Source organism: Balaenoptera physalus (genome assembly GCF_965194825.1).
Source record: "Balaenoptera physalus genome assembly, chromosome: 1".
Taxonomy (NCBI): Eukaryota; Metazoa; Chordata; class Mammalia; order Artiodactyla; family Balaenopteridae; genus Balaenoptera; species Balaenoptera physalus.
Genome location: NC_138882.1, coordinates 3196725 through 3268813, shown reverse-complemented (window position 1 = coordinate 3268813; position 72089 = coordinate 3196725). Strand labels below are relative to the sequence as shown.

General features: G+C 41.7%; 1 protein-coding gene and 1 long non-coding RNA gene across 4 annotated transcripts; both read right to left on the bottom strand.

Annotated features, from left to right (window-relative positions):
* Window positions 1-15097: 15097 nt before the first annotated feature.
* LOC309643324 lies at window positions 15098-54479 on the bottom strand. Its single transcript, XR_014253686.1, has 2 exons — window positions 45979-54479; window positions 15098-15889 (listed from the first exon to the last, which is right to left on the bottom strand). It is a non-coding gene; the product is annotated as an uncharacterized lncRNA (long non-coding RNA).
* On the bottom strand, window positions 35030-38757 carry ZNF281 (zinc finger protein 281). 3 transcript variants are annotated; one of them, XM_082425543.1, is made up of 2 exons: window positions 38560-38757; window positions 35030-38451 (listed from the first exon to the last, which is right to left on the bottom strand). In XM_082425543.1, exon 2 carries the CDS (start codon window positions 38431-38433, stop codon window positions 35824-35826), a length of 2610 nt encoding a protein of 869 aa, XP_082281669.1. In that variant the 5' UTR covers window positions 38434-38451; window positions 38560-38757; the 3' UTR covers window positions 35030-35823. The 3 variants fall into 3 exon arrangements, with proteins under 3 accessions (XP_082281669.1, XP_082281667.1, XP_082281668.1); XM_082425541.1 differs by having other exon boundaries at window positions 38566-38757; XM_082425542.1 differs by having other exon boundaries at window positions 35030-38447; window positions 38566-38757.
* Window positions 54480-72089: the final 17610 nt, after the last annotated feature.

The following is a 72089-nucleotide window of genomic DNA, read 5'->3' as shown; positions in this document are numbered from 1 at the left end:
CGGTCAGAGAAAAGGAGAGTTAAAGAAGGAAGAAGCGATCAGCAGTGTATCTTAGTGGTCAAGACCACAAAGGCTGTGTCTAGAAATAGTAGTAGTTGGTGTTTGCTATGTTATTATTTAAAGCATGGCAGCTTCACAGAGCCATTTGGGTCAGAAGCCCCAAATTTAAAGGCAGGCTTACTTGTTCACTAATTCTGTAACCTGGGGACAAGTAACGACCTCTGTGAAGCTCAGTGTTTTCATCTGTAAGAGAAATCTAACACACAACTCAAAGATACTCCTGAAGATAAAGGGACTTAACTCATAGGAAAATGTATTTCATTCTCTCTACACAACGTTGTCTTCATAGCTGGTGATGCTGGAGAAAGGTCCCCACTGCAGTTAACACACCATCACTTCTTCATAACAGGCTAAAGCTCAGAGTGGGCACAGCATCGAAAACAAGATTGTTGATTACTATTAAGTATTAATCACTAATTGTTATTCTGAGAAAAACCCTGGGTGGGGTGGAAAAAGTCCCGTTGAGACCTACAACTGGTCTTACCAATTATTAAGGAAAATTAAATTTCTTTTATTTATCACTTTATTTGAAAGTCAGCTTGGACCCACCAAAGGAAAGTTGGTTTCACTGAAACTCAGTTCATTCCAAAGTGACTCCAGGGACTGCCCTGGTGGTCCAGTGGTTAAGACTCTGCACTTCCACTGCAGGGGGCACAGGTTCCATTCCTGGTCAGGGAACAAAAATCCCACATGCTGCATGATGCGGCCAAAAAAGAAAAGAAAAGAAAAGAAAAAACACAAAGTGACTCCATCAGAAAATCAGAAAGGACAGGCTTCCTCTGCATTGTACCTTTTCCCCCTCTACCTACTCATTCTAGGTAGACACTAAGCAGTAAAATGAAAGCAAATTAGCTCTTGGGAAGAACGGACACCAAGATCCCAAGGCACTTTGCAAAGTGCCATGAGAGGCACCATCCTGGGCTGTGGACATCCAGAAAGATCCTCTGGGCCAGCACACTCAGGGATGGCTACGCAGAGGGTTGGATCACCGCTTGACAGGGCGCTGCCTCTCCCGGCAGCTGCCACCCTCCTAGCCCGCCCAGCCACTCAGCCCTGAGCGCAGCCCTGGGCTTCCGTGCACCTGGGCCAGCTCGGCAGCGACGCGGCCGGTGAGTGAGGCTCACGCCACATCTCAGGAGGAAGATCATCTCCCTGAGTACCTGACCTTCTAAGGCTCCCACCTGGGTGGATATGGCCGCGACCCCCGACACCACGCCCCCAACACACACACCATACAAAATCACACTGACCTTCTTCTATTTTACTTTCTTCACGCACTTAAAACTATGAAGAGTTATCTCGTTCGTATTTTTACTGGTTTCTTTTCTGCCCCTCCCCACCCTCTGCTCCATCACAGCCTAAATATTGTCTTTCTTGTTCGCCCTTATACCCCCAGCACCTGGCAGGAAGCAACGAACTCAATAAATATTTATTGAATCAATAAAGAAACGCAGAAGAGCATGATCAAGTTGCAGAGGTAGAAAAGGAAAAGCTGAGTCTGGGAACGTGGTGAGTGGCTCGCTCTGGAGCAGCTGCCCAGGGACCTGGCTGCCCTTGGACCTGGAAGGAGCGCAGGGCCCCCGACAGAGTTTGACCAGGCGCACCCTGGAATAGAGTGGATGGAAGTGAAGCTAGAAAACCCAAGAGAAAACCACGTCCCCCCTAAAATCAGCAACAATTAAGAAGTCTGCCGGGATGCCACGTACAGCACAGCATTGACAATACTGTCCTGCATGTTTGAAAGTTGCTAAGAGATTAGATCTTGAAAATTCTCATTACAAGAAAAAAACTTTTTTTTTAATAAATAAAAATAATTCGACCAGCATTGGAGAACATTGGGGAAAGAGCTGAACATCAATTTGGTACTATCTCTTAAAAGTGAAATTGGGCATATTCACAAGGTAACAATTCTAGATGTAGACATCAAGCCTAAGGAAACTATTCCTTATATCTGACTTAGGGAAAAGTAATATAAGCATTATTATTATTACTTTTTTTTTTTTTTTTTTTGGCAGTGCCATGCAGCATGCAGGATCTTAGTTCCCCGACCGGGAATCGAACCCGTGCCCCTTGCATTGGAAACTCGGGGGTCCTAACCACTGGACCACCAGCGAAGTCCCAACCATTATTTATATTAGTGAAAAAATTTTAACAATCTGCATATCCACTAATGAAATAATTAATAAAATATGATATTATGCATATCACGAAATACCAGATGGCAATGAAAAACAAGTGTGTACATACAATATGTGTGTATATATAGAGATAGATAGGTAGATAGATCTCAAAAACAATGTTCAGTGAAAGTAAGCAAATCATAGAACAATAGGTAGGTATGGATCCATGTATATAAATATATATATACCCTCATGAAACAATGCAACGTACTAATTATGAGTACACGTACATATATATAAGATATTTTAAAAGCACATATCAAACTGAACATGGGCTCTGTGAGGTGAGGACAGAGGAGGGAATGGGATTAGTATTTAAAGGGAACTTGACCTTATCTCCAACATTTCATTCATTTAAAGAACTGAAACAAATGTAACAAAAAAGATAACAGTTGTTAGTTATGGATGATGGGAATGTAGTAGTTTTTACTGGGAATAAGAAGAGAGATGCTGGACACAGATGGAAAAACTAAAAGGATTTCAGGAGTAGCTGGATTAGTAGAGTACAAAGAAGGCTGAAAGAAGGGGAGTTAAATATTATACTCTTTTTTTTTTTTTTAATGATGAGAGGCTGGCTGCACCATTAAAAGAACTAAAAAACATTTAGCTCCATATTAGAAAGGCTTGCTCTATTAATGAGATTTCCAGGTGATGTCCAACAAGAAGTCAGATTTCAAAAACCCAAGCTGTACTGAACAGTTGTCCAGGGAGAGTGAGAAATACAATGGTTGCCTGCATTGCTTTCCTTAACACACACTCTCTCTCTCTCTGTCACACACACAGACACACACACACACACACACACATGCACAGACAATTTTGTAAGGTCCCTAGAGAAACCCGAGGATCGTGCCCTGTACTCAACCAATGTTAGTCTCCCTCTTGGAAAGTCAGGTTCCTAAATTTTCATGTACTTTTCTAAAACGCCTGGGGGTCTGATCTCTGCTAATTAATTAACTGCTCTAGTAAGGCAACTTGGTAACGGTTTCCTTTCAGTAAACAACACAATTACTAGAGCAAATAAGGACCCAAACTCACACTGTTTAAATAAAAAATTTCAAACATAAAACTCTTTTTGAAACCAAACTCCTTAGTCTTTCATAAAGATAAACTTCCACTTATCCAAAGAATGCATTTATCTTTATTCAAGGCTGTCCCCTCCAATGTTTCATATTTACATGTTTGCATAGTGACTTTCTACCCTTTTGTAATGTGTTTCGCAACCCCTGAAAAAGTCAATAGTCTCAGCTCTTCTGTAAAGAGGGATACACAAGACAGTGGTCAGGGTGACTCACGGGCAGAGTCAATATTGGAACACAGGAGCCTGGAGCCTGCATTCCCAGTTCCTAAAGCCACCGGCTTCTGCTAACCCCGTAGAATCTACGCCTTCACAGGACTAGGCTTCTTGGAGGCCTCGGGGACCGGAATGTTAGTTTCCAAAGCTTTCTCCCTGAAAAGCAGTCAGCAGTCAGAAATAAGAGCTGGTCTGCAGGTTGGAGCCCTTAATCATTTAAGAACATCTGAATGGAAGGGATTCCACTCTTCAACCTTTGCTTTTTAATAAGGTGTAACTAAACTCCACCGATACAACCTAACAATCTCCTTCATTCATGTAACATTGCTGGTGAGTTTTTTTTAAAGGGTCCTCTGTTCAGACTGGGTTACATTCAAATCAGGGGTACTGTTAAAACTCTCCATGCTGTGTATCTGCTGGAGTTGGTGCTATCTTGGACTTGATGAGCTCCTGACAGCCTGAGGGCTGGTCAGCTAAGACTGACCTTATAAAGCCAACAGTTAGGGGCTGCGTATAAAAGGACTTAAGGGATTATTTTACCAGAATAAAGTTGCTATGTAGCCATCCTGTGTAAATGGCATTTCTTTCCATTAACAAATTGAAAAGTTCATAAAGCACCTGAAATTAAATGATGGCTTAAAAAAATAAACTAACATACTAAAATTGAGGTTTACCGACAAGATCGGGTGTTTTCACTTAAAAAAAAAAAACCCAACCCGCTGTGGTTTCTGACTGTGCCTTTTTCATGGGATTTTAAAACACTTTTACAAATTTTTTTCACCATCACATATTTCTCATTCGAGTTTTATAAGTTAAAAAAAAAAAGAAGAGCTAAATAACTTACCCAAAGTCGCATAGCTAGATCATAGCAGAAATCAAATAAAAGCCCAAGTTTATTTAAGGATCTGATAAAGTGTATACTTTTTGCTAGGCTGTATTACCTCCTTATTTTATGTCCCTTAAAATATAATTGTTTCCATATCAGCGAGTGGTAACATTGACATAGAAAAGGGAGCCATCGTTAATTAGCAGCAGGTCCTTTCTTGAAGCAACGAAAACCATCAAAAATAAGCTATAAAAATAATGTTGTGTCTTATCATTTCACCTACAAGTTCAAGCCTTCATCGTATTCATTCATTAAAACACCATAAATCTTCCTTTCCTTTTGCTAAAATATTCTCAAACTGGCGTACAAAGCACCAAAATGCACCTCAGCCGCAACACCCACAGATCCATCACTCAACCTCGGTCCATTAGTCTTGCCAAGGTCAGTATCGAGTATTCCTGAAATTTTCACTTGTAGAATGAATAGATGTTTTGTAAGGATTATCTATTCAGGCAGAAAAAAGGGGGGGGGAGGGAATGAAAACAAGAAACAATTAGCTATTCAACTGGCACTGAGCAAATTCCAAGTATGAAATCCTTTGTTTGTTTTTATTTTGTTTTTGGTTTTCTGACCTACCTTGGGACTCCAGCGCGTGAAAAGAAATACATCTTGTGAGATTTTTCTAGAGCCTTTCCACAGACCTCTGTGGGGACACTGATGCCAGCTTTGGCTTTATTTTGCAGCTGGGGACTGAAACCCAGAGCGGTCTATTTGCATTTCAACACCCTTTTGTTTCCTGCCCCTCCACAGGTTCACCCCATTCAAATAACAGGTAAGGCAGTTAGATCATTCTAATGACCCTAGAAAACTCAATGGAGGAAACGTGCAAACAAAGCGGTTATTTTAGCTAAAAACGACCTCTTACTTCATCAGTCAAGCCTACAAAGCCCAAGCTGGACCATCTTGTTAAAAATTTACCTAAGACTGTTCTTAATTCTCTCTCTGGCTCAGAGAAGGAAGAGTGATGGACGGGCAGAGGGGGGAGGGGGAGGGGGAGGCGGCAGGGCCCAGGGCCCAGGGCCCAGCTCTGCCTTCCTGGAATCCCCCCTCAATAAATATCAATGAGATGTTCAGATGCTCATAGGAATTCACAGGTCACAGTATCGCGTCTCATTCTGAGAGGAACAGCCTCTATCCTTTCTGCTGAAGGAGCTCTCCTATAGAGCTCAAACAAGATGAAAAGAAAAATCCGTGTTAGGTGGAAACAGAGAAATCAGGTAAAGATCCAGCCATCCCAGGACCTGAAGGACACTTAACCCAGATGCTGCTGGTATACCATTCCCGTCACACCCCCTCAGATGACCGCATGGTCATGTGATCCGGAAGGCAGCTTTCCAAGAGTTTACTCTTCTGAGAGGTATTGGCAGATAAATATTTGCAAAATTGCACATTTTAACAGGCAAATGCCTCAGGGTCCATGTTGAAGGTCAGTGTTTGGGAAAAGACTACAATCGTGAGGCCACAGAGTCACAGATTAGAGACGGGAGGGACATGAAAGTTCATTTCCTCAAGGCCCTTAGTTACGCAGCCAGTCTGTGCCGGGCTGGGAAACTTGGGGTAGGTCTCTGGGCTCCCAATCCCATGCTCTTTGGATTTCGGTTACCAAACCTGCTTAGGTAGGATCCTAGGACTCAGGGAGAGTATAGTGTATGGATTCCAGGACTTGGCAAGTCAGCCTAGGATGAAGATGTATCTGCCTAGATTTCAAAGGTCCAACCCATCTCCACCACTGAGTTGGACATCCAGCTCTTTGATAAGCATCTCTCCTTCCAACCTGCCTGACCTCCAGCGCCACTTGTTCTCAGGAATGATGGAGCCTCCAGTCTACTTTCTCCCCATTCATCAGCCCTCTGCTTCTTTCACTTTCCTCCTTCTTCAGTTTAGATTCTGCAATCTGTTATCACATCCTTCTCACCAACCCCGTAAACTCCCTTCCCCTTTGTATTTCCTGCAAATCCATCCAGGAAGCCATCAGCCCTGGAGGAATGTGGGCATCTCCTTTCCCTTTACCTGAAGGTGAGCAGTTCAAACTCTGCTGGAGAACCTCCAAAGGAAGAGGGGTTCATGGCCACCAAGTTCAAATGGGCCCCAGCACTGCCCAGCACCTGTATTCTGTTTCTCCCTTCAGCTCACTCACCACCATCCTTAAACTTCCAACACACCCTTCTTGCCCCTCACCTCTTCCGGTGAGGAGGGCTCTCAGACCTCCTTCCACCCACGGCCCTGCCTTCCCTCCTGGTTCAAGATGCCTGGGACCCCCGCCTCCGCCTGGGCTTTGCATTCTCTCCTCACCATCACCCATGGCACTTCATCTCAAATCACACATCAATTCCATCCAAAAAGCCTATTGGTTCTGCCTTCAAAATATATTCGCACCAACCATTTCTCATCATCAGCAGCAGGACCATCTCATCCAAGACTCAATTGTGTCTCATCCAGACGATTAATGGCCCCCCAGCTCTCACCACTGCCCTGTTACGGTCTATTCTCAACACGGCGGCCCCAGAGATCATAACTTGGAGCACGTTCATCCTCTGCTTGACGCCTTCCAGTGGGTAAACCCTTCCATTTACCCAGAGCAAACCCGAAGTCCCTACAAAGGCCTGTAAGGCTCTCTCAGCACTGTCCAATAGAACCTCCTGTGGTCATGGAAATGATCTATATCCCACTGTCAACGCAGTAGCCACTAGCGATGCTACGTGTGGGAAGTGAGCCCCGGAAACGTGGGTTTTACAATTGAGGATATAACTTTGGGGGGTCGGGGGTGGCCGAGCTGCACGGCTTGCAGGATCTGAGTTCCTCAATCAGGGATTGAACCCACGCCCTCGACGGTAAAAGCACCGAGTCCTAACCACTGGACCACCAGGGAATTCCTGAGGATATAAATTTTTTTTTTTTTTTTTGGTCCCTCTGTGCGGCATGGGGGATCTTAGTTTCCCCGACCCAGGATCGAACCCCGGCCCCCTGCAGTGGGAGCATGGAGTCTTCACCACTGGACCGCCAGAGAAGTCCCTAAATTTTTAATTAAAAAAAAAACTTAATTAACTTTCATTAAAATAGTCCCCTGTGGCTACCATATTGGAGAACACAGCTCTATGGGATCTCCCCCTTCCACCTGGCCCCCCCTCCCTGACTCTACATCACACTATAAAAGCCCCCTTGAAATCAGGCAAAGTCTCCATGGCTTCCCTTCTGACTCAAAATAAAAGCCAAAGAATGTCCTTATCTCAACCTACACGGTTCTCTGAGGCCTGGCCACCGCCACCCCCCCCACCCCCCCCCCACCCCGGTCAGTCCCCGCCCATTCTCCTCCTCGTCCGCTCCAGCCACAAACAACACCGGCCTCTGCAGGCGACGGTACCAAGGACGCTGCTTCTGCCGCCGCTGCCTCAGGGCCTTTGCTCATGCTCTCCTCTCTCTGGGACGTCTTCCCCCAGCATTCTCGTCGCCAGTTCAGAGCCCCCGCACTTCCTGCAGGACAGGCCCCGGTGTCTTCCCGTGAGAGGATCTGATCCAACCTTATTTGACCTGAAGGCCCTGCCCCAAACCCACCCTGCGCTCTTCCGCTCCCTGTCTCCAAGCCTTTTCTTTAGAGATCTTATCTCCATCTGATAAATAAATCATGTTTGTTTACTTGTTTATTGTCTCTCTCCCCCAGCAGGGCAGGGCCTTTGTCTGTTTTGTTCACAGCAGTATTCCTATTACCTGAATCAGTGCCTGACACTCAAAAAAAAAGCTGAATTTGAGGAAAGAATGTGGATGGCATTATGGTGCTAAAAACGACTTCCAACTGTCTCGGTCCTTCAGGCCACCCTCCTGCAGCTATTCCCTGGGGAGAGCTGAGACCTGGGTTCCTCTCTAAATATAGTATCCTCACTTGCGAGAGGGCAGCTGGGTGCTTTAACTGCATTGGTTCTAATCTATACAACAAGCAGAACCAGACAGGTGAGGTAAGCTGCTCAGGTTTAGCGGGAGTGAGCCTCACCTTGCCTCTCCAGGTGGGGTTTCCATAATCAACAGAAAATCCTTCTGCGGGCGGCTACAAAGATAAACGTGCTACAGTGACCACACAGCCTCATGCTTAAATCTCTCTTCTGACTCTATGCCTTCTTAGGAGGAAATGAGAATAATTACTTTTGTAACAGACCAAATGAAAAATAATTCAGTATTGCTAACAGGAAGTGAACCCTGAGCGAACCCACTTTCACCCTTTATCCCTCCCCTAAATGGCCCAAGTGTCTCTTATCAAATTGCCTTTAGATTTTCAAAATGCTATGCTAAATAAAATATTATTGGCCTTCATGTCTGAAGATGTTGCTGCTGAGATTGCTATTTTTTATGCTAAACTGTTTGCAGTCAGCAAACAAAGTCATGGCCAGTAAATTCCAGACCAGTCCCACAGACTGGGTCAACTTCCTGTCAACCTGCTGGACAGGAGTGAATGCTCCTTTTTTTTTTTTTTCCCCTGGGTTTTATGTTTAACATATTAATGAGGAGCAGGGATGACCTAAGTAAATTCAAGCCACAGGGAGTTAAAATAGTTATTAGTCTATAGGCCGTGAAGCCTCGCGGTGGAAATGGAAAACTGTAAACATAGGTTTATGTCTCACGTCCTGTTCTTCTCTGCTGTTGCCTGACAGCAGCACCAGTGAATGGGGAAATTACATCTTTGGCTACAGAAACGCAGACACGACTGGTGTCACCCACTGGACAGAAAACCTAAAAATTCTTAAGGACTTTGGGACTCCTGTTTCCAACATGCTTGCTTGTCAGAGGGGGAAACCCAGGTCAAGCAGTTTGCTGCAAAGCACAGGCGCTGTAATGCATGGAGGCATCTTGACTTCCCTGCAATCCATGTGTTTTCACTGAAACCTCATGATTATCCTCCAACTGGTATAGGGGGGAGGGAGAGAGAGAGAGAGAGAGAGAGAAGTTCCACGGAAGGCCTGCATATGACTGTTCTGATGCTATTCGCAGTTATGAATTGCAAATTACTTTTCAAAATTACTTCTCTCAAAATACCCAGACACCTGGCCCCAGGCTGCCAACCTAATGCTAAAATAGGCACCTTGACCCGCTCACCCCGGGACTTCAACCACTCAGCTGCCTTTGACCACAGCGACAGGTGATCCCTGCCAAGAGAAATATGAACAACTCTGGGAACCGATTACAAAATTGGGATTGATTCAAACTTTCCAAAAGTGATGGCTCTGTTGTTTGGAATGTCCTGCAGCCGGAACATTTTTCTCAACAAGTCAGCTCTATGTAATGAAAGCAATTAGAAGAAATTCGAACGTGCACACATCTCTCTCTGCCTAATGTGGGAATAATAATTAACTGCCCCAGAATCTAAGCACTGACTCACGGCTGATGATTCACCTTTAAAGTTGCGCAAAGAAAAAGGTCAAACCTTTTGTAAAGCAATTTAACAGTGTAGCTCAAGAGTCATAAAAATGTCAATTCCCTTTGACACGGTAATCTTATTGCTGGAAACTGATCTTCAGAGATGATCCAAAAGAAAAAAAGATGTACACTACAAAATCTGAAGCAACCTAAATGCCCAATGATAGGAAATAGGTTAATTACGTACGGTACACCTTCCTAGTGAAATATTACACAGCCGTTAACAGGAATTAAGAAGAGTGTCACAATATGGGGACGATGCCAGTGTCGGCATTACTGTCAGACACAGTGAGATCGTACAGGCACGTGGCTCCGCCTCTGGAAGACCCCTGACTCATGCCCTTGGTCGGAGAATCTATATCCTAGGCCCCTCCTGCTTCCAGAGAGGAAATGGTTTGTGAAAAGCTGTGGGTCCATCCCCTGCAGCCTCCTCGTGCTCTGGAAGGCAAGTAAGCCTTTCCTAGACTAGACTTTGGATACTGGACCCAAAGGTAGGAAAGTCTCCATCTGTGAGACCTTTGTTTTGATGTTTGTTTCTCAAAAGCAGACTTTCCCCCCACCCCCACCCCGAGAGGAGCAGCGCCCTCCTGGACACATCTACGGCTCTCCTCAGGTAGATGGAGGGGACGGGGGGCTGCCCCTGGCGCTGGGGGCTGCTTCCAGAAGGGGTTAATCATCCCCACAGACAGTGCAGGGGAGGATCCCCGCCTACACAGGCGTTCACACAGATACTGGTCCTTGATGTTTACACGTGAAAGGAGACACAGAGTGTATCTGTTAGAAAAAGCATTAAGTGTATGGGGGAAAAATCTACTAAAATCTACCGGTTTGTTTCATTGTTTTGAGATCAAAATGTTCCTAAGAACTCAGGAATCTGCCTAGAGAAGAAGAGCTTTTGCTCAGCTAATGCTTAGTAAACTCAGACACAGTCGTCTTGGTGTGTCTGTAAACAAGAAGAAATGAAAACAGTCCCCACTGTCATTACTGATATATGTGACTTACAGTGTTTCAAATGAATGCTTTTGTCAATAGTTCTTCAAAGGGAAAATTTTAAACTCTACAGGATTTGTTCTTATCTGTGGAGCTTTTCCTAAACCGTTGTGACTCTGTTGCTCAAAAACTGCTGTGACCTTGGGTCAAGGAGACACTGGCGCTGATGCTCAACAGAAAATGTGCTTCTCACACTAAAATGGCCACTTAAGCAAGAATGTGGAAATGATTTATCTCGCAGTGTTTGGAGTTGGATCTTCCCTCCAGATATGTCAGGACCGCATAATCCGTCAGGGACAATGGGTTATATGCTCCCAAACAAAGAAGAACGCTCTAATGGCCAAAAGAGTTGAGTATCTAGCATACCAAAATCACCTTAATAAAAGCTAAATTACCCATATCCCAAAGAACACAATCATCGACAATAAAAATAATGTTGGTTTGTTTTTTTAGCCACGCCACGCGGCATGTGGGATCTTAGTTCCCTGACCAGAGATCGAACCCGGGCCCCCTGCAGTGGAAGCTCGGAGTCCTAACCACTGGACCACCAGGGAATTCCCTAAATATGTTTAAGGGTTAAGAGGAGCAGAACATATTGTAAACTACATCTATTTACGTCACATAAAGATGGTCTTCCAAATATGACATGAAGCAGTGACATTCACAGAATATTAGGATAAAGTCAGAAAGAAAAAGAAAAGCAATCAAGTGTCATAACCAGAGGCTATTTATTTTGTTCACTTCAGTATCTCCAGGACCTAGTAGGTTCTCAAATAAATATGTGTTGAATAACAAATGGATAAATGCACAAATAAAGAAACAGAGCTCATCAAAATAGAAACACAGTTTGTGATGTGAAGTTATAGAGGCACACGTACTTCCCTTCACAAGTAGGAGGAGAGGCTCTATCCAAAAATGGATGTTGGCTACATACGTACTATATTTAAAAATTGGGTGCTAAAATTTAGGTACAGAGGCTACATTTAAAAGATGGCTAAAATATGAATAGAAGCAAATTGGGGCGAAAAAGGCTGTCTCAGTAGACTCAGTCATGTTCGAGTTCCACGAGATTCTTGGTCAAATTGCCTAGCAGGTTTTGAGCACCTCACCTTGACCCCACCCCACCTTAATCTCCTCCACCCCTAATTCACCATTTCAGTTTTGCACACTAATGGGCTCAGAGGCTGGGACTGTTAGGATGAGACACCCACTGCCCAAGATGCATCTTCACTCTTCTAGAGTCCCGTCTAAAGCACCCCCATCCACACACTTCCCTGGCTCGGGGTCCCGGGTCCTTCTTCGCAGCACTTATCAAAATCCAGTTATCTTGTTTGCTCTTCTCCGTCTGTTACTCCCACTAGAATGCTACTCCCAGGAGAGCAGAACCTTCACTGTCCTAGCTTATCAGTGTCTTCCAGAACCTGACACAGTGCCTGGTACCTGGTAGATATTCAAATTCTTAAGAATGAATGAAGGACTAAAAGAATACTAGATCCAAGGGCGAGGCAAATACCTTATCAGTGACCACAGGAAGAGCCCTGTAAACATGTTCTCAGACTGCTTACGCTAGGCTGCTATAGGACAATACGGAATTCTGTTTTTAAGTAAGATTTGGTAAAAGGCTTTCTAAGAGATTGACTTTATTCTCCATGGATGAACGATCCAAGACTCCCCATTGCAGATAGAGTCTCAGAAAGATCTTAACAGTTCAAAGTTCAAACTGCTCTCAAATTTAAGGTATGGCCTACGTTCCTAAGAGTACATTTTTTTTAATTGACATATTAACACCTGCAGGAGTCCAGCTATAGAATCAAGTCTATTCAACTTAACAAGCAACTATAAATGTCCTGTCACGTTTCTTATTTATCACCGGTATAGTAAAAATACTCAATTCACTAACTCAACAGTGAATCTGTAGAAACCCCAAATTTCTTCATTTTGCCCTAACCTAGTAACTTTAGGATACTCTAGTTTTTCATTATATCTGGATTCTCAGGAAAAGACGTTACTTAATGGGACATTTTCTGATCAGAGGTATGAAATTGAATTTAGACCGTCTCTAACTTTACTGCTGGTTCAATTCTAGCGTCACTACTTGCAGTGCATTCACTTTGTGTTCCCTGAATTATTGATTGATTTTACAATATGGTCAGGTTCCTTGGGTGTCTTAGGTTCATGGTCTGAGTCTACTTTGAGTCATCTTGGGGATAGAAGATTGTATTGATACGATCCACACAATTCGTCGAATGTGGGACACAACAACCTAGATGAACGCACCCCAGATCAACCTCCTCGCGATACATTCAGACACGGTACCCACTGATGTTTCATGGTATCACCATGGTAGTTCAAAGTCTAGCTAAAAATTAAGAAGATTGAACATTCACTTTCAGCTGTTTCTTTTGCTTTCATCACCTTCTCCATATACTGGGTTTGATATAATAGATAAGATTTTTGCCTACAACAATAATCATTCCTAAATTAGGTATAGCATAGGGGTATGAACTCATCTGGCTCTGTTTTACTTTTGCACAGACATTATAGCAACATGAATGGAAATCAGTATAAAAGAAGAAAAAAAGTATAAATGGCATAATACTGCCATTGCACCAAACCAAGTACATCATTCCTGATTCGTACACAAACATAATCTTAAATTGCATTCATAGTATACATGCTATTTGGGGTTTTGTCCTTTTTGCTTTATTTATTTCCATGTTGCCAGACACTTCACATTTATAATTTTCAGTGGTAAACATTCCATCTGATAAAATTCCATATATTTTTTTTTAATGCTCCTTCTGTGGGACATATCTCTTGTGTAGGGGAGACCATCAAAAATAACACCACAGATACATCTGACTAGATTCTAAAAAAAAATACTTGGACTGGGATTACCAAGTCAAAGAATATGAACATGTTCACATCTTGCTTACGTACATTTCCACCCAGATTTCACTCTGTTCTCAGAAAGAAGCATGAGTAATCTGGGTGTTCCGCGAAACGCAGAATGAATGTGAAAATAGTATGGTTTTTGTTTATGTCAAGAAAAGCAGTGGAGAAACAGGAAAGAAGTCATACCAGGAACTGGTCCATCCAGCCTAGGAGTTTATGGGAAGTCCTGGTCCCCTGAGACAGCTTAAGAGATGTGCCCCCAAAATAGCTTAGGTTTCCTTAGCACCATTTTGGAGTAATGATGCATGAAACTATCTAAATACACATTCTAGAAGGGAATTCCCTGGTGGTCCAGTGGTTAAGACTCAGCGCCTTTCACTGCCAGTGCCCGGGTTCAATCCCTGGGCGGGGTATTAAGATCCCCTAAGCCATGCGGCGAGGCCATAAATAAATAAATAAATACACGTTCTGTTCAGGAAACAGCTTAAAGATGCTGGCTATCCACCCTGATGGCCGGGACATTACCTGTTCTGTTCATCACTGCCCCCGAAGGGTCTCAAACAGTGCCAGGCAGGCACTACGCACCACTTGTCCACCGGCTCTGCTGCATCCATGCTAAGAGCACTGAACAAAGTCTGAACTCACTACATACGTGTAAGTTGGGCAAAATTCTTTCTTTTCCACTCAGGGAATCTGAACGTACTGACCTACCTGTTATTTGACAGATCTCTTGGTCAGGACCCATATCACGGAAGGAAGGTAACAGAAGAGGTGAGCCTCTCAGGGAAGGTCGGGTTCAGATCCTAACCCCTCTCTGAGGTCCAGCCATTCTAGCCACGCTCCACTTGATAAGGTGTGTCCCGCACAGCCCAGCACCCTGACACATGGCCACGCTCTTTGTTGAACGTCTTATATTTTTCTGTTCCCTAAAGGACCAATCTCTATATGAGGATATTATACAAATTTAATAGGAAGAAATAAAGTGAGAAACAGCCGTGGTGCCAATCAGGAGTAGCCCTCTTTCAAGGAGATGGAGGGAGGGAATCACAGAATGAAAAGACCAAACCAGGGGCTTCCCTGGTGGCGCAGTGGATAAGACTCCGTGCTCCCAATGCAGGGGGCCCAGGTTCGAGCCCTGGGCAGGGACCTAGATCCCACACGCACGTCGCAACTAAGAGTACACATGCCACAACCAAGGAGCCTGCCTGCCGCAACTAAGACCCGGCGCAACCAAACAATAAATATTAAAAACAAAAAAAAGACCAAACCACACATCCTGGGGGAAGCAGCAGGGGTCCTTCTGCAAACCTTACCACGTGCAGCTCTGCAGGGTCACCAGGGAATCTGAACTAAGGGAGAGCGGAAAAGAAAGCCCAACAAAGAAGAGGCTACACAACAAACAAAAAGCTTTATTCAATTGCCTCACAATTTGTTTGTGGCTTCTAGTTACTAGAAGTTGGTCGGTAGTGGAGTTCAGCACAAGCCATCTTTACAATAGTGCACTGAGATTTCATAGAACGGTTCCTACCGAAGCAGTCTTCAGGACATAACGTAAGCAGGCTCCACACTTTTCTCAACTCCATGGACAACCCTGCCCAGTCACTCATCACCAGGTTCGGGGCCCCCTGTCTCCAGCCACGCTGCAGTCTCCACATTCGCGCTACCCACGTGGCTCTTGGTAACTAGCGGATGCTAATAGCTGCGCGAGGGAGAAAGAAATGGGATGCCGCAGCTCCAGCGATGACAAAAACTAGAGCAAAACTCCAGATGGGCTGCTCACCGCGGAGGACAAGAGTACAGCCGGGAGTGTTAAAGAATGTAACAGATCACCTCTGTTAAATAAATACACAGGTTATAAACAACTAGAATGAGTTTCCGTCACAGTCCTTAATATTCATGTGGTTAAAGAGAAACCCACTCAATATCATGCAGCAACCTAAATGGGAAAAGAATTTGAAAAAGAATAGAACCATGTATATGTATAACTCAATTACTTTGCTGTACACCTCAAACTATCACAACATTGTTGCTTTTTTAAAATTTTTTATTTATTTATTTATTTTTGGCTCCGTTGGGTCTTCGTTGCTGCACGCGGGCTTTCTCTAGTTGCGGTGAGCAGGGGCTACTCTTCATTGCGGTGCATGGGCTTCTCATTGCGGTAGCTTCTCTTGTTGCGGAGCACTGGCTCTAGGCGCGTGGGCTTCAGTAGTTGTGGCACATGGGCTCAGTAGTTGTGGCGCATGGGCTTAGTTGCTCCGCGGCATGTGGGATCTTCCGGACCAGGGCTCGAACCCGTGTCCCCTGAATTGGCAGGTGGATTCTTAACCACTGCACTGCCAGGGAAGTCCTCACAACATTGTTAATCAACCATATTCCAATATAAAATTAAAAGTTTTTTAAAAATTGTAAAAAAAAAAAAAAAAGAGAGAGAGAGAAAACCCGGTTCAGTCTCTCTTTATAATTAATTTTCCTTCAAAAAGGTATAGGATTTATTTGCCAAACACAGAAGTATCCTAGAACCATTCTAGACTTTAGAAAAACTCTGAACACATCCTAAGGACACTGGATTAAGGCGTCTTCTCTGCACGGGAAAGGCAGCATCTCGGCCGACTGACAACGCAAGTCAGAGTAGGGCCAGAAGTTGTCATGTTAGCATTTTAACAAAGATCTACCGAAAATCATGAAGATGAATTTATATTTCACATTAATTCAAGATGGAGCAAATAGTATTTCAATTAAATGATGAGAGTAAGTTTAAAGACACTTTGCATTAGCTTATTTTAAAACACATAATAATATTCCAACTAAAGCAATCATGTATCAATATACTGTATAACTCTGTGTCAAGTGTGCTTTTTGTTTCGGATAACACTGACACTTTATGAAATTTAGGCCACCTCATTTTTGTCTTTTGCAGAGCTTTAATTTTTACACATATGTGTATCACTGTAGACAAATTAGAATACACAGATAAGCAAAGACTTAGGGGAAAAAACCACCCACAACCCCATCACCCAGACATAACACATTGTTAACCATTCTAGACTTTTCCCTATGCATTTATTCTTATAAAAAGAAAATAGAAGTCATCCTATATTTTACAATCAATATTAAGCACCTTTCCATTTTTACAAATTCCCTTAGTTTTTTTTGGTCGTGCCATGCCAGGGATTGAACCTGGGCCACAGCAGTGAAAGTGCCGAGTCCTAACCATTGGACTGCCAGGGAACTCCCCATAAAATCACTTTTAATGATTGCACTCTAGAAATAGAATGGGTTAGTCAGCTTGTCTGGACATCTAGAATGTTTCCATTTTTCACTTATAAACAGTGCTGGAATGAACATCATTGTTCATCTTGGTACACATCCACAATATTCCCATAGAAAACACCCCTAGAATTGTAACTGGGAGCTCAAATGCTCTATGAATATTTTAAGGCTTTTGACATAAACTGCCCTCCAGCAAAGTTGTACTTAAACTACCAACTGGCAGTATAGGAAAGTTTAGTCCATTTCAAAGGGAGGCTACATTAACGGTGTATTTAACTTACGTGATGTCTTAAATCAAAACATAGGCAATATCCATTAACAAAAGAAAAACAGCCAATGAACATTAAGAAAACAACCTTTGAAATAATCACAAAAATGCAAAGTAAAACGACTGCATTTCCCCTCTATATAAATGGCAACATTTCTTAGAACCATCTGGAGTTGGCAAGAGTGGGCAACATGGGGCTTCCTTGGAGGCGCAGTGGTTAAGAATCCGCCTGCCAATGCAGGGACACGGGTTTGAGCCCTGGTCCCAGAAGATCCCACATGCCGCGGAGCAACTAAACCTGTGCACCACAACTACTGAGCCCGTGTGCCACAACTACTGAAGCCCACGCGCCTGGAGCCCGTGCTCCGCAACAAGAGAGGCCGCCGCAATGAGAAGCCCGTGCACCGCATTGAAGAGTAGCCCCCACTGGCCGCAACTAGAGAAAGCCTGCGGGCAGCAACAAAGACCCAATGCAGCCAAAAATAAATAAATTTTTTAAAAAAAAGAGTGGGCGTCATCTGGGCACTTTCATACACTGTAGCTGAGTGAGCACACATGCATACATTTCTGGCAGTGAATTTAGCAGTATCAAAGCCTTGAGAATATTCAAACTCTTTAACCTATATTCTGCTTACAGACTTAATCGTAGTAAAGTTATCAGAGACAGGTACAAAGAATTATACACAAAGGCATTCAGAGCTTTATATATTTCATCATCACAGCAGTGAAAAATTACCAACAACCAGTAACAGGGAAGCAACAAACTAGATTTTTTTAATTACATAGAAATATCATAAAAAGGACAAAAATGATACGTGCATAGGGAAAACTGAAAGGAAATACAACAAAATGTTAATTACATGGTTTTCTAAGTGTTGAATACTTTTTCTTTTTTTCGTATCTTCCAGCTTCTTAGCAATAAACATCATAGTCTTGATAATCAGAAAAAAACAAAAGAAACATAAAAATATATGCAGTCATTGAACTTTCTTTCAGTAAAGTAAAAATGCTACCAAGTCCTCCTTACCTTCTGGAGTTTTATCTTCAGCATCTTGGCTTATACTGTTAATGGACTTTGTTCACCTAAAGGGCTGTAACTTAAAATATGTTTTCTTCTAAATGTTGTCCCATAATTTCTGGAGGCTTCATGAAAGTGTTTAAAATTTACCTTTCTTTAGGATGATTTATATGAGCTTTTAACAGCATAGTAACTTTGCAATTAAGGCATACCTATGGCACGTTTGGCAATAAAAGATTTTTCCCTCGAATAAAAACAATTAAGAGTGACAGAATGTGGATAAAAGGAAAAGAATTAGTCACTTGTTCTCCATTTCATTGCCCTGTGCAACAGACATTTGGAAATAGAGCAAGGAAAAAGGGATGGGATGGGGCCTTTCGAGTTATGTGTTTATTCATTCAGAAATACTCAGAACCTGACCTAAATATTGATGTAAAACCTAGAGTCACAAACAGAAGCCCATTTTCCTCCCTTTCCATCTCTCTCCCTCATTCCCCCTAAGGGGACAAAATCAAGACAGGCGTGTAAGCTACTCCATCATTCAGGGGAAGGGACACTCTTCACTTTCTAGAACAGTGTTTTTCAAGTTATAGATTGGTTTTTAGTGGGTCCCTTTCAGCACTTTTTAAAAGATGAAATCGAATGAAATATATCAGAGGGCAATAACAAAGATTTTTTTTTTTTTTGAAGAATGAGACTAATTTATTTATTTATTTATTTGGTTGTGCTGGGTCTTAGTTGTGGCAGGCGGGCTCCTTAGTTGCGGCTGGCGGGCTCCTTAGTTGTGGCATGTGAACTCTTAGTTGCAGCATGCATGTGGGATCTAGGTCCCTGACGGGGGATTGAACCCGGGCCCCCTGCATTGGGAGCGTGGAGTCTTAACCACTGCACCACCAGGGAAGTCCCAACAAAGATATTTTATGTGAAAACTTTGTATCTATTACACGATTTGTATCATAGGTGATGTAAAATGCATTTTTTTTTAATTTAATTTTATTTTTTTGCTACACCACGTGGCACGCAGGGATCGTCGTTCCCCAACCAGGGATGGAACCTGCGCACTCCCGGCGTTGGAAGTGCCGTGTCCTAACCACTGGACCACCAGGGAGGTCCCTAAAATGCATTTTTGACTGTGGGGTCACAGGCAAAGTTTGAAAGCTTCTCTTCTAATGCAATGGAGAAACAATGAAACCAACAACAAACTGTTCTTCCCCACTCAGGATCAAAATTAAATCCCCAAATCAGGTATTCCTGCAAAGTATGAAAAACTAACGTGGGGCAGGACTCCATAGTCATGCCCTAATCCAAGCCCTAACCCTGAAGTTTTGAGTTGCCTGAAGTCAAGTGAAGTGTTCGCAGCTTGGCCACACTGAGTCCTGGTCCATTTGTTGACACGAGTTTTCCTGTGACACCGTGATTACACAGCCTGTTACACCACAAACCCCAAGCTCTCTGCATTCCCACTCTCCTCGCCAGACTGCTCCCTTCAAAGCCTGCCTTTGTAACCCCGCCAACTCACATCCCAGATTAAACTCTGCTACCCCCAACCTCCTGTTCCCTTCCACCTGTCTCCCCACAGCCTCTCGAGGGGAGGCGGCCCTTCACTCGCGTAACAAATATTCAGGGAGCGCCTTCCAAGGGCCCAGCCGCGTGCAGCACCATGAGGCGGTGATGGAGGGACCAGTTCGGGGTCCGGCTCGGCCCTACGCCCGCCTCCTGCAGGGACCAGAGGGGAAGCCCGTGGGACAGAATCTGAGAAAGGTGACCGCCGCGTGGCTGGGCAGGGTCTCGCCGGAAGTTTGGATTTTATCCAGAGGAAACGGATTGTGCAGGGGCAAAAATGACAAAGGGAGTAGGGTAAGGAAGTTAAGAGAGTCTGATGGAGAGACCAGGGTGGCTCAAACCGGGTCGGGGGGCTGACAGAGAATATACTCAGTGCAATCTGTCCACCTGCTGAAATGGGGAGAATTCGGGAGCGCCGGGGCTTGGAGCTGGGTGGGGTCGTGTCCTCCCCATCCCACTCACCTCCTTTCTAAAAACTTCCTGAAAGCTCTCCCCTCCTGTAAGACTCTTTTGGGCCTCAGGGCACTGGCTCCATCCCTGCCCACACGTCTCTTGGTGGGCATCTCTTCACCACCTCCCAGGTCCTAAGAGGAACGCTTTGGAGATGGCGCCCCTCCTCACCAAGTCCTGCCATCTTCCTGGAAACCTTCCAGACCCAAGTGGCCTGCCACCCATCCCCTCGCCCCTCGTGTTCCCGACGACCCCTCTGCACCAGTCCGGCCCATCCCCACAGCTGCACCCAGACCGCTGAGGCCCGGAACTGCTCGGCCTCTGGACTAAACCCCGCTGGACTTCGACCTCCTCCTCATCTCACCCCACCCCCGCTGCTCTCCAGCCCCCAGCCTTCTTCCTCCCACCACCGCACCCCCGTCCCATCCCCTCTGTCCGACACTCCCTCCCCACTGCGGCCCCGCCCTGCTGTCTGTCCGGGGGTACCACCTGCTCTGCGGTCACGGCCATCCTCAGGCCTGCCCAGCTCCTTCTCAGCTCTCCCGTCCCAAGACCCCGCCCCTGGGGTGAATGCCCAACTACAGGACCTGCAGGACGCCCACTTCCCTCTCATTACTCCCTGCCTCGGCCCTTCTCTGCCACTAGACCTTAATGAAGGTCAAGACGAGGACCACGTCTCGTTCTGAGCTTCACCGTCAGCAGCTAGTCGCGCCTGGCATGCAGTAATACTGTCATATTTTTAAAACTGAACTACTAAAAGTGGAGTGATTTTTGAGTTGAAAAGTGAAATCATTACATTACAGCTTACGCTAAACTTACCTAGTTTGTTACTGTTTGTATGCAAAGGAAACATCGTCCCACTAGGAAAGTGATGTAAAATTGGCTTACCACCAGCAGGGATTGATTTTACATTGATCCACTCTTTTGATCTCCCCTGCGACCAGTGGCATAAATCTGCAACATACCTGGCTGATGTTAGGATCTATTCAATAGCACAGAATATCTGAAACTTGGACTGTTAGAAATGCTCATGTATTTATTCTTTTTTGGCAAATTTGTATTTAAAAAGCTAACACCAAAAATCACCTTTTTAAAAGTTTATGGCATTAAATCTGCTAGAAAAGACTGATTAGTGTATATCAGCATGTTAAAATGTGAAGTCTCAACAGTGAAGCAAATCTGTTACACATAACTATGATACTATTATTCCTCTTATACGGGTATCTTAAGCAATTTGTTTTGCTAAAAATCCCAAAGTGTACTAGTCAAGTTAAATCCTTAAAATGAGCTGCCTCTTAATGAGATAATAACAAAATACTGGTTTGCATTTAGAAGTGTCTATATTCTCCTAAATTAGGTGTTTTATGCTTCACATCCACCTACTTAGAATATTGAAGTCAGATCCCAAATACAAAACAAATTTTGTTTTCCTTTCTACCTATTTTTGGGGAAAGATTAAACGGGCCAACTGTCTACATAGTGAGACGTCCCAGAAAAACCAGTCATCAGATTATAAACACATGCAGTAGAAAACCACGTCACATTTTTGTTTTTAAAAAATTTCAAACTATTCTCAAATTATCTTCAATTTCTCAGTTCATCCTCTAAACAAGTTCTAAATTAAACAGCTTCAGAAAAGATTCCTCAATAGACTATAATTCAAAAAATAGTTAATCTGTATAAACACTAGAGCTTTTACTCTTGAATATATCATTTACTATTTTTTCTCTAAATTAGTTATTCTGAAAACAAAACAAATTAAACTGCATGGTATATAAACAACCCTCAGGACTTCCCTGGTGGTGCAGTGGTTAAGAATCCGCCTGCCAGTGCGGGGGACACGGGTTTGAGCACTGGTCCTGGAAGATCCCACATGCCACAGAGCAACTAAGCCCGTGCGCCACAACTACTGAGCCCATGTGTCACAAATACTGAAGCCCACGCACCTAGAGCCTGTGCTCCGCGACAAGCCACCGCGATGAGAAGCCTGCACACCGCAACAAAGAGTAGCCCCCGCTCGCCGCAACTAGAAAAAGCCCGCGCGCAGCAACGAAGACCCAATGCAGCCAAAAATAAATAATAAAATAAATAAAAAAATAAATTTTAAAAACACAACCCTGATATCATTATACAATTCCCATTTCTGAGCAAATTATATTTCCTTTTATCTACTTATTCATATTTATTAAGTAAGAATGCTGTGACAGGATAACAAGAAGAGTCAAGTGTTTCTATAAATTGTTACATTTTGGGGAAACAAAATGAGGAAGGTGGTGATATTTATACTAAATTTCCTTTATATTCATCACGCCAATGGAAACTACAAAAATAATCTGAACATCAGAGACAGAGAACAATTTACTTTTTCATGTTATAAAATTTGCTTTCCTCAAAAAACCTTCCCCAGTGTACAAACTGCAAATATTAGCACTATACACTGTACACACTGAAAATTGCAAACCAATAGCTGAGCACAGCAGCAACACCACCTAACTGGGGAATCACAAATAGGACATGGACAGTCTGCAAAAAAGAACGGGTAAAGATAGAAACGCTTCACTCCTATACATCCAGCCAGCCCAGTTCTGCCGTCAACCTCCTCTAAGTAAGGCCACAGGCCCTACCTGTCACAGAGCAATTTCCTGTCCCCGCTATGACAGTCACAGCACTCCTGAGACCCAAGCAGGCACCTATTTTTATATTTATGGGAAGAAGTAATCTAGAACGGTTTAACAGTAGGTCAAAAGCCCTGGAGCCAGGAGCTGCTTTGAGAACTCAAGTCTCTGGATCCCTGGGCTCGATCTCTTTCTGTCCATTACCCTGAAACTCAGCGCCAGGCTGGGCGTTGAGCTCTGTGGAAGGTGGAAGGGGTCTGATCTGAGCCACACTCTCATTCCTGGTCCGCCATTCCTGGTGTTTCTCTGGTGGAAGGGTCCTAGCCCGATCTGTTCACCTGTAAAATGAGATTATTATTATTATCCTGCCTTCCAGGCTTGTCAGGAGAATTAAATGAGGCAAAGTATGCCAGATTTCGCACAAAGTAGATGTTCAATAAATGATAACACCCAACCACCACAAAAGCCAGTGGAACTGCATGAACCGGGTTCTTCAGGACGTGTGCTTGGGGTGTCAGCACATACGATCCCACTGTGACAGGGCACACGACAATCAGGCGCCCTCGGGTTTATGCAGCTCCAAAAACAGACATTCTGACCGATGGTCCAGCACTGCAAGTCACGTGTAAACCGCTTCTCCTACTGAGATAACCGGCCTCCTCCCTCCTCCATCTGCATCCGTAGCTGCTGCTGACCTGAAGCAGTAACTGCTACTCGATTCCTCAGCCCCAACTGGAGGCCACACAAAGGCATTATCAGATAACACATACAACATAAGACTTGTCTTTAAGGGAGATTACTTTTTTAAAGAAAAGAGAGTCTTGGAATAAAAGAGAGATTAGGTATCTCTTCCTTCACTGTTTTGATGTTTTAAATATAAACATGAGGGCTTCCCTGGTGGCGCAGTGGTTAAGAATCCGCCTGCCAATGCAGGGGACAAGGGTTTGAGCCCTGGTCCGGGAAGATCCCACATGCCGTGGAGCAACTAAGTCCCTGCGCCACAACTACTGAGCCTGCGCTCTAGAGCCCGCGAGCCACAACTACTGAGCCCGTGTGCCACAACTACTGAAGCCTGCGCGCCTAGAGCCCATGCTCCACAACAAGAGAAGCCACTGCAATGAGAAGCCCGAGCACCGCAACGAAGAGTAGCCCCCGCTCCACAAGAAGAGAAACCCTGCGCACAGCAACGAAGACCCAACGCAGCCAAAAATTAATTTAAAAAAAAATTTTTTTAAATAAAAAAATATAAATAAGAAATTAATATAATAAGAACTTTTAGTTAACTACAAATAGATTTATTCTCACTAAAGAAATTAGGCTGATCTCAAACTCTAAATACCACATAATAATCCTAAATCTACCATCACAATGAGCCAGAAACTATCTAGAATACACCAGAATCATTAGCACTTTCAGTCAAATCTCCAGATGCCTCTAATATTCCATCAGTGATTTTTTTGTCATTCATTCTTTTTTATATAAATTTATTTTTAAATTTATTTTTGGCTGCGCTGGGTCTTCGTTGCTGCGCGCGGGCTTTCTCTAGTTGCAGCGAGTGGGGTCTACTCTTCATTGTGATGCGCGGGCTTCTCATTGCGGTGGCTTCTCTTGTTGCGGAGCACGGGCTCTAGGCACTAGGCTTCAGTAGTTGCAGCACGATGGCTCAGTAGTTGTGGCTCACAGGCTCTAGAGCGCAGGCTCAGTAGTTGTGGCGCACGGGCTTAGCTGCTCCGCAGCATGTGGGATCTTCCTGGACCAGGGATCGAACCCGTGTCCCCTGCATTGGCAGGCGGATTCTTAACCACTGCACCACTAGGGAAGCTCTCCATCGGTGATTTTAATTTAAACTTTAAGAAGCAGTAAGTTCCTTCAATTAACTAATATCACTGTCAGATAAAACAATGATCAGAAATAAAAGGGTAATTGGCTTTAAACAAGCTTAGGGACTTCCCTGGCGGTCCGGTGGTTAAGACTCTGTGCTTCCACTGCAGGGGGCACAGGTTCTACCCCTGGTTGGGAAACTAAGATCCCGCATGCCAAGCGGCATGGCCAAAATAAAAGAGAGAAAATAAAATAAAACCAGCTTAAAAATTAAATCATTGGGGCTTCCCTGGTGGCGCAGTGGTTAAGAATCCGCCTGCCGACACGGGAGACACGGGTTCGAGCCCTGTTCTGGGAAGATCCCACATGCCACGGAGCGACTGAGCCCATGTGCCACAGCTACTGAGCCTGCTCTCTGGAGCCCGCAAGCCACAACTACTGAGCCTGTGCGCCTAGAGCCCGTGCTCTGCAACTGGAGAGGCCACTGCAATGAGAGGCCCCTGCACCACAACGAAGAGTGGCGCCCACTCGCCGCAACTAGAGAAAGCCCATGTGCAGCAACAAAGACCCAGCTCAGCCAAAAATAAAAATAAAAAAAATAAAATAAATTTTAAAAAAAATTAAATAATTGAATCAGGTAGGCCCAAGGAGGTTTTTTAGGAAAGCTTCTTGCTAAAAATCGCCCCATCTTTAATCACACTAAGCCCTGGACTCACCTCTTAAATAGCGATTGGTCAGGTCATGGAGGTATTCCGGAAGCTCCCACCATCTGTTCCCAAATCACCCCAATAGTGACGCCATTTGGATCCGCTTCCCCCCGACAGCACGGGGGACATATTCTGTGCTGGGTAATCCTTTGCTGTAGGGGACTGTCTAGCAACATCCCTGGTCTCTCCCCATTAGACGCCAGTGGCAGACAGCCTTGTTCCAAGCTGTGACCGCCAAAACTGTCACCAGAAATTACCCATCGTCCCCTGGAGGGCAGAACTGCTCCCGGTTGAGAACCACTTTTTCCATCTTTCCTCCGGTGTGACGGAGCACGTGCGCTGCCTGGCAGGTTAAAGAACGGTCACAAGCCCCAGCCCCTGGAGTGGGTGCTGCATGCACTGCTTCACAGACGAGGAAATTCAGGTCCAGGAAGATGAAGTAACTTTACTTCTATTCACTGTGGAGCCAACACGTTAACATCTGACATAGTATGGTATTAGAGTTAAAAGCAAAACAAACCCCCAAGACTTAGACCCACGAGGGGTTTCACCACTTCTCCCAAAGGTGTAACCCTCCCCCGGGGCTCTGTTCATCACCGGTGACGTGAAAACACTCCCACCTCTGGCACACAGGGGACCTGTGGACTGGCACACCAGTGTACGCACCACCATGATCCTTTTTTATACTCATGGCTCAACAGCAGCGCCCTAGGTCTCTTCCCCAGGGTCATCTCCCGCCTCCCTGGGGAATTGGTTCGAACGTCACCCCTTCCAGGCCTTCCCTCCGGAAAGCACACACCTCACTCTCGCTTTCTGGTCCCTTCATTCTTCCCAGCAGTTCTCTACCCCATAACCTATGGTGTATTTCTTCACCCAGCTCCCCCTCTAGAACTTCAGGGCACTTAATTTGTCCTCTTTTCACCTCTACCACCCAGAACAGTTCCTGGCACCCAGGTATTTGCTCAGTGGATTGATTTTTAAAAACTAAACTAGTGACTGTAACAATGTGTGGTGAGGGATGTATAAGAAGTAAACTCACTGTGGTGATCATTTTGCAATATATACACATGTATACCAAATCACTGTGTTGTACATCAAAAGCTAATACAATGTTACATGTCAATTAGATCTCAATATTCTTTAAAAAAGTAAAGAGAGAGAGAAAAAAAAAACTAAACAGGAGAAATTCGAATTAAGGACCTGTAGGAATCAGATGGATTTTGATTTTCTCATCAAAGGAAAGCCAAGGAAGAAGTGTGGGAGCCATGGTAGAAGTTTTAGGACAGCGCTTCTCCAATCGTAACATCCCTGGAGGCTCTGCTGCTGCTTCTGACGGGCAGGCCCATGGTGGGTGGGGCTGCGATTCTGCAGGTCTAACATGCTCCCAGGTGATGCCCACGTGGCAGGTCCACTTTGCACCGCCCGGCCCCAGACAGTGCACTTGGTCAGGATCTAAAACAACTTTGCCCCAAGACAAGAATCAGGGCTGAAGAAGACTAATTAGATGGGTTATTTGCCAGTGAAAAATTCACGCCATGTACCTCTGTACTGCTGCGAAGGCTGAGGAGATGCACGGAGGAGAGTCTGCAAACCCCAGTACTAAATAATCTCAGATTTATATGGCATCTTGTTCATAATGCAATGATTGTTCATATACATTTTGGTCTTGTTTGGGAAGTAATACACTGAAATGTTTAATATTTAAAAATATTAAGCTTAATTCCTGATTACCCTATAAGTAATAAATACAAAATACTGATGACGGACTTATCTGATCTCAGTAACGGATTAGCAAAAGCTTTCTTTTCCACAGTCATTCTGCCTCAACATTACTCAATACTTAATGCAACACACACACATCGCCTCTGAATTTAGTAGCCGGTAGACTATGAGCAGCTGAAAATTATGAGATTACCAGTAGCTGAATGGAGGGGGGGACACTCCAAGTTCAAGAGCAGGCAGCTCTCCCTCCAGTTTCGAAGTGGATGACAATGTAATTGGGACCAAGATTAAGAGGAGCACTGATCATCGCCGTTTCCAACTTACAAAAGTACGTTTGCTCATGAGAGCTGCTGGTAACAGTAAAACACTCAATTTAGTTTTATTACAAAAGGCAACTTTAAATCAGGAAAGTGCAATTATCAAAACATCTTTTTTTAAATCTATTCCTAATGTGAAATCAAGTGATGCTGTATTTATAAAAGAGAAAAAAGTGACTAAAACTTAGATTATTTATAAATTAATAAGTTAATAAGCTTTAGCTAACCTAACAGTTTCATCCAAAAAATGGCAGAAAAGAATCACAGAATTTTTTGACACCCATTTCCAAAGTGTAAACTAAGTTTTTTATTTCTTTGTTGTAATCAAATACCCTATAGTGATCATTTTTAAAAGATAAATCATTTCACGTGTTACTCACTCAATATCTTCAAAGTGTTTAATTTTCACCTTCCAACAGACATTTCTAGAAATGCACTGTAATTCTACCAAGTGAAAACTTTCAGTTTTCTTCAAAAAAAGATCTTTGACTCACATTTTACTCTAAGCCTGAACTGGTGCCACCCAACACCTGAAGGTCCCCTGAAAGGTCTGCAGTGGGTCTTCTTGAAAAACAGGGAGAAACCGTATGTGAACAAAGAATTTCAAAAATAGTTATCTGTCCCGTGAAGCTCAATTTTCTAGGCACACTGATCAGAAATGGGTTTTTTCAAAACCCAAGTCAAGTTGCGTTCAGGCAGTGGTTGCTTCCTATTGACAGGCTAAACTTTTCCCCTTCTCTTCAGAATCTTAATAGCTCTAAACACATTTATCTTATTTATTGCTGAGCAATGTCCCCACCATCTGTTCTTGCTAGTATTTCATCAGAAAATATAATTCTTTTGTTTTTAGAAATATATTCAGCCCCAGTAACTTGCGTTCTGAATATTTCGTTACAAAGCAAGTACATGGGCGGAGGGAAGTAGTGAGAATAAATTTGATCATCTAAATAATTATTTACACCTGGCTTTAAACAAAATCACTGAATCACGAAAGGCAATTCTACAAATATTTTTAATTTCTGTTCTCACATTCAGTTGCCAAAATTCCAACTGATATTTCAGTACTGAACGTTTTTAACAAACAGTACTTTCAGACTGTTCAAAATGTTTTCGTATTTTAGTTCCAGATGGAATACTGGTTCAGTTGGGTGGATGACTGAATATAATCGAGTGATCATTTCTTGTTAAATAATAAAACACGTATACAACCTGCCCTCCCTTTTATAGGTCCTTTACACTAGCAGCATCAGCAAAAATACTCTTGTAGCCTTCATTAATATTCCTCTGCTCTTCCTGCCAAATATCCATTTGTTTTAGAGGTTTAATAAAATCAGAGTGAACAGAGTGAAAAGCTGTAATTTTTTACTCATTCTACCAGTCTTCTCTAGAAATTTCCCCAAATCATAGTTTAATTTTGTCTTCATAATACACTCCTGTGTTTCACCAGCAGTAACCCAAAGGAACCCACATCAGTTTACCACTATTGCCAGTCTTCCAAACGGATCTCATTCAGACCTTTAAGGCCCTTTAATGACATGACCAGAGTAAACACACCCATTAATATTAATCTCCTCAGATCCCTTTTCCTTCTTTCCTTTACACAATAGTCCTTCCTTCGCTTTCAAAGACAAATCTGTCACAACAGTTCTAATACTTTGTTTTGAACAAGTTACACTATGTTCAACATTTATAGGTTTTTTTATATTCAAATAAATCTGGAACAAACTATGTTAAATCTAGTCATAACCTAATTGTTTTCCTTACTAAAAATTAAGCAGTGTAAAATGTTAGAGTGTAATTAATGCTTTCAGATTTTCTACACTAAACCTTTAAGAGATCAACTAAATTACCAACATGAACACCTAGAAGAAAAATACACAGCTTACTATTCCAAATGTGACTGAGTATAGAAACACCTATGATATCTTAGTGGAGTTCATTAAAAAGCAGACAAACAAAAAAACTAAACGTTTGTAACTTCTACGGGACTGTCTCCCAAATCCAGAGGAATAAAATTTCACAGTAACTTACCTTACAAACAACACAACCCTTAACATTAACCCGATTTTCAGACGTTCACTGAAGGTCTACTTATAGCAAAAGTGGAAAGTAGTACAAGATCAAGTTTTTTAATGTGATCACTTGCAGGCACTTTTGTTGTTTGGGCCACGAAGTAAGAGACGGCTCCGTCAGAAAGGATTTTTCCAGTCCCCACTCTCAGGGTCACGGCCGTCTACCACAGAGACCCACAAGGATACCCATTATCCTCTCAAAAAGAAGAAGCTCTCTTTCACATGTTTGTATTCGGCTCCCTTGTAGGAAGAGCCCAGTTTATGCACAACGAAACATAAAACAGTTATATTGCTGATCTTGTCATTCAATTTTGCAATCCACTCTTTAAAAAAAAAAAAATCTAAAATGTCACTTTCAGACTTAAAAATGTGCATCCCAAAAATCAAGATTAAAACTTTAGCTCCCAACTAAAACTTTTAACTTTCCAATAGACAATGCTTATAAAACAAGATCTTTAAACTAGAAAGAACAGATGAGCCAGTCACAAGTTAAAATTAAACATTTTGCAATGCAAACCTTAAAAAATAATTAATTAGGGAGTTTCCAACTTTTTACAATCACACTTTTCCTTTGTCATAACCAAGTATGCCTTTATACACTGTAGTTGTTAATTTCGTTCTTTTTTTTCTTTCTCTTTCTCTTTTTTTTTTGGTAGGTTGGGCACATAGATTCAGAGCTTTTGTTTTAATTCCTAAATTCTGTGCATATTCACTTAATCACATAAAACAGTAACTTTGACTTGAATCATTTTTATGAGTTATTTAAAATTCTCACCAACCAATGGAAGCTGTGTGATTGAGTTACTAAAGATATAATATATAAACACAAAGATTAGCCATCTTTTTCCTAGGTTGGGAATGTAAACAGAAGTTCACCACAGTTGTCTGTTAAGAGTTATTTATTAATTGTTCCACAATAGTCCTAAAGTTCATACCAAACCAAAGAACCAAAGGAAGTCTGAACTGAAAGAATGACAAAATAAGAACTGAGTTTTTCAATCACAGATTTCCTTTACCTTTCTGATCATTTAAACTCTCCAGGACCCCTGCCAATATTGGATTAAATTTTATATTCCCTATTTTTCTTCAAAACCTATTCCTTTTCTTCTCCATTCTAAGATATCCCCACCTCTCTCCCTCAACACACAACCTCTGCCCACCACTCCAAAACAGGGAGCAAACTTTCTCCTTTGGAGTATAAGGTCCAAATCATTACATTTTTCTCTGGCTATTTATCTACATTTCCCAAGAGATACCTATTTCAACACAAAACGTGCTTTATTTACAAGGCTTATCTTGCACAGTGTATTTCAACCCAGCTAGTTACTCAGGCTACCTGAGGTATAGGCTTCATGTTATTAAGAACTCACAATTATTCCTTCTTGACAAAAAGGCTGTGGCCTTTCATTTTGGCCCATACTCTTATGGGGGAAGCTACTTCCGTGCAACTGAAGAACCACAGTAGTTGACTGTAGTTATTATGCGCTGTTAACACATTTCTTTGTTGATGGAAAAGAGTGAACTATTGTCAAGTCTAGCATCTCGATGGTACTTATCAGATGAGAAACTGACAAGAATTATAAATTCTATTCATTATTTGACCAGCTTATCATAAAACTCTATGGCTTTATGTAACCTGAACGTATTCCATGAACGCTAATTAAATAGCAGATAAAGAAATTTCAATATTAAAAATTAATATTTCATGCTTTTTAAGTTTAGGTATTGACTTTCTAAGTTATCTGTACAATAAAAGTTCAATGTTTAGGCAGCCTTCCAAAGCAAGGATTTTCAGCCTGGGGTCCACAGGTTAGGAATTTTGTATCAGGCTGAGGGGGGCTGGTTCTTGCGAGCATATACATGGGCTTCTTAATTTTCATGTGCAAATATATTTCTGCTAATGTATGGGGGTGGGGAGACATCCATTCCATCATCAGCTGCCCAAAGAGTCCATGACCGTAAAAAGGCAACGCAGCTCTTCCCTAGAGTGGGCCCAAAGGTTCGCGAAGAATTTAAATAGAATCTACTTAAGTTACACTCACATACTGTCATGACTTTTTTAAAAAGCAAAACAGGTACAAACAAAGCAGAAATAATTTTAAAAGTGCATGCCCTCTTTTCGGTAATAGTCTCTTCTAAAACTAACAGTAATCTCACAGAGGATTTTCTTTTGTTAGGTTTTTTTGATCAAGGGTAAGACAACAGAATTACCAGATGCTGTCTTCATGCTAGTGTTCATTTTAATTAATAAATTATTAAGGACATAAAAAAACGTAACAAGTGGAACTAACACAACATTGTTGCTCAAAATCTACCAGAAACTCTTTATCATCTCATAGAAGGTACAAGCAGATTGGCAAACCATCCCAGACCTCTCCTCCCAAATACCAGGAGGGACGCTTAACATTTGTGGACCATTACTGCGTAATCCTGTATAACATGATGCACGGATGGTGCCAGAGCACTACTTACATCGCACTTCAAAAAGGAAATCCTGTCATTATGTGTCATAGAACACACAAAGACCATAAAACTCTGAAAATGATAGCCTTCAGATGCAGTTCACTCTAAAAATATAACTTTGAAGTTCGGAAGCTAATTCTTTTCTGAGGGATGTTTTCCAGTTCAGCAAGAACTTATGAATTTGGAAGCTAAGAACTGTGTGTGTCCTCACGAGGCCATATTGCTCAAACTGTCACCCAGTTCAGGCTTAAATGCTACTAATGACAGGTAACTACAAAATGAGAGATACCAAGGATGTACAGAAAGTTATGCCCCTCTCATCTGATGAGTGTAATACAGAAAACTAAATTTGAGGTAGAAATATTTGTAAACTGTCTGCAACTTTTAAAAAACATTAAAAACCATACAGATTTTTTTTTCACATTTTTTGTTTTCATTATTGAATGAGATTACCTCCCAAATTACTAACAGGCAACTGCTAAATTATGGTAGCCCTTATCTTGAAATTACAGCAGCAAAATAGAAATTCAAAGCATAGTTTCCTACTTCATACCCTAATACCTTAGAAGTAAAAACCTTAATTTTAAAATTATCATATTCAGATATATATATAGATATATATTCAGATATATCATATTCAGATATATATATTCATTCCACACAAAGAAAAAAAAAGGGTGGGGTCAATAAACAAAATTAATGTTAGGGTTAATCTAGAACAGAGAAATAAGTCGTCTGTGCAGAGATATCAAGAGTTGGACTTCAATGCACAATCAGTGAGATTCTGCTTAGCACTCTTGTTCAAGAAAATGACTACATCTAGGGAATAATCCTGGCAAAGAGAAAACAAATTTACTTTTCCTAATCATATGGGACCACGAGTAGATACTTCTCTACAGAGAAATCCATGTTTACGCTGAATACAAATAATTTATCACTTCTGTACATAGTATCCCATACGAAAAAGGCAAAGCCTCAACCTATTCTACCCTTTGATATTTTTATTGATTTTTCAACGTTTGCAGCCACTAAATTTCAAAGCACAATTTTCTCATAGATTTTACACAGACCTACAATTTTTCCCCTTTATCTTTAAAACTTAACATATTTACTAAGTTTCAAACACCTTGTCTGCACCTTCAGTATTCCACGTCTTGGCTCTCTCCTTCTAATATCTATACTTACATCCTTTTGAAACACTGTTAAACTTAGATTAAGCAATACTTTTTTTTTCCCCCTACTAAGAATGCTCGGGACCACTTTCATTTGTCATACTGTTATTTTATTACAACCTTTTGAGTCAAAAAGGATACACCTAGAACCAAAAGAAACTGGAATCTGATTTAAAATGAAACCTCAATAAATAATCTCTCTGGAATAATATTTAGGATGGCTAACCCCATTTCAATAAAACATGTTCTGATTTCCATACTATTAAATTCCTATTCTTCCAGATAGTATGCCTCAAACTGAAGAAAATATTCAACCTATTTTCAAATATAATAAACCTAGAAACATGAAACACAACACACACACGCGCACGCACACACGCGCACACACACACACACACACACACACACAATTCCAGTCCCTAAACTGCAGGTTATACCACTGACATGAATATTTTATGAAATGTAGTTAACAGAAAAATCTGAAAAATGTGACTGGATATTAAGTGATATCTCCTTTCTTCAATTTTGTGATTAACAGGTATTTTATTGGTAGTAAACTAGAGCAAACAATCAGAATAGTACATATGCAGTATTCAGTACACACAATAAAAGTTAAAGAAATTCAAAACCTGTATAAAACAAAACACTGGAGAAAAATCATACAGCTCAAGAGATACAGTGGTAAAGGTCCTCTCCATCCTTTGATTACAGCTTGTACTCTGTACCCAACAGAACTTACCGCACTTAGCAAAATAAGAAATACATACTTTTTAGTACTGAGTGTATTTAAGAGGATTAAACACATTTTCTAAGGTCCTTGCAATGACAATAAGTGACCCTTTAGCTGGTAGAGCAGACTTAAGGGAGGAAAGTGGGGAAAGGAAATTAACTAGTATGTTGTAACCATTTTAAATAATTTCTCATTTTCCAAACACTGCTTTCATAACAGAAGTGTTTTACACTTGCACAATATTAATTACTTTATTATACATGGAAGCCTGTGGTAGGCTGATTACACAATTAGACTGCAAACAACCAGTGGTACTTTTCTGACGTCAGAAGAGTACATAAGACTGAAACATCACCAAAAGTACATAAAAAACTCATCAGCATAAACATCAAAGTACATTAAAAATATAATCAGGAAAAAAATACAATTGCTAAAAAGTGGTTTAGAGCAGAGCCACTGTCTACCAGTGGCTTCAAATGGCAAATTAGCGTTCATAGCAAGTTTGGATGACTTTACAAGACCCCTGTACAATACTGACTAACGCACCCTTTTAAAATGTACATTACACAGGCTGCAATTTCACAAAGAGGTTCTGATGTCATTACTAAATAAGCCACTCTTACCCCTCGCATCGGCTTTGTCACCGGTTGGAATTACCACCTTATTAATATCCACAGCTCTGAGCATGTGGGGCTTTATTATACATGGACATCTGTGTGGGTTCTGTTTTTAAAAAGGGGGAGGGTGGATGTTTATTCGACTGTTTGGATGCCGGAAGGCATAGGAAATGCATAACAAATTACCTATTGGAATGTGAATCATTCTAAAATTGAAACTGTCCAGATAGGGAGAAGAGGGAACAAGGAAGGCCCAGAACTCTGAGAAAGGACAGGTTAAGAACAAAAATAACATAAAATACCCCCAGAAGTGCGGGTGACATGTAGTAAGAGACAGAGAACAATGTTTTTAGGCCACGTATAATAAATAACACACACCCCAAATTTCAAAGAATTATGTAATTCCAACTTGGGTTCTAATACTGCAACCGATCAACCACTTGGACTTCAACACTGTTCCCATCAACTCCTGATGCAGTCACAGCCTTGTTACAGTTGGGATAAGGAGAGGGTGCCTTTTTTTTTTTTTTTTTTTCCTTTTATTAAAGCTATCATTCCAGGCTTTGATCAAAGATCCAAGAATATTTGTTCTACCAGGCTGGAATGAATGTGGTTTGGAAGTTCAGAGTACATTTAAAAGCTGCAACAAAATATAGGTAGCCAACATCTCAGAATTTTGGATCAGCCCAGATGGAGACAGCAATTTGAAATGTTTTCGATCCCTTACTTAAATGATGACACGTGTATCGTATCAGCCCAGATAGAGCAATTTGAAATGTTTTCGATCCCTTACTTAAGTGATGAAATGTATTATCATACTATCTGTAAATTGGATATTCCATTACAGTGATAACGTACAGAATTCCCATGCGTTATTACACTTTCCTGAGAGTAAAGCAATTAGAATAACCTTAATCCTAGCAACAAAGTTTTTTTTTTGTTTTTTTGTTTTTGTGTGGTTTTTTTTGTTTTGTTTTTTTGTACGGTTTTTTTTTTGTTTTTTTTTGTTTGTTTTGTTTTTTTTGCATTTAAAACTTTTGGGCTATTCCCTGACCATCTATACATGTAAATTTGATTGCTAAACATTGTCACTTTGAATGTCAAACTATTTTAATCTATTGATTTGATTAAAAATCATAATACAAACAGAGCTAAAATCACACTAACAAAATAAACTAAATATGAAAAGTTGCATTGAAAGGGCATTACATTATTCTTAATAGGATCGTGTAGAAACATTCCAATGGCAGTGTTCTCAAAATAAAACAAAATTACATTAGAAGACCTCCAGCCTGGTCACTCTTGGGACCTTACCTGTAACTCTGGCTGGTGGGGGTCTTTCCTCTGGTACTACATGGCTCACTAACATCAGACATCATGTTTGTATACCCTGAGAAATCTGACACTGAAGTCCTTGCTCTATGGTCCACTTCTCCATTAGAGTTCGTGATAAAGGTCATTGGCACCCTGCTGCCCGACTTGAACTGAGAACCGAACGCTTGTGCAAAGTTCTCAATCTGGTACGTTGTTCTGGGCTCTACGTCCTTCTGAGGGTCCATCCGGCCAGCTAACTCCTGAGACGGGATCTGAAAGCTCGCTGAGGACTCTAAGCTTTTCTGTTGTTCCTTCTGGCTAGTCAGTTTCTGAGATGAGGACTGGAAGGCTGATGAAGTCTCTAGATTCTTCTGAGAATCTATCAGGTCATCCAGCTCCTGGGAAGGTGTCAACTGCTGATGTGTGGCATCCAAAGCAGACAAATAAAGACCTGGCTGAGACCCAAACAACATCCCAAAAGGAGGCTTTGGCAACGAAGATGGCAACACTGAGGTAACAGACTGGCCGAAACCACACTCCAAAGGAGATGTAGTGTATATCTGTTTTTCTGGAAATAAAGTGTGGTTGTGGAGAGGTGAAGACAGACTGACAAATTGGAAACCGTGTCCCAGAGTAAAACCTGCATTCGTGGATTTTTCGAAAGCCTGTTGGAGGTATTTGGAGTATTCTTGCAACATGCTTGCCTTGTCATTTGAAGCAGTCTGGGTGCCCGGGCTCAAATTTTCTTCTTGAACCAGTTCTGAGTGTTCTCCTGAGGCGTGCAGATCCACTCGTGGTTCTGTTATGTTGAAAGGATCCTCCTTCTGGCTCTCGGACTTGTTGGAGTACTGATCCAAAATACTTTGTAAAACCTCGTCAGGAATTCCCGACTTGTCATGACAAGACTTAATTTCCGCATTCAGGGCCGAGGAGTCAATTAGGGACAACGGGGCCTCATTGTCCAAAACACCGACGCCCGCCGACTGAATTACGGACTGCTGGGAGACCATGTGTCCCACGTTCACGGAAAAGGCACTGTTGCTGCTGGCGGTGGGTAGGTATCTTCTTTTCTTTGAGAACTGCATGGCATCGTCATAATTACTGCTTATTTGACCTTGTTTGCCACTTGTACTTTGGAGGAGACTAATGGTCTCCACGCTACTGTTTGACACGATGCCAAGGGAGCCACTCGGTTTCCCAGACAAGGACTTCTGTCCAACTATGTCTGGTAACGGTGACACAAAGTTCAGGTAGTTTTTATCCATGCTCTTCCGGCTTCCTTTCTTAAAGATCAATTTTGGCACCCTCTTCTGGAGTTCCTCTATGCCAGCGCCGATGATGCCCCCACTGGAAGACACAGTAGGCATTTCTACTGAGTAACTCTGCATGTTTATGCTGTTTGACATATGGGATTCATTTGCTTTCCCAGTCTTGGGCTCCTTGTTTTCAACAGCTATGCTTCTCGACTTCGCTTTTCTCCTTGAAGAACTTGTACTTCCCTGAGACAACACAGCCAGGTTACCTATGTTGCTATGGTTGCTGGATGACCCAGGCTCTGCACTGGGCGCCCCCTTCGCCAGGGCTTCGCCGCACGTGCGCCTGTGCTTCAACAGTCTATCAGTCCTTGAGAAATACTGCTGGCAAGTGTCACATTTGTATGGCTTTTCTCCACTGTGCGTCCGCTTGTGTCTCTCCATATGGTACTTCTGGATGAACTTCATGCTGCACTGATCGCACCCGAAGGGCTTCTCCCGGCTGTGGATCTTCTCGTGCCTCTGCAGCAGGTACTTCTGGATGAAGCCCATGCTGCACTGGCTGCACTGGAAGGGCCGCTCGCCGGTGTGGATGAGGACGTGCCTCCGCAGGTGGTAGGAGCTGCGGAAAGCGGCGCTGCAGTGGTCGCAGATGTGAGGTTTCTGGCTTGGGGACAGGACGGCGCCTTCTCCGTCTCCCGCCAGCGACGGCTTGGAAGATGCGCCCGGCTTCCTCTTGGCTTTGATTCCCTGAGATTCTGGCTTTGGCCTCTTGGCCTTCTTGACGCTCGCGTCCGGCTTGGGCTCCTCGGGGCCGCGGGGGTCGTCAGTCCGGCCGAGCAGCACGTCGCGGGGGTGCGGGGCGGGCGGCGGCGGGTGCAGGACGCTCAGGTCCTGGATGACGCCCGGGCAGCCCGCGTCCCCGGCGCCCAGCCCCGGCGCCCGCTCGTCGGCCCCCGCGAACAGCCCCCCGTAGTGGGGGTGGGGGGCGCCCGGCGGCTCCTCGGGGTCTGCCGGCTTCTCCTGCTTGATGCTGACCAGCGACTGCAGGAAGCCCCAGGAGGTCCTCTGCGCCGGGAAGGCCGCGCCGGGCGCCGCCGGCTCCTTCTTGAAAGTCACGTCCGGGGCGGGCGCCGGGGGGGGCTCGGCGGCCGGGGCCGCGGCCGGGGCGGCGGCCAGCACGCACTGCGGGGGAGGGGCGGCCGCGCCCGCCGGCCGCGCGAAGCTGGCGACCGGGGGCAGCCGGTGGTTGAACATCACCATGCCCGGCGGGAAGCTAGGCTCCATCTCCGCCCGCCCGCCGCTACCCGCGCCGCCGCCGCCGCCGCTCAGGAACGCGCTGCCGACTTTCATGCCCCGGAGCAGGCCTGGCTGAGGAGAGGAAGGAGGAGTGGGCCGGCCGCCGGCCGCGGCGCCCCCGCCCGCCCCCGCACGCGCCCCCGGCCCGCACCCGCCCGCCCACCGCCGCCCGCGCCCCACACTTACGGGTCCCGCCGCCGCCGCCGCCGCCGCCGCCTCCGGTTAATAAAAATAACGCCGTCCTCTCCACAATGGAATTAAAAGCCTGCGCGGCACTGCGCAGCCGCGGCGCGGGGCCTGCCGGGAGCTCGGCGACCCGGCCCCAGGGCCGCCGCGCCGGCCAGCGCGCCTGCGCCGCGGCTTCCGCCCGGCCGCCTGTCAATCACTCGGGTGGTTGGGCGGAGGGAGCCCCCGGGAGGGGAGGCCCCGGGCGGCCAGACGCGATTGGTGGGCCGCGCGCCGGGCGTCGGGGGGCGGGGCCCGGGGCGGGCTGCTGCGCGGCGGCGGAGACAGGCCGGAGGGAGGGGATGCTGCGGGGCGGGGCGGGCCCGGCCGGCCCGGCCCCCTCAGCTTTGCGGCTTGCAGGCCGGGTGTTGCAGCCGAATCCAGCCCCGGACGGGGGAGGCTTGGGGCGTTGTGGGTTCTGCCTGTGTGCCCTGAACCTCCAGTGCTCAGCATCTACTGGGACAGATTGCTTCCGGTACCCCTCCTTGTCTGTCACACACTTTAATAATGGGCGCTTATCCTCTGCATTTGTGGGAGGGGCCTGCTTTGAAACCGCAGCAGAGGTACCGTTGCAAAAAAAAGGTTGTCTTACTGCCAACCTACCTGAAGGCTACTGAAAGAGGAAGCCGCGTGTAGTCCAGGTGCGGCAGCCCTGTAAAACACGCCCACACGCATACTTCATCATCATCAGATGTTCTTTAAATGCCCACAGGCCTTCTCAGTCCGGCTAATGAGTCCGCTGGTCCTGTTCTATTGCTGCCTGGCCCTCTATGTTATTTATGAAAAAGCGACTGCCAGGCCCTTGTAAGAGCTCTACTCAGATCCACTCTGCCCTCCCCAGTACAGAATACTGAGAAACAGAGGCAAAATCACTAATTGTTCTCTTAAGGAAAATTACAAAGTAAAATCTTGAAATCAAAGAGCAACAAAAATCAAACAAATATTTATTCAGTGCCTAATGTACACATAAGGCACCCACTGTCATGTTAAGCGAAAATCTAAACCAGCAGCTTTCCTAACCAAGAGTGTATGTAAAGCACAGGATTATTTTTCTAAAAAGAACCAGCACTAAGACAATAATTTCTTTCCATGGTACGTTTTCATAATGAAATTACAAGTCATTTGTCTCACAATATTTCTAGCCAAATAACTTCTCATAGTTAAATAATAAATGACTTCTCTGAGAAATTTTGCAACTGGAATCATAAAGATTATTAACTAATCCTTATGGGCCTCTCTGAGCCTGCGCAAAAACTTAAAAGACACTATGTAATTAGTATTTTGAGACAAGAAATATTAGTATTTTTCTAACTCCATGCAACTACGTAGAAGTATTCTGCCACTTAAACTGTGAAACTCTAATACTATCAAGTATATTTCAGTGTTAAAAGACTGAAAACTCAAAAACTTAAGGCAGTAGTAAAATATTAGTCAATGCCTATGAGAAATGAGGCTGTCCCTTTGCTCAGGGTGGCAGTGTTTAATGGTAAGCTGGGATGCATATAAGCTAGTCCAAGCATGAAGGGCAACAGGACACTCATGAAAAGCCAACTTTGTTCCTCAGTTATCAAGATAAGAAACCTGTCATTTCTCTCATTCACTCTGTCAGCCTTGAGATACTCCAAGCAGACTTACCTCTGTGTTGTACACCCCATATATCAGGAAGATGAAGAGACCCTGTAAAATAAAATGGAGGGAAAAAGCTGTTAACGCTAATCATTTCAGCAGTAGGAATACCTGAAATAAACTTTCCTAGGAACAGACAAAAGAAGACACACTTCATCAAGGTCAATTTATTTTTCTATTTTTCAATGTTAGAAGCTGTACCTTGAGCATTTATAACATACCAGCACATCACTTATAGTGCTTGTGCTATTCACTTCTTTAGAAATAAAAAAATAAAAATACCATCCCAGTTACATAGAATATTAATTAGAAAAATGAATATGCCAGTCTCTGAAAGATAGCTGGGTAATGAAACAAACTCAGAAAATGTCATCAAAGGAATCAGAGAAATAGCACTAAACATCAGTATTTATAAGCAAAGTTTTAGACTACAGCAAGTAGGAAAAATTTGTTACAGTCTTCAACAGGGTAGAAAAAATTTTTTAATATTAAAGTACAAAAGAGCTAAAAGGATAAACTTAGGGTAATAAGTGTGAATAGTTTTTAAATAATATTTAAAATGCCAGTTCAAGTTAAGATAAAATTTCACATTATCAGCTGTTGTGAAACTGCACGCATTTTTATTATTTGCTATGTATAATAAAATTCCAAATATCTACTATTTACTAGTTCTTAGCATTAGAAAATACTTAATTGTAAAATATAAATTAAATCTCTCTCTTAAATCTAAAATCTTAAATTTTTAAAATAAATAAAACTGTTATGATTTAAGCTTAGTAGAGATAATAGGGAACAAGAAATTTCCCATGTGTTTTTGTCTTACAGAGAAAGAAAACTCTATACTGTACTAGTCTTGTTAGGTACTAATAAACCAAATATTAAATAGGGGTCTGGACTAAAATCTGGACATGATTCAAATAGTTAAGTAATATGGCATTTTCAAAAGGAAAATATTACAGGAAAATTTAAATATTTGTTTTACCTCTGAATACTTACACATTACAGATTATGGAAAACATCCTAGAGCAAGGAAACCGAATAAAACAGAAATGAGTTTTGTTCTTGTTAGTTTCTTTTTTAACAGACTTTATTTTTTAAGAACAACTTCAGATTTACAGAAAAATTGAGAAGATAGTACTGAGGGTTTGCATATATCTGCACCCAGATTCCTTTATTATCAACATTTTACAATAGTATGGTATGTTTTTTATAATTAATCTTACTAGTTTTCAATACTCCTATCTATGTAATTTCAGAAACTAAAACTATTGTAGTACATGTATTTATATTAGTAAGAAAGACATAGTTTTGAACAATCAGAAATTTCCATGTGGGTCATATACTTTTAAAAATTTAATGACAGAGTTTTTCACTGTGTATACGTGATTTTCCAAAGCTCAGTATCGACACGCAATCCCATCTTTCAGGTTGCCTTTGTCAAGATCTACAGAGTGCAGAGTGAATTCAAGCTGCTTAGATAATACTCATTCTCTAGGCTGTTTGCCCATATTCTAGATCATTCAAGAAAAAAATATATACTTCTTTATCTGATTTATGAAAAAGACTAGAAGATAATTGACAGTCCTCCTTCCCTTAGTAATTGCTAATTCTTATTTCATATTGTGTTATATACATATAAAATTAAGTCATTCAAACTTTAATTCTATTTGTGAGATAGGAGTATTTTGCTTTGTGCAATAGATGAGGTGTTTTTTTTTAGAATTTAACATTAACACTTTATTATATTTGCTTAATTGCCTATTTATCAACCTGTCCATTCCTCTATCACCCATCAACCCATCTTACTTTTTGGTGCATTTCACAAGTAAGTTGCAGAAATCAGTACACTTTTCCTAAACTCAATATTGTTTACGGTAATAGATGAGTTCTTGATAAATACGGTTTCCTGAATATTGAACAATATGCACTGTGATTTCTGTACGTTAAAAATTCAGCTGTTTGCATGAATCTATATGATGCTTTGAAAAATCAAAGAGCCGTTCTATAATGTGTATAATCACTCCTATAATTTATCTATCCTGTAAATTCAATCTTCTCCAAGAGAAAAGAGTAAAAAAAAAAAAAAAAAAATCACATTTTTCCCCATGTCTTGGTAAAGTGAGGAGAATATTCGTATTTACTGCACTTCCGTGTTCTTGTTACACATTTTAAATTTTAATACACTTAATCCTTAAAGTAATGTAAAATGATCAACAACAAAAATCTCCCTGTTAAAAAAAGGATTTAGACTGAAAAGGGATTTTAAATAAAGGCAGCTTTGGTCTCAAAAGTTCTTTCTCTTTCTCCTTTTTCTTCAACAGAAGCACTGAAGAGGATGATTGAGCAAACCCCCAAATGATGACTTCCCAAGACCCCGAAAGAGTCTGAAACTCCAAGTCACTCCAAGGAACGTCTGCCTTTCTTTCTCCTGGGCTATCCACCTGATACCACCACAACCAGTTGAAAGGTCAGACATTAGGAATGATAATTAATTAATTTAATTGCATGCTTCACACATGATGCCTTTCCCCCCCCCCACTGATGTTACCAGCTGTTGACAGTTGTGATAGTTTAGACCTAACTCTGCAGAGCTTCAGAAACCCTTCACTACTGGATACACATCCCATTTCCTCTATTTCCCAACGAGAAAAATCAAATCAGAAACAGCGAAACATAAAAATCTTAAGCCATAACTATGAGCCACTTTTTAATCCCTGCAGAGAATACCTTTAAGAACAGCTGGAAGGAACCAACTGCCAAACTTCAACTGGCACTGAGGTTTCTGGAACTCCTTATACCAACATTCTGTCCTACCAAAGAGTGAATATTGAAGTATGCCACATCTCTGAAATGAATGATCTCTCACGTCTGTTAGGAAGTTTCTGCGATTCCATCCATAAACATACCCATCCGTCATGTATTTAGAGTATTTATCTATAGAGGTACCAATTTCTCAATATTTTAGTCCCGGTAAAAATAACACTAATTGGGCAGGAATCTCCCAAGGGTGGCTGGATTCCTGTAGCATGTGTGTGTTTCATGGGCAAGAGCCAGAACTAGGGAAAGAACACCAGGGTGTTACATTTAACACTGTACAGGAGTTAAAAATAGAAACTTAAGGGAAGGGGGCGGGAATCTTCCTCTATTTCTTTATTCTCATTTATCTATGAAACGTTCAAAACTGAGGCAGCTTTGTAAAAACTTTCATTGTTACAGAAGTCCACGGAACAGTATCTGCCAACGGATTCAAGGGCCAACATCTAGTCTGTTATTTTTATATTGATTGGCCTGAGCTTTCATAGGGCACTTCATGACTGCAACAAAATAATCTTCTTTTAAGTGCTGATATGTTCTTTCCTGGCGATACAAAGAACAGGAAAGATGCCACCATACACAGTACATTACCTACTCAGGAATCTGAATAAGATTAACAATGCTAATACATGTATAGCCCCCTCAAAGCACTTCATTTACATAATTCCGTTTGTTCCTCACTACAATACTGCCAAGTAGGCGACATGCGTATTATTAGCTTTATTTTAGATACGGGGATTTGGAAGCTTGCTCAGAGTGCCACGATGCTGACAGGTTGGCAGAGCCAAGGACTTATGTTCCCACACGATGCTTTTTCACACACACTGCCTTCAATAGACCCTTTCATAACTTAAGTCACCAGCTTCAAGATAATGCAATTGGTAAGATCTTTGAAAGCTGAGGTTTGTCGAAAGCATTTTGCAGTTTGATTAGCTCAAGGTCAGGGATTCGGTATCCGGTAATAACCCTGCTCCTCTGCCAGTCTAAGAGGGCCTGGCGAGTGCAGCAGGAAATCGGCTTCACAACAGAGATTCTCAGTTGCTATGTGCCAGGCTCTGTCTTTTGTACTTTCCTACCAAATTCTCATTCAATGATGTATACTTGCTAGTTGCCGGGAAACATATCTTTTCCCATCAAAAGGCTGCTAGGTAACCGCATAGTCAAACATCCTTATCATTATCAGCATCTACTGAACTTCTTTGAATGTATGGCCCTAAGCTGTGTGCTTTTATTTATTTATAAATCACACTCCAACCTACCTGCTATAAACAATTCCTGTTTGGGGGGCAAAATCTCAAAGAAACAAAGCATCAGTGGCCAACGGCATGTAATGCCCCAGGTTGCTCCTGGCAGCACTGGGTGAGGTGGCAAAGACCTGGAAACAACTGCAGGCCCTTCAAGCCAGGAATAGCTGAATAAATTGTGGTATCTTCAGCCCCTATGTTATTAGGTAGCCGGAAGAGTGAGTTAGAGCTATGTTTATTAGCCTGGAGAGAGTCCCATGCATTGTTAAATGAGAAAAGGAAGAGGAAAAGACCCGTGCATTATATATTCTCATTTTTGCCAAAAGGACGGCAAAACCTTCCCTTCCTCCTCCCCAAATATAACTGATTAAACAGGAGAAAAGGGTGGAAAGATTCACACCAAACCTTTGTCACTGGTTTCCTAGGGGGAAGGATGGGAAGGAGAAGACGTAAGTCAGAAACAGGGGGTACAGAAACTAACTAGAAAAACAGGCATGACTTTGTCAACAGAAGAGGTGAAATGTAAAATTCTACAGAGCATATTGCCACAAATATAGCAAACAGAATCTGCACCTGGATTAGGATCTAAATATAAGATGAACAAATAAAATATTGATTTGAGGTTAAGACTGTGAGGGTTTTTTTTTAATTCCTATTATTTTAATATAAAGATGACAGTAAATTTGAACCAACAACATGTAAGTGGGTTTATTTAAAGTGAATTTATGTTAAAATGGGTTTATATTTTTAAAGTAAATGTATATTCATTGTGATTAATAGACTAAAAGAAACATAAGCAGTTTAAACAGTAGAACAAATACTTCGTTTTGCCAGGGAAAGAGGGTGGATTGTGCGTGGAAGGGGAGCTAGCATCTATCAAGGAATGGCCTCTTTTGTGTTATGCATTTGATTTGATGCTGTTCTCAAGATCTGGTTCTTGAAGGAGTAGGAAGGGTGATCAGGGAGATGGCTGGAAGAGAGAGTCTGGGTGAGAGACGGAAAAGCCCAGCTTGGTGAGAGCATAGAGCTCTCCAGGGGACCTGCCTCAGTTCACAGTTGCTAGACCAAGAGGTTTTCAACTGAGAAGGGAAACAGATGAAACCATAGAACGGACAGGACCAGCTCATGAACGGCCCTGTAAGTCATGCCAAGGAATTCAGCCACTCTTCTCTCTTCTCTAGGAAAGGGGGATCCTTAAAGATTGTGAATCAGGAAAGTGATGTCATGAGTTTTCTGTTTTGTTTTGTTTTCAAGTAACGCTAGACGCAATAAGGGAGATGGGTTGAAGCAGCACAGAGTACAGGCAGGGCAACCAGTTAGGAGGTAAGAGAACCAAGACAAAGGAAATGGTTATGAGGCTTCAGAGATGCTTAAGAGGTACCATCAAACGGACATGGTTGTTGACTGCACATGGAGGGTACAGGGGCGAGCTGAGTTACAGATGATTCTTGGATTTCTGGCTTTGGGGATGGGGCGGGGGGTTACCATTTCCTAAGACAGAGAATTAAATGGAAAAAAATGCATGTTTGTTGGGGAAAATAATAAATTTATTATTTTATTTTATTTATTTTTGGCTGCATTGGGTCTTTGTTGCTGCGCGCGGGCTTTCTCTAGTTGCGGCGAGCGGGGGCTACTCCTCGTTGCGGTGCGCGGGCTTCTCATTGCGGTGGCTTCTCTTGTTGTGGAGCACGGGCTCTAGGCGCGCAGGCTTCAGTAGTTGTGGCTCACGGGCTTAGTTGCTCCGCGGCATGTGGGATCTTCCCGGACCAGGGCTCAAACCCGTATCCTCTAGCATTGGCAGGCAGATTCTTAACCTCTGCACCACCAGGGAAGCCCAAATTTATTATTTTATATATGTTGAATGCGAGTGTGGTCTGGTGAGTGATTGGACACAGAAGTTTAAGCCTTAGGAAGGATACCTGGGATAGAGATATGGATTCAGGGGTCATCAGAGTATAGGTGGAAACTGAAACCATCAACTAGGTAAATATGTTAGCATGTAAATAGAGGTGATGCCTTTGGACAGGGTTCTGGGAAATGTCATCTCTGCTCTAGAGATGAGCAGAAAGAAAAGAACCAATGATAAACAACAAGGTCCTGCTGTTTGGCACAGGAAACTGTATTCAATATCCTGCGATAAACCACAATGGAAAAGAACATGCATATATGCATAACTGAGTCACTTTGCTGTACAGCAGAAATTAAACACAACATTGTAAATCAACTATACTTCAATAAAATTTAAAAAAAAAAAGAAAAAGAAAAGAACCAATGAAGGAGGAGTCAGGTTAAAAGAGAGCGTTTTCATGGAAGCGAAGGGAAGCGAGTTTCAAGAAGGAAGAAACGATTAGCAGCAAACATAGGTTAAAGGATTCCAGTCCCAGCCCTGCCACTTACTAGCTGTGTGAGGTCGGGCAAAGTACTAAACATCTCTGTCCCTCACTTTCATCTTGTGTAAAAGGCACAGAATCCTTGTACCTGTCTCATCGGATTGTTACAGGAACTAAATGGGTTAAGAGTGTTTGTAAAGTGCTTACAACAGATCCTGGCATGAGGTAATTGCTGTTGAGTGCTTGATCAATTGTCACAGTAAGATCAAATAAGAGGCCCCAAAATGCCCCTGGACTTGGGAGTTATTACTCATTCCACTTAATATTTGTGTCCCTACTGTATGTCAGGCACTGAGGACATAGTCATGAACAAAACATTGAACTTGCCCTTGATGGAACTCATACTCTGGTGAAGAGCATTTATTGGATGCAGACTGTGTGTGCTGTTCTCATCACCTGACAAGCATTACCCTCTCATTCCTCACAGTTACCCTATGATGAGGGTACCATGATTATCCCCATTTCACAGATAAGAACACTGAGTAGCACAGGGGTGGGGGGCTCAGCAAAGTCCCAGTGGCAGAAGCAGGCTTTGAACTGAGCTGGGCCAGCTCCAGAGAACACCTCTTAACCTCTACATGTGTCCTCTCCAGGTGGCTGCTGGTGACCTCAGAAACAGTGGCTGTAGAAGCATGGGGATGGGGATGGGGGTGGCAGAATATACAGACTGCAGTTAAGTTGACCATTGAATGGCACCTCGTTAACCGAGAGAGAGATTGAAAGTATTTCCACAGAGAAGCAAACTAAGAGATTGAAAGTATTTCCACAGAGAAGCAAACTAACAAAGTCCAAGCTTGTGGGTTTGTGGTGAATATATTTTGCTTGCATGATAGAGTAAGAAATGCTAAAGTGTGGAATAGTAAGCCTGTCCTTTGCTCCAGTCTGTCTCAAATATCTGTTTCCACTATTCCTTTGCAATGAGCTGGAGGGGCACAAGACTAAGGTGTCTAGTGAATGCCTGAAGGGCATATATTTGGTCCTATTTATTGAAGCAAGTTCAGTATAATTGAAATATATATTATATTATATTTATATATATGAATTCATATATATATGAATTATATATTATATTCAGTATAATTGAAAGATCCACATGTGGCAGAATCTCATGCTATTACAAAAATCAAAGAAGATGAAATGTATTCTCCTCCAAATTTGAGATCACTAAAGATTGCAGAGGAGAGATCAGAATTTTTTGGTCAATGTAAAAAAATCTAAAGAGTAGTCTCGCCTTTTCTTGCTCTGGTTCTGAATAAGTAGGTCTCAGGAATCTGCATGATTAGCACACATCCCATTTGTTCTGATGCATAATCAACTTTAAGAATTCATTCCAGCTCCACCGTGCACTAGCTCTGTGACCTAGAGCAAATTACTCCATCTCTCTGTGCTTCAATTACCTCATTATAAATGGCGATAATAATAGTACCTACCTCGGAGATTTGTTGGGAGAATCAAATGAGCTAAATTTTTAGCACACACCTGGCTCAAAATAAGCATTGTGTACATGTTTGTTATGTACAATAAACAAATCACTGTTTTTTTTAGATATAGTTGATTTACAATATATTAGTTTTAGATGTACAACATAGTGATTCAAAATTTTAGAGATATACTCCATTTATAGTTATTGTAAAATATTGGTATATTCCCTGTGCTGTAAAATACATCCTTGTACCTTATTTTATACATAGTAGTTTGTATTTTAAGGGATAATCAGCAAATATAAGAGTCTGTTTAACTTTAGGGAGGTTGGAGTTTGCCTTATTTGAAGACAGAATGAATTCTGTCTTGCGACGATTTTCAGGTGGTGTAACCAAAAGGCTGTAGGGAGTAAACAAATTAGGAAGAATTTCAGGACAGAATGTAAAGAATTTTGGCAACAAAAATTTTCTTCTAAAGTTTTTTTGAAGTTAAGATGATTGGCCAGATATGCTCTAAGGCTTGCATCATATGAGGGTTAGCATTTTACAGCTCTATGCTACAAGGACCTCAAAATATAGTTTAAATATTATATGAGTCAGGACCCTTTTGGTTGCAAATGACAGAAACCCAACTCAAACCAGATGAAGCACATAAAATAAGAGGAGATTTATTGAAAGGATACTGGGGTAGCTATCAGAATGGAATAAATGGTTGAATAATTAAATCTCAGAATGGCAAAAAGAGGGATGTAAAGCCTTCTCTGCCTGTTTCTAACCACCCTCCCAGATCCTTTTCCTCTGGTGGGAGATGTTGTGCCCCATAGGTCCAGGCTCTTATTCTTGTGGCTCTATAGACAACAGCAAAAATGGCTTTTCTCTCTGAAGTCCTGAGATAGGATTCTGCTTCATTTGGGTCACATGTCCCTCAGTGGACCAATCACGGTGGTCTGAGGTGTGGACTGTTGTGATTGGTTCACACTGGTTTACAGTCTTACCCCTTAACCAATCCTGTGACCAGTAAAACAAGATCATAAGAGAAGGTGGTCTCTTCCATTCAGACCACTGGGATAGAGCCAGGGGGGAGGGATAAGACAGGAATGTCGACTCCCCCAGAAAGTGTTTACTGCAGACGTGGTCACTGTCCCCAGGACTCACAACCTAGTGGGAGAGCAAAACAAATAAGTCTGTATATAAGAAATACAGACACACATAAATTGAAAAATTAATAAATGCAAAATAAATAATGAACTCCCATCAATGAACAGAAGAAATAATATTGCTTTGAATCTGACCAGTTTGGTGTTCTGCTTTAATAATGTTTCCAATGAGTTAAGTCTGCTTCGAAATGTTGATTTGAATCCTAAATAAGTCTATCGAGCATTTTTTTAAAAATGCAGAAAGGCTAATACATGTGGATTATGGAATTAAGAGAATGCAAAGTTAAATATTCAAGGATCCCTGGTGAATTGGGATTCTCAGTCTTAAAAGAGGAGAGAACATCATGGTGACCAATGAGACATCTCCTGCCCGAGAGACAAAGATTATGTGAAAAAACCTGCTTGGATGGAAAATCCTGATTAGAATCTTTGTAGTTTTCCGTTAAGTCCAAAGTAGTTATTTACTTTGAAAAATGGCAGAGTTATTAAAGGAATTCTAAGAAGTAAATCACCGTAGAGGCTAATAATGTAAAGGTACATAAAAATAATTAGAAGAGGGAGCAGGGGAAAGGAAGCAGAGAACCACATGAGGAAGATATTGGAAAATCCCAAGTGAGAGTTTGCCAGAATGAAGGCAAGGAGTGAGAACAGAGGTGAATGAAAAATCTGAACGTGTTCTTCAGAAAAAAAAGTTGTGAAGTTTGATTGACTAGATACAAGAAACCAAAGAAACATCAGTGTCAAAGAAACGTGAATATTTTAAACTTGAAGTTGGAACAGCAAAGGGGGATTTGTGATAATAATGTGGACAGTAGGGTCATTGGGTGGAGACTGAAAGGGGCTTAGCCAGACTGTTTTGCCGGAAAAGTACACGAGTGGATGTAGGGAAAAAAAGAAAGAGAGGGTTGGTTTTCCGACAAAGTATACAATTTAAAAAAACAACTCTCTGCTGGATCAGATTTTGCAAAACAACCCACATTATAATTACAAAAGTGAGTGAGAATACCACAGACCTTTCCATTCTGTGCATATTCTATTTTCTATGTAATACAATTACCATCCCCCAGTTATGGTTGCTTCACTGATACTTTAGTCAATTCAATCCTATTAAAATTTTAATATTTCCTAACTCAAGACATTGATTTTTGACAAACATAATGGAATTTTACAGGAGGTGCTGTTTGGTGTCTGGATTAACCTAAAAGTCACCGGTGTCAGATGGGACATTCACAGATTTGTTTATAACTTTATTATAACCTTTCTGCCGAGTTTTCAAACCATCAGGATCTGTGCTGCTTCAGACACAAACTTATTTGCTTTGATAATCTTAGTGGAACATAGTGGGGTACTTAAAATGACCACTAAATGACAGAAATAAAGGCAGTAAGAGTGACTTAGTGGCTTACCCAGTTTGCACTGCTGGTTAGTGGCCAAGCCAAAACTGGAATTCAGACCCCCTGGCTCCTAGACTCATGTACAGCCCCCATTAACACCATGCCCACAGCTTGCACTCTTTTATAAAGAATTCTCTTAGGTCTCGATACCAGGTAAAGCTGCCCTTCTGAGCTGAACTTGGTTTTCATTGTAAGGAAACTGTGACTCTTAAGATTAACTTGCTTTGGCCGCTGGATGCTCAGAATCAAATGTGTGGCCTGCCGTTAGCACCTTTGTACTTTGTCCTAATTTCTGAGTATCTCTGTAAACCATCTCAAACCCTCTTTGGAAAAGATTAGAAACAAATGTACATTCAGCAAATATTTAAAGCCCAGCGCAGTACCTGTGGTTAAGAATGACTACCTCCTGACTTCGTATTTATAATAACCCGTTTTCTCTTTCGTAGCTTTGATGTGAATTTCTCAAGCTATTTGATTCTTTATTGAAAATTAACATAAAACTCAAGACTCCTGGATAACTCAAGGAAAGATTTAACCTGTTAGAAAAAGCCTTGACTAAAGAGAGGAATGTTTAAGGAAATATATTGATAATTTAGGACATACTGATATGACAAGCAAGTATATTGATATGATAGAACATCTTAAGACATTAAAAATAATTTTTATGAAAAGTTTTTAATAATGTGGGAAACTATTTAAGATACATGAGTGAAGAAAAACAGGATAAAAAAATGTATTATCTCAGCTATGGAAAAGAAAATGCATTTAAAGAGAAAAGAAGGAAATATGGCAAAGTATTAATGATGATTACTTTGAGTTGTAGGATTATGGGTAATTTTTATTTTCCATATACTACTATATATTTTTCAAATTTTCTACTTCTCTTATTATCAGAAATATATTTTCTAAAAATAGGTTTTAAAAGATTTCTTTCCTTTTTTTTTTTTTTGGCCACAAGCCTTGCCGGATCTTAGTTCCTCCACCAGGGATTGAAACTGGGCCCTTGGCAGTGAAAGTGCCAAGTCCTAACCACTGGACTGCCAGGGAATTTAATTTAATAAAAGATTTTTTAATAGTATGGGGCAATAAATATTCTAGGCTGTTAAATGACAAAAATCTGCATATAAATTTGTATCACAATATAATCACAATGATACAATAATATGCATAGAAAAAAGTGGACAAAAATATACCTAAATGTTGCTACTACATGGTAACATTTGAGGAAATGTCCTTTTCATGCATTTTTTTTCTTTCTCTTATTTCTCCAGTGGGTTTGTGTTTCTTTTGTAGTCAGAACTGCCAATCCAAATAATATAAAAAAGGACCCCATGGACATAAAAACCTAATAAATCTGAAGTATCCAGAGTTGCTGCTCCACTAATTATCTGTGATCTATATCTGTCATAAATCTAGACTCCCACTTGCATTTTAAAAAGATGTCACTACACATTTGCAGGAGAGTTTTGCAAAAGTAATTTTAGCAGAAACTGACAACCTGTTAAGTTTCCTAGAACATCCCAGGAGATCAGAGCTAATGACGACCTCCACACTTCCTGTTGTGTCTGGAAGATAATGACATGGCATGGACAGTCTAAGGACAGCAGGGGCATCGTGCTATTTTGCCGTCTGGAAACAGAACATGGGGGAGACAAGTTGTTGCTACAAACCCAGAAAAGGCTGTAGTAGCCTCTTCTGTGGAATTCGGTTAAATTGTTCCAGGCAAACAAATTCACTGAGTGATTACCATGGTCTGTTGAAAAATTCTAAAATCAAAGAAAACCTGAAAATATTGGCATGTTGAATCGAGTTGTATCTTCTACCAAAAGCCAACTATTGTTCTTGGAACACGTACCATTTGAACTTAGAGTATATAGTTCAGTAGTTTCTCAGGTCAAGGTGCTAAACTGGCCTGACGTACCCTTCAGGTAGAACTTCATCAGGACCTACATTCCCTGAACAAATACTGTTGAGCTCATACTGTGAGCATGTGTTGCTGAATGCTTCAATTGCCCAAATATTCAACTTTCAGATTTCTAGTCTCCAGACCGTCTCATCAAGTTCAAGGGCTCCTCTATTACACATATACCAGTTGGTGTAAAATTCGGTGGTGTTATTATATGTATGTCCCCCCAAAAAAACTTTTTGAAAGAAGGAATAAGTATGAAATTTTTTAAATCAACAATAAGATGGCACAAGTCCAAAATGTTTGGAAATTCCCCCTTAAATCTAACCCTGGTCATTGTATTTATAAGAGCCAGAACTCCCGAGGCTAGCCCATGCAAGTTCCCTTTTCCAGTTCCTGATATTTAATTTATTCCTTGTAAACATTTGCATAGTACCTTATACTTTGTAAATTACTTTTCTGGAGCATGATCTTATTTTGGCCTCACTACTTCCCATTCGGAAAATTAAAAAATAAGTCATTCTCCCAATGTTACAAAACAAAGTAGCAGAGTGAAGACAGAACCTAGATTTCGTGGCTCCTAGTTGGCATTTTTCTGCTGTAGCATTCCTCCACTTCACAAATAAAATGGCTTATTCACATTCGCTTCTCTTTCTTTTACACTTACAGTTTTCATCTTCGCCTACTTTGTATGGTAGACCAAAAATTAACGGGTGAATTTCTTACGGAAGATAGTGTATAATCACAAATTCCTAAGCTGGATTTAAAACGTCACCTAACCCATCTTTAAAAGATGAAGCTGACTAAATCTACTATTTCTGCCAAGTATCTTGAATTTTTTAGTTAACAAATTTTTGGACTCAACCTAAAATCTCGTGAGAAGATTAAGCAGCTTTCAAGAGCAGTGAGTCCACGACAGCTGACATTCTGTTTTATTTCACCGTGAGTGGCTGAGGATAGCGTGGATCTCTGTGGCATGACCAGACTTCCAGTTCTTGGCTCTGTAAACAGTAACTCAATTGTCCCCAAATCCTGGACTAATAGTCATTCTTTTTTCAAAATTTGTTCGTATAATATTACTGCTGAAATCAGGGCCAAGAATCTTCACTCCTAAAGAGTATAAAATAAGGATTCGTTGTAGGTTCCTCATTCTTTTACTCTCTAGTTAAATTAAATAACAGTTATCCTATGAATTGAGGAAGCTCCGACCGGTCAGCCAATGGCCTGGAGAGCTCTCGCTCACGTGGGAGCTGACCTCAAAAGCAGCTGATCCCATTGACAGGAGAGTAGGAAGCAGCAAGTTGGCATCAAATATATTGACCGTAAGAGTGTTGCATCCGGTAGAATGACTTCAACATGAAAGCAGCTGTAAAATGATTTTGTCAGACAGTGACACTCAGATCCTGGGGACGCCTCTGTGTGACATGTTGAGAGCTCTATTAGGTTGCCTTCTTCAGGCCGAAATAATGGCTTCTGTGCTACTGCAGCAAGATTCTGGGCTTCTAGAGAGCTCTGAAAATATCCAGAAGCATACCTGCATGTACCCCGCCTCTCACACCCGTGTACAAGCGTGTCGACACACAGCCCACAAGAGGACGCAGAGCTTGGTGTGGCCAGAGGAAGACAGCTCTGCCTTATGTTTTTGGCTTCTGCGCCCCTCGGCAGCCCTTGCACCGACAGCACAGAATACCGGCCCTTCAGGCACTTGACGGGGTTTCAAGCATCCATTGACTGCAGCCCAACACTTGCCAAAGGCCTCTGGGACAGCTGATAGTTGTGAGACGGGGCCTAGGATATCTGTCAACTATTCCTAGATTCTCTGAGTGCTATTTCTGTATGAAGTTAGATCATCAGAAAGCAATATATTCAAATCGTATTAGCATGGCTCCCTTCAGCGAGTAATGATATTATCTACGTGAATTTCTTTTTTAATACATTTATTTATTTATTTATTTATTTTGTCTGCATTGGGTCTTTGTTCCTGAGCACAGGCTTTCCCTAGTTGCAGGGAGCGGGGGCTACTCTTCGTTGCGGTGCACGGGTTTCTCATTGCGGTGGCTTCTCTTGCTGCGGAGCACGGGCTCTAGATGCACGGGCTTCAGTAGTTGTGGCTCATGGGCTCTAGAACGCAGGCTCAGTAGTTGTGACACACGGGCTTCGTTGCTCTGCAGCATGTGGGATCTTCCCGGACCAGGGCTCGAACCCGTGTCCCCTGCATTGGCAGGCGGACTCTTAACCACTGCACCACCAGGGAAGTCCCCACATGAATTTTTAAATTGAGGTTTTACTCTTTTCAAAGTTATACATGTACAGCATTTATACAGTCAAATGGTTCTCCAAGACCTGTAATAAAAAACATTGACCTCCACCTCCAGGTTTCCATTCCCCAGGGGCAACCGATTTTCATTCTTTTAGCTGATTATTTTCATACTTAATATGTCTAAATAATATGCTTATATTACTACTTCCTAGTTTCCAGTTTTCATTCCACAGTGGAAAATGTGGACCTGGCTCTCCTTAGCCCCGCTCTACTCAGTGACCCTCGCTTTCCTCTCTCTGGGTTTACTCCTTTTCTTTTGGTGGAGCACATCCTTCAGTAGCTTCCTGAGAAAGGGTGAATGGGAAGCAAAGCTGTTACCACACACATCTGAAAATGTCTGTTTTTACCTCATGCTCAGTGGATAGTTCTGAATTCTAGTTTGGAAATGATTTTCCCTCAGAAGTTTGAAGGCCTTTATCAGTTATCTTCCAGTTTCTAGGGCTGCTGTTAAGAGCTGGATGCCATTCTTATTCTTGACCCTTTTTGTGAAAACTACTTTGTTCTATCTGGAAGCTTGTTCCTCATTATTCCCAGTGTTGGCTGATGTTCTTTCTTTATTTTTCTAAACTTAATTTTTTTACTTTTTAAGATTTTTTTGATGTGGACCATTTTTTAAGTCTTTATGGAATTTGTTATAATATTGCTTCTGTTTCATGTTTTGGTTTTGTATCATTTTGTTTTGTTTTGTTTTTTGGCTTCAAGTCATGTGGGATCCTAGCTCCCCGACCAGGGATCGAACCCGCACCCCCTGCATTGGAAGACGAAGTCCCAACCACTGGACCACCAGGGAAGTCCCTAAACTTTATTTTATTTATTTTTATTGAGGTATAGTTGATTCGCAGTATTATATTAGTTTCAGGTATTGATGATATGCTTGGTGTGGGTGAAGTGTCACTCACTGAGCTGGCACTTGGAGGCCCTTTCAGTCTGAAAGCTCTTATCTTTCATGTCTGGGAAATTATCTTAGTTATTTCTTTGATCATTTCCTCTCTTTCCCCTAATTTCTCTCTCCCCCACCCCACTTTAAACACTCTTATTATTTAAATGTTGGATATCTTGGATAGAATCATTAATTTTCATTTTTCTTCTCACATTCCATCTTTTTATCATTTTATTCTTCTTTCTGGGGTATTTTCTCAACTTCATCTTCTTACCTTTTATTGAGTTTTTAATTTGCCATGCCATATTATTTTAATTTTCAAAAACTCTGTTTTGTTCTCTGAATTTTTTCTTTTAACAGTATCTTATTCTCATTTCATGGATACCGGTGATATTAATTATACAATTTGCAGTTGTCTTTTCTTTTTAAGTTTCCTCTTATATATATTTAAGAGTGGGACACAAAAATATTGTCTGGAAGCTCTGTGCCTGGGGTTGGGGGCTTATCAGCTGTGGGCTTCTCCAAATGGTTATCTGGCTGCAGTGTTTTGTTGGCTTAAAATACTAAATCATGAGCATTTTGCTAGGTCGTTAAAAATTCCTCAAAATAGCCATGTTTAAGGACAGCAAAATAGGATATAACATCGTTTATTTCACTGTTTCTCTAACTTACACGTTTCACTTTTGCATGCTTCTGTATTTACTTTTGTTTGCATTCTGATGATTTTCTTCAACGGGAGGTAAATTCCTAGAAGGTAGGATCTGACAGGTTGGCGAGAGGGTTTGCTTTGATGCAAACTCCTGGAAAGCAACTTGACAATATTTTTCAGGAGTCTTAACGTTCCTATTCTCTGCCCCACGAATCCATGGCCTGGGGTTTCTAGTTGGCAGGGTCCGGTTTGGCTTCAAAGTCATCACATACAGGTTACTTAAGCTTTCCGGCTTCGTTCAGTGCCTGCCTGTAGGCAAGTACTCAATAAGTGCTGACTCTTGTTACTATCTTACTCCTCCGCAGCAGCATTAAACAGTTAATGAAAATTTGATGAGGTTTGTTGTCTTTGATTCCAGTTTCTTTGATTCAGAATGAGGTCTGGGGACTTCCCTGGTGGTCCAGTGACTAAGACTCCATGCTCCCAATGCAGGGGGCCCAGGTTCGGTCTCTGGTCGGGAAACTAGATCCCACATGCCACCACTAAAGATATCCACATGCCACTACTAAGAGTCTGCATGCCACAACTAAAAAAAAAGATCCCGTGTGCCACAACTAAAGATCCCTCATGCTGCAGCGAAGATCCCTCATGCCACAACTAAGAACCGGCGCAGCCTAAATAAATAAATAAAAATTAAAAAAAAAAAAGAACACTGGAAAAGGTATATATGTGGTTAAATATAAAATATACTTTTTTAAAAAAAAGAATAAGGTCTAGTTTTTTTATACCTGTGTTGGACATTAAAATTTCTTCTTTTGTGAACTATTTGTTCAGGCCCTTTATAAATATTTCTACTGAAGCACTTGAGGTCTTCTGATTTGTAAGAGCTCTTTGCATATAAATAACATTAACATCATTTTCCATCCAGCTTATTATTTTAAAAGTCAGATTTTTAAAAATATTTTAAATATTATATTTTACATTATATCTTATATGATAAAACATATTCATTATATTATATTAATAATATAAATAATATATTTTATACTAAATTAGAACATATTTTAAATATATTTTTAAAAATAACTGAGTTTTTTTCACCCTCTGTTAAACAAGTGATACATGCCCATTTTATTTTATTTATTTATTTATTTATTTTAAGATAATAGTCATCTTTTCTTTTTAAAATTTATTTATTTATTTATTTATTTATTTTTGGCTGTGTTGGGTCTTCGTTTCTGTGCGAGGGCTTTCTCCAGTTGCGGCGAGCGGGGGCCACTCTTCATCGCGGTGCACAGGCCTCTCACTATCGCGGCCTCTCTTGTTGCGGAGCACAGGCTCCAGACGCGCAGGCTCAGTAATTGTGGCTCACGGGCCCAGTTGCTCCGCGGCATGTGGGATCTTCCCAGACCAGGGCTCGAACCCGTGTCCCCTTCATTGGCAGGCGGACTCTCAATCACTGCGCCACCAGGGAAGCCCACATGCCCATTTTAGACTACCTGTCAGGTGATCCATAAATTAAAAACTAGAAAGAAAAAAAAAACTTGAGTAATTTGTAATTTTACAACCTAGGGATAGCCACTGCTATCTGTTTGATACGTACCTTTTTAGTCTTCTTTTCATACCTAAATATGTACACACATTCTGTTTAAAAAGGAAGGGGAGCTCATTCTGTACTTCGCTTTTTTCATATAATAACTGCTGTATCACATAATAACATACCACAAACACATTTGAATTGTCATTAAATTTCAGTTAAATTGGTTTCCTTTCAGAGTTTTGTCTACATTGTACATAATGTATTAGTCAGCCTCCCTTTAATAGCTTGGAAAAATTTAGGGAAAAACCATCAAGCATGAACTTAAAAACATTTATAAGGAAACAGGCTAATAAACTGATTTTGAAACAAGGAAACTTTATTAAACAAACATGAACTTTCACAATATTACTTGCTGAGAAACATAACATAAGCAGATCTACAGAGAACTTGAATTTCTACCAAAAATGATAATCCATAAATTTCAGTATTTGAATTTGAAGGAATGCAGAATATGATTTTGACAAGATTGTGAATTGTATTCTGAATGACATTTGTCAACGTACATGACAAAAGTTGAATCAACATTGCAAAGTCAGCTGAGCGGGGGAACTTACTTAGAGGGAAACTGGCCTCTGTTGACCCAAAGAAACACACAGTGTCCAGTCCTGGCGCCCACAGTGGGGCACTGGGACCCCAATCCAGGTGTAACGCACGTTGTTCTGAATGTGACCACAGCTCCTGGGGCGAAGTATTCAGGAATTTGGAAGCCAGAATTTTAAACCTGTTGTCTATTCCTTTTTTAAAATTTATTTTTATCAGGTTTTGGCTTAGTTTGGTTTGATTTTTTTTTTTTTTTTTTTTTTTGTCTGCACCACACAATTTGTGGGATCCTAGTTCCCAGACCAGGGATCAAACCCAAGCCCTTAGCAGTGAAAGTGCAGAGTCCTAACCACTGGACCGCCAGGGAAGTCCTGGTTTGGTTTTATAAAGTGATCGTTTCAGTATCTCCCAGGAGCTGAGAAAAACAGAAGAGGACCTAACATATATCCAGTGCCCATGGTGTCTGCTAGACACGTTATGTACTTAATCACATTTATTCCCCCAAGTAACCCTTTTATAGAAAAGCAAAAAGGCTCAGAGAAGTCAAACAACTTGCCCAAGTTCATAGGTTAGTAGGTAACAGAGCCAGGAACTCAAACCCAGGTCGAAGTGCATTTCCCTTCTCACGGAATTAGATGGAAGAATGATGGGCAGTGTGCTTCTATTAACCACCGTGGTACTTTTTAAAGAGTAGAGCACGTGTTCAACGTGCAGAGAACTCTACCCAGGGAGGACAGACCGAGACCCAGTGACACTATGTCCCAATTTCTGCCTCATCCCATGAGTATCTCCCTCTGCAACTGAACACGAGCTCTGATTTTCAGTTTATAAAATCTCATCAGCATCAGTATAGGTTATCTGGAATAACAGACTTCATGATAATGACTCCTTTTTCTAGCTCAGGACAGTAAATGAGGTGCAGAGGACGGTCTCCCTAAACACAGGGATTCCATTCTGCGGTGCTCTGGACAAAGGACAGACATGTGCAGAAATGACTGATTTACGGTTAGTTGTTCCCATAAAGAAGAAATCCTATGTGGGAGCTGGGAGTGGAAGAGAGACAATGCTGAGCTTTAAGAAAATGAAAATAACTGTCCCTTAATGTAGAAAGGTTTCCTCTAAGGTTCTCTTCTCTTGCTACTCAGCAAGTCTGAGCACATGGTATCTAGACAGTTTGTGGAGAGATATCTGAACAGAGAGGCAGCTCCAGCACCACTTCTGGAGATGTTCATCACAGGCCAACTATGTTCCCAGCTCGCTCCCAGGTGCCAGGGTGCAGTATTGTGAAAATCCAGTCCCTCCTTGAGGTGTTAACTATCTGGAAGAGGAGACGGAAAGATAAACAACAAAGCACCCAAGTTGTCTGGGGGATTATTCGCTTTCCTACAACAACAGGACAAGCCAGGGAACGTGTACTAGATAAGATCCCAGGCACTATCCTAAGTGTCTTACATAAGTTTCAAAGGATGAATAGGAGTTTCCCAGAGAGCTGCCGTCTTAATAAAAACCCACTTCTTTAAGATTGGCCTTTGGAAGAGAATTGCTAGTAGAGATCCCAGCATTACTGTCCCGAGTTTGACCTTAAAGTTTCAAGGGCATCAAGGATGGCGATCCCACCCAGTTTGCAGTGTGGGCATCTGGGGGGCAGGTCTGCATCTTGTTCTTTCTCATGTTCCTGCTACTGAACCCGATGTTCAGTAAGTGTGTGATGGATCAGTGAATGAATGATTAAAGAAATCAACAAATCAATAAGTGAATCAGTTATGATCCTCCATTGGAAATAAAACTTCTAAGCAAGACCAAATAAAGGTTTTCTCATTATAGAATATAATAGAAAGGACACAAACAGAGATTAAGAACAAGCAATAAATAATCTCACTTGAAAAATGATCTTCCCATCAGGAATTTGTAGACTGTATCCCATCCTAGCCAATGGCTTGCCTTCACATGGGGGCACTATTTTAGCATCTTCCTTTACTCCTTCTTCATTTGACACCTTGCCTTTCAGATTTTTGTATGTAAGAAAGGGGACCAAGACAGAGAAGAGAGATTATTTTTCCCACCTACTGCCTTCTGAGTTCAGTTTCCTGAAGAACCACATCCTTTTCTCAATGGGAGAGGGTTAGGAGGAGCTCGGGCTGTCATGGAATAGGAATAAAGGGGTGGGTAAGGTTTTGTGATGGGGCCAGACTCAGGGATGGGACAAAAGATGACTACATGTTAGAATTAAGGTTCAGGACCAGGAAGAAATAGAAAATATGAACAGACCAATCATAAGCACTGAAATTGAAACTGTGATTAAAAATCTTCCAATAAACAAAAGCCCAGGACAAGATGGCTTCACAGGCGAATTCTATCAAACATTTAGAGAAGAGCTAACACCTATCCTCCTCAAACTCTTCCAAATATAGCAGAGGGAGGAACATTCCCAAACTCATTCTACAAGGCCACCATCACCCTGATACCAAAACCAGACAAAGATGTCACAAAAAAAGAAAACTACAGACCAATATCACTGATGAACATAGATGCAAAAATCCTCAACAAAATACTAGCAAACAGAATCCAACAGCACATTAAAAGGATCATACACCATGATCAAGTGGGGTTTATCCCAGGAATGCAAGCATTCTTCAATATACACAAATCAATCAATGTGATACACCATATTAACAAATTGAAGGATAAAAACCATATGATAATCTCAATAGATGCAGAAAAAGCTTTCGACGAAATTGAACACCCACTTATGATAAAAACTCTCCAGAAAGTAGGCATAGAGGGAACCTACCTCAACATAATAAAGGCCATATATGACAAACCCACAGCCAACATCATTCTTAATGGTGAAAAACTGAAACCATTTCCTCTAAGATCAGGAACAAGACAAGGTTACCCACTCTCACCACTATTATTCAACATAGTTTTGGAAGTTTTAGCCACGGCAATCAGAGAAGGAAAAGAAATAAAAGGAATCCAAATCAGAAAAGGAGAAGTAAAGCTGGCACTGTTTGCAGATGACATGATACTATACATAGAGAATCCTAAAGATGCTACCAGAAAACTACTAGAGCTAATCAATGAATTTGGTAAAGTAACAGGATACAAAATTAATACACAGAAATCTCTTGCATTACGGTACACTAATGACAAAAAATCTGAAAGGGAAATTAAGGAAACACTCCATTTACCATTGCAACAAAAAGAATAAAATATCTAGGAATAAACCTACCTAAGGAGACAAAAGACCTGTATGCAGAAAACTATGACACTGATAAAAGAAATTAAAGACAATACAAACAGATGGAGGGATAGATATACCATGTTCTTGGATTGGAAGAATGAACACTGTGAAAATGACTATACTACCCAAAGCAATCTACAGATTCAGTGCAATCCTTATCAAACTACCAATGGCATTTTTCACAGAACTAGAAAAAATTTTTCACAATTTTTATGGACACACAAAAGACCCCGAATAGCCAAAGCAATCTTGAGAAAGAAAAATGGAGCTGGAGGAATCAGGCTCCCTGACTTCAGATTATACTACAAAGCTACAGTAATCAAGACAGTATGGTACTGGCACAAAAACAGAAATATAGATCAATGGAACAGGATAGAAAGCCCAGAGATAAACCCACGCACATATGGTCACCTTATCTTTGATAAAGGAGGCAAGAATACACAATGGAGAGAAGATACCCTCTTCAGTAAGTGGTGCTGGGAAAACTGGACAGCTACATGTAAAAGAATGAAATTAGAACACTTCCTAACACCATACACAAAAATAAACTCAAAATGGATTAAAGACCTAAAGGTAAGGCCAGACACTATAAAACTCTTAGAGGAAAACATAGGAAGAACACTCTTTGACATAAATCACAGTAAGATCCTTTTTGACCCACCTCCTAGAGAAATGGAAATAAAAACAAAAATAAACAAATGGGACCTAATGAAACTTAAAAGCTTTTGCACAGCAAAGGAAACCATAAACAAGACGAAAAGACAACACTCAGAATGGGAGAAAATATTTGCAAATGAAGAAACTGACAAAGGATTAATCTCCAAAATATACAAGCAGCTCATGCAGCTCAATATCAAAAAAACAAACAACCCAATCCAAAAAAGGGCAAATGACCTAAATAGGCATTTCTCCAAAGAAGATATACAGATGCCAACAAACACAGGAAAGGATGCTCAACATCACTAATCATTAGAGAAATGCAAATCAAAACTACAATGAGGTATCACCTCACACTGGTCAGAATGGCCATCGTCAAAAAAATCTACAAACAATAAATGCTGGAGAGGGTGTGGAGAAAAGGAAACCCTCTTGCACTGTTGGTGGGAATGTAAATTGATACAGCCACTATGGAGAACAGTATGGAGGTTCCTTAAAAAGCTAAAAATAGAACTACCATATGACCCAGCAATCCCACTACTCAGCGTACACCCTCAGAAAACCATAATTCAAAAAGAGTCATGTACCACAGTGTTCACTGCAGCACTATTCACAATAGTCAGGACATGGAAGCAACCTAAATGCCCATCGACAGATGAATGGATAAAGAAGATGTGGCACATATATACAATGGAATATTACTCAGCCATAAAAGGAAACAAAATTGAGTTATTTGTAGTGAGGTGGATGGACCTAGAGTCTGTCATACAGAGTGAAGTAAGTCAGAAAGAGAAAAACAAATACCGTATGCTAACACATATATATGGAATCTAAAAAAAAAAAAAAATGGTTCTGATGAACCTAGGGGTAGGACAGGAATAAAGACACAGATGTAGAGAATGGACTTGAGGATACAGGGAAGGGGACTGGTAAGCTGGGACGAAATGAGAGAGTGGCATTGACATATACACACTACCAAATGTAAAATAGATAGCTAGTGGGAAGCAGCTGCATAGGACAGGAAGATCAGCTCGGTGCTTTGTGACCACCTAGAGGGGTGGGATAGGGAGAGTCGGAGGGAGACACAAGAGGGAGGGGATATGGGGATATATGTATACATATAGCTGTTTCACTTTGTTATATAGCAGAAACTAACACAACATTGTAAAGCAATTATACTCCAATAAAGATGTTAAAAAAATTTTTTTTAATTAAAAAAAAAAGAATTAAGGTTCAGGGATGGCCTTAAGGGTTAGAATGTCTCTTGCATTGATACTTGGTCAAAATGGCCATCTTTAAATAACTGTGTTAAAGTAATCTTATTAATAACATATTAACCTTATTGTAACTTTTGTAGACACGAGTGGTTCACAGAAAAGTATCCTGGCCAAGAGAGGGTGCTACAATCAATAGGAGACCTGCTGAGTGATTCTGATGGGTCGTCAGGGGAAGGGAATTGAATTGTCATTGCCAATTTCAGGCAGCACTGTGTGTCTATTATTAACGAAACTTTCCTTTATTGAGACAAATCCTGTAAGTGGGAAGACATGAGATTGTTAAGCAAGATATATTTCCCAGTTTCTTTGGCATGAGCTCCTAAATGTGGGACATAGGCTACTCCAACTAAGGATTATGAGATTGTATTAGTTTTTTTTTTTTTTAATTTTATTGGTGTACAGTTGATTTACAATGTTGTGTTAGTTTCAGGTGTACAGAATAGTGACTCAGTTATACATATACATATATTCATTGTTTTTCAGATTCTTTTCCCATATAGGTTATTACAGAATATTGAATAGAGTTCCCTGTGCTATATAGTAGGTCCTTGTTGGTTATCTATTTTACATATAGTAGTGCGTGTATATTAATCCCAAGCTCCTAATTTATCCCTCCCCTATGAAATCATAGTTTAAAATAACTGATAAAACGGAGATGTAGTCAGAAGTGAACAGAATATGGGGTCACTGAGGATGCATCTTCACAGGGGGAAAATATACCATATAATCTTAAAATTAGAAGGGAGCTTGGCTGTCATCTGGGACAATTCCCCAGCACTGTACCTTCCTTGTAAGCGATCACTTACCCGCTTTGAATGCTTAGAGCAGTGGGAAACTTACTACACTTACTGCTTTGTGGGTAGCCAGCTCTGATTCACAGCGTGATACTGGGCTGAACTCTGCCTCTGTGTGAATCCACCCCTTTGCCCTAGTTTTGCTCTTTGGGGCAACACAGAAGAACTCCATCCTGCTTCCCATGGACAGCTCGTGAAATATTTGAGGACATCAGACACGTGCCCTCTTGCATCATCTCTTTTCCAGGCTAATTGCTGGGAGTTTTCTCAATACTGATCTGTGACAGTGTCTCTGATCTGTGTCCTCCGGCCGAACACTCCCTGGGTTGTAAGGTCTCTGACAACAGTGTAGAAGTGAAACTAAATCCATGAGGGGCTGGACAAGCTCACATCCAATGGTCGGCATGCTATAATTCTGCTAATGTCACCTAAAATTGCATTAGAATTTTAGCAGCAACAGCATTCCACGGGGTTCTGCATCGTGGGTGAGATGCATGACATGACTGAAAACCCCAGATCTTGTTCACATAGACCATCAAGTTGCCCCTCCTCTCTCTTGTCTGCTTCATTTGGAGGATATGAAATCAGAGTTTCATCTTCTTTGTTTTGGTATGTAGAGCAGCTGTTTATGATTTAAAAAGTGCTTTATTGTTTTTTAAAAAATATTTGTTCATTGTAAAAAAAAATCAGATGGTAAAAGTACAAAGAGGAAAGGAAAAAAATCACCCCGAATTCTTCTCCCTAGGAGTGATTACATTTTTAAAAGCATACAAATTTATGTTTATAATGGTATCAAAGAAAACAAACATCATTTATTAGTAAGTTTACAGTTGCATGGATAATTATGTTTTGTCATTTTTAAGTATAGAAAGAGGTCTACGGCATAATACATAAAAACAAATGTTACCAAACTGTATAATCCCCCTTTTGTTAGTTAAAAAAGGAAACTCTGGGGACTTCCCTGGTAGCACAGTGGTTAAGAATCCACCTGCCAATGCAGGGGGACATGGGTTTGATCCCTGGTCCTGGAAGATCCCACATGCCGCAGAGCAACTAAGGCCGTGCGCCACAACTACTGAGCCTGCGCTCTAGAGCCTGTTCTCTGCAACAAGAGAAGCCACCACAATGAGAAGCCTGCGCACCGCAACAAAGAGTAGTCCCCGCTCGCTGCAATTAGAGAAAGCCTGTGTGCAGCAACGAAGACCCAACACAGCCAAAAATTTTAAAAATAAAAAAATTTTTTAAAAAAGGAAACTCTGGGAGTTCCCTGATGGTCTAGTGGTTAGGACTTGGCCCTTTCACTGCCACGGCCCAGGTTCAATCACTGGTCAGGGAACTGAGATCCCACAAGCCATGCAGCACGGCCAAAAAAAAGGAAACTCCGTGAATATTGATATGAATGTACATTTTTTTTAATATAGGACTGCACTATATTCTGTTTTGAAACATGCTATTTTCTCTCACCATCTATATCTTTTCAGAGAATAAATACAGAACTACAACATTAATTTTGTAGTAGTCTGTTGCATTCGTGAAGCCAAATTTAATGAACGAGTTTCCAAATTACACTCTTATACGCAGAGTCATGATAAACAGTCTTTTTGTACTTGTGCAATTGTCTCCTTTATATAAATTCCTAAAAGTATTACTATCACAACTTTTTTTCTGATTCCTGAGTTTGTCACCTGACATGTCTCTCCAAGTTTTGTATCTTCTGTAAATGCAATAAGCATACCTTCTCCCCCAGTCTGAGTAGTTGATACAAATGTCAAGCTCAGGTCAAGTGTTACCTCGTCTTCCCAACACCTCCCCTCCTCCTGCTAGGATTAACTGCTCTTTTCTTTGTGTCAACAGTTTACTGCATTCAGATTTCCAGAGCAAAGCGTTGTAATTCTCTATCATTCGTTTTTTATTTACTTATTTGCTTTCCCGTAGAGTCTGCTAGGCAGCAAAGACCAAGGCTTCTGAGTTTTGCTAATCTGCTCCCACCCCACGCAGTTCCTAGCACATAGTAGGACATTATGCATGAGAGAATTAATGAGTGAGTGAAGGATTCAACCCAGGATCAAGGACACCTTCCCACAGCACGCTGCTAAATCCTAAGTTTTGGGCTTATTTGAACTCTTAGGCAAAGTGTATCAAAGCACTTTGGTTGTATAGTCATCCCTGGGAACCCGAGGGGGATTGGTTCAGGACCCACCTCGGGTACCAGTCTGCAGATACTTCACACACCCTTTTTTTTTTTTTTTCTGGCTGCGTTGTGTCTTCATTGCTGTGCGCGGACTTTCTCTGGTTGCAGAGAACGGGGGCTACTCTTCGTGTCGGTATGGTTCAGGCAGTAATGCTAGCGATGGGGAGCGACAGGGAGCGGCAAATGAAGCTTCCCTCGCTCACCTACCGCTCACCTCCTTCTGTGCGGCCCGGTTCCTAACAGGCGCAGACTTCTCATTGCGTTGGCTTCTCTTGTTGTGGCGCACAGGCTCTAGGAGTGCGGGCTTCAGTAGTTGTGGCTCACGGGCTTAGTGGCTCTGCGACATGTGGGATCTTCCTGGACTACGGATAGAACCTGTGTCCCCTGCATTGGCAGGCAGATTCGTAACCACCGCGCCACCAGGGAAGTCCCGGCACACACCCTTTTGTATACTTCAAATCATCTCAAGATTACCTGTAATACCTAATACAATGTAAATGCTACATAAATAGTTGTAAATACAATACAACCTGAACCGTGCCCACGCCCCTGTCCCCCGTCCGTGGAAAAATTATTTCCCACAAAACTGGTCCCTGGTGCCAAAAAGGTTGGGGACCACTGCTATAAAGGAATAGCAGTTGAAACAGTTTGGCACTGGGATGGATACACGACAGATGGACGAAATAGAGCCCAGAAATAGATCAATATATGGGGGGTGGGTGTAGAATATAAACTAAGATGGTTCAAAGAAAGATACGCTAATGAATAATATGGTGCCACTGGCTAGCTCTTTGAGGAAACATGGAATTGAACCTCTGTCTCACTGCTTATGACCAGCTCTGAATGACTCTCCTTCCCTCCATTCCCCCCTAACCGCCCCCCCCCCCGCCTGTTTCCCACACGACCTCCAGAGTAATCATAAAACCTGTGGTCCTGGGACTTCCCTGGTGGTCCAGTGGTTAAGAATCCACCTTCCAATGCAGAGGACGCGGGTTTGATCCCTGGTCAGGGAACTAAGACCCCACATGCCTCAGAGCAACTGAGCTCTCGCACCCCAGCTAGAGAGAAGCCCAAGTGCTGCAATGAAATAACCTGCATGCCGCAACTAAAACGCTACGCAGCCCAAAATTAATTAATTATTTTTTTTAAAAACCCACAGTCTGGCCCTGCCTCTCTCCTCCGAAACCCTTCAGTGGCTTTCACTGCTGTAGAGTCAAGTCCAGACTCCTGGCCATATTTCCAGGCTCTCTCTCAGCCTCCTGCGGGCCCCGCTCCCTCCGCTCCCTGCTCTGTGGGTCCGGAACACCCCGAGCCCCTCCACACTGGGGACTCTGTGTCCACTTCCCGCTGCCTCGTCCTCTCAAGGCCAGCCCGCTCCGGCCCTCGGGTCTCAGGTTCCGTGTCACCTCCTGAGCTGACGCTCTAGGTCGGTCCCCATCCCACACACATGATTCTCCGCCCCTGCATCCCTCAGACATCCTGCTCACTCCTGTAGGAGTTCTTAACATATAGATTATTATTATAAGTATCCATTTGTTTACTATTTTTTTGCCCATCTCTCCTAAGCATGTCAATCTGGCCCCTGCTATAGTCTTAGGATCTAGTACCTAGTAGTTGCTCAATAAATATTCATGAGGCGTTTATGAGGTGGAATCTGGCCTGATATATGAGAGAGTCAGCAGGTGCTTTGTTCTATCAGCAGAACCCTGCGGGAGCTGTGGACAGCTGTAGCCTTAGGCAGGGGCTGGGAGAGAGCGTTTATCCGTATGAAGACTCCTACCCAGCCGGGGTGGGTTCCTCCCCCTGTTAGGAGCTGTATCCCCAGGGTTAGGGTCAGAGTCCTAAGGTGAACTTTTTGCTGAAGCTCTGACATCCAAAGTAGGCATCAAATCCTTCTTAGCCCTTCTTTGCAGTGGAAAGCCCACTCTCTTTGCTGGAGACAAAATTCTGCATCCTGTCACAATTCTGATTTCTCCCTATATCTGTTGATTAAGATCAGTTAAGATCGTTATAAATGTTAAAGGTAGAAAATGCCTTAAATACCATCTCCTAGTGACTATAAAATAATCCTGCCTTTTTATCTTACAAATGAGGAAATCAGGCCCGCGGAGATTTAGTGGCCCTCATGGTGAGTAGCGGGGTCTATATGTCACCCCACCTGGACATGCAGTTCGGAGCCTCTGCTGGCATTATATGATAATGCGACTCTCCTTCACGTGGCAGAAAAATCACTTTGAAAACAACTCATTTTGAAACCTTAAATGTATTATTATTATTCACTCACTTTACACATCTTCTGCAAGCAATAGGCAATCAAGTTGTATTTGCTTGCTTTTAGAAGCCTTAAAAATAATTGATTTGGGGAGGGGGCCCAAACCCGAGACGAGGATTGTCTGCAGGATACATTGGCAGAGAGGTGGAGCTTCGAGGTGACAGAGGTGGGCCGGAGTGGTCTCCTCCAGTGTGACCCTGGAGACAGCACCCAGAGCAGGCCAGCACGTGAGAATGGAGGCCGGGTTCCACGTAAGGGCAGCGCTGACAGCTGCAAACGTGGGCTCTCTGAACGGGCGAGACGGTCTTGCTCATCTCCTGGTCGCCTCTCCTGAGCCGCTTCTAACCAGAAGGGTGAGTCAAGGAGAAGACTTACCTAAGGTTGTGGTACCTAGAACAAGACGACCGTTGGCCTTTCCCCCCTTTATATTGTAGTTATTTTTGACAGAGCAACTATAATGACATTTGGACTCCACACATCACACAAAATAACATGAAGCCCCCGCAGATAACGATGACTCACACAGAGCTTATGTCAGACAGTCTCCTTGAACACCTCTCTTCAAAAAGAATTTTTTTTTTTAGTTTCTGTAGCTTTTTTTACATAAGAACTTTAAGAAAACCAGAACATATAGAACGGTTTTTTTTTATTTATAGCGTTTTAGTCCATTGTGGTACTTGGGACCACGTCTAGTTTAATGGTTAAAGTTCATTCTGCATTGTGAACAGTTATTCTGACTGTTGACTAAAACCTATCTTCAGTACTGAGCTGTGCTGTCATCAAAAGACCTCAAAGCATTCGCAATAGAATATATCTAAACTTTCAGGCCCTGTGAAAGGATTCTAGTTTGGATTGCCAAAGTATCTGAATTTATCCTTAATCATCAAAAAATAATTGCATTTTAGGATCCTGCCAGAAAGCGTAACTTGAGCTCTCTGGTACCCCATTCTTATCAGAGCCCACTTATGAGAAATGATATTAACAGATGATTTCCTGAAAGATATACAACCTGTCTTTTGCTAGATATTCTCGACTTGTCTGGGACCAAGCCAGACCATCAGAGGGCTGCACTTGACTACTATGTTTCAAACTCTCCTAGGATTGTTTGGTTTTTTTTTTTTTTTTTGCAAACATCTTTATTGAGATATAAATGTTCACTCACTTAAAGTGTACAGTTCAGTCGTTTTGGTTTTTAGAATGCTCACAGAGCTGTGCATTCATCAATACAATCAATTTTAGAACATTTTAATCACCTAACCAAAAAAAATTAAAAACCACCCTTCAATTATGACCTCTTCCTAGTCTCTCTCTCCCCCAGTTCTAAGCAAACATTAATCTGTTTATTTTCAAAATTATTTATTTATTTATTTGGTTGCACCGGGTCTTAGTTGCAGCACGTGGGCTCCTTAGTTGCGGCTCACCAGCTCCTTAGTTGGGGCATGCGAACACTTAGTTGCAGCATGCATGTAGGATCTAGTTCCCTCACCAGGGATCGAACCCAGGGCCCCTGCACTGGGAGCTCTGAGTCTTATCCACTGCGCCATCAGAGAAGTCCCTTAATCTGCTTTCTGTCTCTACAGATATGCCTGTTCTGGATAGTTCATATAAGTGGAATTATATAATATGTGGTCTTTTTTTGACTCACTCCTTTCACCACTTAACATAATATTTTCAAGCTTCATCCATGTTGTACTTTGTATCTGTACTTCATTCCTCTTTATGGCTGAAGAACATTCCATTGTATGGACGTTCCACATTTTATTTATCTGTTTATCAGTTGATGGACATTCGGGTGTCTCCACCCTTTGGATATTATGTACAGCTACGGACATTCACGTACAGGTTTTCATGTGGACATACGTTCTCATTTCTCTTGGGTATATGCCTAAGAGTGGAATTGCAAGTAATCATTATGTTTAGATTTTTGAGAAACTCCAGACTGTTTTCCACAGTAACTGTATCTTCTCCCCAGTAGTCTATGAGGCTCTGATTTCTCCACAGCCTAACACTTGTTACTATCTGATTTTTTTTATTGCAGCCATCCTACTCAGAGTGAATTACTATCTCATTGTGGGTTCAATATGCATTTCCCTGATGACTAATGATGCTGAGCATCTTTTCATGAGCTATTGGCCATTTGTATGTCTATTTCGATCCTTTGCACATTATCTAAATTGGGTTATTTGTCTTTTTAATACTGAGTTGCAGAGGTCTTTTTAACAAATTCTAGAAAGAAGTTCCTTATATTTGCAAATATTTTCTCCCACTCTACGGATGGTCTTTTCATTCTTTGTTGTGTCCTTTGAAGCACAAAACATTTCAATGTTGACGAAGTCCCATTTATCTGTTGCTGTTATTGTTTGTGCTTTCGGTGTCATATAGAATCCATTGTCAAATCCAAGGTCACCAAGATTTACTGTTACATTTTCTTCTAAGAGTTTTCTTTTCTTTTTTTTTTTTTTTTTTTTTTGGCCATGCCACATGGCATGCAGGATCTTAGTTCCACGACAAGGGATCGAACCCGTGCCCCCTGCAGTGGAAGCGCAGAGTCTTAACCACTGGACCACCAGGGAAATCCCTTCTGAGAGTTTTCTAGTGTTAGCTCTTACTTTTAGGTCTTTGATCCATTTTGAGTTAATTTTTTTATATGGTGTGAGGTAAGGGTCCAACTTCATTCTTTTGCAGATGACTCTCCTAGGACTGCTTTCACCAAAGAGCACTTTAGCATTATAATAGACAGCTCTGTGAAACACAGCTCTGTGTGTTTGCAAGGGACGTGGCTGGGAACCGTGTCCACTACATCACAAAAGTATCCTAAATGAAGACCCACAGAAGAGACTTTTCTCAGGCCTTGATTCCTGGAAATTTTATATCTTATGGATACAGTAAACTTAACCACAGAGTGACACAACCCTTTCCTTCGGCAGCTGAGAAAGCTCAGACCCAAGTGTGTGGCCCATCTATACTAATATGTGTGCTTAATTTAAGATGGACATTTTGTGTGTGGTGTTGACTCTGATTTCATCCTCTTTTTCTACCATTATGTTCCTCTAATTTCCTCATCTGCTTTACTTTCATTCTGTTGTATTACATATATCCCTGGAGCCAC

Excerpts from the sequence above, each read along its gene's own strand:
- ZNF281 (XM_082425543.1), bottom strand. The coding sequence starts at position 38,433 with ATGAAAGTCGGCAGCGCGTTCCTGAGCGGCGGCGGCGGCGGCGCGGGT.